The 56,245-nt window shown below is 48.9% G+C and overlaps 1 protein-coding gene across 3 annotated transcripts; it reads right to left on the reverse strand.

Moving 5' to 3' along the window:
- Positions 1–7,155: 7,155 nt before the first annotated feature.
- On the reverse strand, positions 7,156–34,630 carry Ccr6 (C-C motif chemokine receptor 6). Of its 3 annotated transcripts, none has more exons than XM_074070455.1 (3): positions 34,446–34,630; positions 11,603–11,709; positions 7,156–11,504 (listed from the first exon to the last, which is right to left on the reverse strand). In XM_074070455.1, exons 2-3 carry the CDS (start codon positions 11,612–11,614, stop codon positions 10,377–10,379), a joined length of 1,140 nt encoding a protein of 379 aa, XP_073926556.1. In that variant the 5' UTR covers positions 11,615–11,709; positions 34,446–34,630; the 3' UTR covers positions 7,156–10,376. The 3 variants fall into 3 exon arrangements, with proteins under 3 accessions (XP_073926556.1, XP_073926551.1, XP_073926548.1); XM_074070450.1 differs by having other exon boundaries at positions 34,369–34,630; XM_074070447.1 differs by lacking the exon at positions 34,446–34,630 and adding an exon at positions 23,770–24,551.
- Between the last annotated feature and the right edge of the window lie 21,615 nt (positions 34,631–56,245).

A 56,245-nucleotide genomic window follows, 5' to 3' on the forward strand; every position in this document is an offset into this window, starting at 1 on the left:
GAAAATGATGTGGCCAAAACTTTGTGGAAACCACGGTGGCTTAGGAATCAGACTTCCTGGCATGTAAGGAGTAGACCTGATGAGTAACAGGTCCCTTAGCAGAGAGCTGAGGGGAAGGGAACAAGGACTCAGACTTCCAACAGGAGCCTGTGCAGGCTCAGTGCTCACCCCCTGTGAAAATCTATCTCCCGGGGCGCTGATGGAGGGAAGGTGGGCGTCACCCCCACCCCACCTCACTCCCTTCACTGAGCTCCCTTAGAGTGCTGGTCTTTGGTGGCCAGGGCTGCCCTGTGCCACCATGGTAACCGTTATCAGCCTAGAGGAGCCTGGGGTGTTGCAGGTGGGGAACTGTGGGCAACAATCCCAGCACTGCAGAAAGCTGAGTCTGTGATTTAAAAGGCAGGATCTGCCTCCCCCTGCAGCTAGGGTTTGGCTGGCTTCTCTGAGAAATGGCACTCTCAGCAGATGCCCACAGCAGGTGCACATGGCCCCTGCCCCATCTCCCTCAGTTTAGGATTATTAATTGTGGCTAGGACCTTCCTGCCAACAGACTTGGAACCGCAGAGCTAGTATTCACGTAGGACTGAGGGCTCACGGACAGAAAAAACTGAGTGAGTGACGCTCCTCTGCTGGGTGGACATGAAAGCAGAGGTTTGGATGCCAGGCCACATATCAGGACTCCTGGACTTCCACATATCAGGTCCGGCCCCTCACCCCTATATGCCAAATAAATGCCTTCACCATTGGTGAAGGGCGACAGAAGGAGATTTATTATATGGCTGGGCACATGCCATGGAAAGAGACAAAGTGAGCACTCAGCCCATCTCCAGTCATTTTCAGGGTCAGACACGACCTTTAGCTTTAAACAGAGGAAGAATTAGGGGCAGCGGGTGAGAGGTAGGCATGAAACAGTCCCAGCCACAGGGGTGACCTGGTTGGCTATTATATCAGTACTAGGGTTCCAGCGAGGTTGTCATCGCTGTCCTCACTTGAGGGGAGCAATCTGGTTCCCATGAGATGATCACTCCTGCTCCAGGGGGCAGTCTTATCATTATAGGTCACTGTCCTCATTTGGGGTTGGTCTGTCCTGCAGGTTCCGCTGTTCCTTAGGGGTTGTTTCAGTTCCTTGTCATAAAGATGTTATCCTTCATTCCTGTCCTTCCTTGATGCCAAGGTAGCTGCAGGAGAAAATGGCTCAGAACAAAATACAACAGGTACAAAATGGAGACAGGGATGCCAAGCTTCTCCTGTTTTTAACTAATTTGTGGCCCAAGTAAGAAGGCAGCACTTTTCAACAAAAGCAGCTTAAGCACCAGCATTTCTAGGTCCTGGGGACTCAGGGTTGAGAAGGGACGTGTGTAGGACCTATGACTGGTGAGCCTATGATCGCCACACATGGCACATATGGTACGCCATGGGACCAGAGCACAGTCAAGCCAGAAGTCAAGATGGCAACAGAAAAGGCCTCACCATGGTCTGAAGAGCCAATGACCTGTCTGTGGAGGAAAAGAGGCAGAGCCAGCAGTGGTGACAGAAAACCTGCCTGAAGGTTCCTCAGCTTTGAGGGAGGCACAGACTACAAGAGGCAAAAAACAAATGGATGAGCAACCAGATGGACGAATACAGAGAAGCCAGGAGACCCATACCAGGGGCACAGAGGACCACAGAGCACACCCTCTGTGAGAGTGGCCCTGAGGAAAGCTTGCAGAAGGGGCAGGCGTGATCCATGCCACAGGGAACAAAAGAGTCCAGCCAGAGGAATGGCCATCCCAAAGCAGGGAGGACACACCTTTGGGAAGAAGGAAGGCAGTGCATGGGGTGGGGACTGTGATAAAGGATGGAGGGACATGTCACAGGTGTTTGAAGTGCTCTTGCTGAAGAACACTGACTCCTTACTGGGGCCCATGAATTAACTAACAGCCGGAGAAAAGCTTGGCAGACCTGCCTCCATTTTGTACCTGAGCCATTCTCACCTGCAGTCACCTTGGGTTTCAGTAAAGACAGGACTGATGGATAACATCTTTATGACAAGAGACTGAAACTATTCCCAAGCAACAGGGAGCCCTCAAGATTACATACACCCACACCCCAAAAAATGAGGGCAATTAGCTGGAGCTGTAGTAATCATCTCGTGGGAGCCAGATTGATGCCCTCAGGTGATGGCCGTGATAACAGTTTCTCCAGAAACCAAAACTAAGATAATGACCAACCAGACGACACCTGTAACTGGGACTGTTTATTTATGCACACCTTCCCCAACCCAGTTCTTCCTCTATTTAAACCTAAATCTCATTCTGTACCCCAAAGATGGCTGACGATGAACCATCGTCATCGTCTGCCATCTGACAATGGCAGCTGTTTTCCACGGCTGCACAAACCACGTAACAAACCTCCTTTCTCTGCCTTCACCACAGGGTGGGTGGCTGGACCTGACATGTGGAAGAGCAGGAGTTGGGTCCTAAAATTCCAGTTTCAGAAGGATTGCGGGGCCATGTGGTGCCAGGCTTGGAGGGTCTTGAGAAAGCCCAGACTTGCCTCATGAGTGCTGATGTCATTGTCCTGTGGGCAATGGGTCAAGGGTCTAGGGACCAGCTGGGGACAGTATGTGTGGAGTTGGAGCTTTGTGTGAGGGCGGACGGAGGCGGTGCCAACAGGAAGGCAGAGAGGAGTTGGAGAGAGGACAGAAGAGCCCAGCCTGGCTGCAGGAGGGGCACTCGCAGTGGGAGCACAGTCACCCCTGGTGGAGCTGCTGAGCAGTGCCCCTTGGGTCCAGCCCCATGGAGGTCTTGGTGACATTCATGGGTACATTTGAGTGGGATGGCAGCAGGGCCACACTTCAGGGATCAGAGTGGCCTGGAGCATTGGGCCCCTTGTTGGAGGAGCCTGGAAAGAAAGAGGACTAAAATGGACAAGACAAGGGATGGAGGACAGGAAGAAAGAAGCGTGAGGGTGTGGGGGGTTCATTTTGCTTTCTTTTGTTACTAGATTGACACAGTAACCGAGTGCTTTCCTGCATGACAAGTAGAGGGCCATGGACGGAGTGGGACTTGTTATATCAGCACTGAGAAGCAAAGAATTGGGTTAGAAGACTGCCAGAGGACAGAGGGGTCAGTGGCTTCCCAGGGACAGGGTCTGATGAGCTCAGACACCAGGGTTCTACTGTGGTGGTAGAAGATGGCAGAGCTGAGGTGTGATGGCCCCACATCTCGGTGAAGTGTCAGCCACAGGTGTCTTCAACAAGAATGGGGAGGACAGAGAAGATGGAGGGACGGGTGGGAAGAAGGAAAGGGGCCCTGCGGGATGGGCCTTGACACACAAGATGGCCAGGCACCAAGCGATGGTGCCATGTGGATGGGCTGAGTCGGGCAACAGTGAGGACACGAGGCGTATAGATGTCTGCTGATTTCTTGTTCCTGCTGGAGTTCAGCTGAGTGGAGCAAAGCTGCTTCTGCTGCTTTCAGTAACTGGCATCACCTTGCTGGGCCCTGCTCCCTTCCAGCCAATAGGAAAAGGCAAGGAAGAGCACTGGATATCCATCCGTGGGGCAGACCAGTGGCGATGTGCTTCCCGTACCCTGGACTGGGCCTCCACACCAGGCACTCCAGGAGGTGGAAAGGTCTGCTGTGCCCAGGACAGGGTGGTGGGGCCAGACTCTGTAGCTGGCTGAGAGTGATCAATGAGTGGGACAAACAACGGGAATGGTTGCCCTCATGGTTGTGGCTCTGCAGCCTCTGTGTCCCCAGCTACTCCCACCTCTGCTATAGGGCCTGTAGTAGACAAAAAGAGGCAGAAGAGATAGGGCCAGTGGAGGCCAGCAGTGGCAGCTCTCAATCAGTTGCCCTCTGTCCAGCCTCTGATGCATAGGACGGTGTCACCCCAAGTGAGAGTTGGAAGCAGTGGAGACAGTCTAAGGAGAGACCTTTCCTAAAAGGAAGGCTGACCCTCTGGCCTCAGCACTCAGTGATGCTGGCAACTTGGACTCAGCCTCCAGTCCATAATGCCCAGAAGCCCCATGGGGCCAGAGCAGGAAAGCTCCTCACACCTAGCCCTCCTGACGCCACACCTGCCTCTCTGTTGTCCCAATAACCAGAGGGAAATGGTTCAGACACGCCCAAATCTAGAAGGTGGAGTATTGGGTTTGTTTGGATAACACGTCTTCATTTGGATAACACTCCTTCACTTTTCCTTACCTACAGAATTCATAGTTACTGGTGAATAGAGACTGCAGACTTTTTTGTCTTTATTAGTCATGATACCTCTACCAGCTATCCTATAATGTGTACATAAAATATGGATAACCTAGTTTCATATATGTATATATTGACTCCCATATGTATACATTCAAATCCATATGTCCATATGCTATGACCAAAACAAATAAAAAAGAAAACACCTAAAAAGCAAAATACAGCCATAAATAACATAGCAAAAGAAAAAAATTAAAGAGGCAAAGCTCCTAGCATATAAATATTGTTAGAGTTTTTAAATTCATAATTATTCTAAAGACTTTATCGCAATGTTTAGATACTATAGTATAAAAATTTATTAATTTTATGTATTTTCTTATCAAAATAAATGTTTAACTTTTCCCACAGAGAAGAGACATACAAGCAAATTGTCCTTTGAATGTGGAATTTGTGAAAGCAGCGGCAAAGGCAGCTCCCGCCACCAGGAGGCTGCAGTGCCCTGAGGCTGCCAGGGCCACCTGACTCTGGAAAGGTAGCAGGACTTGGGAACGGCTTTCTGACGCCTTCTGAGATGTGTTCAGAGCTGTGCTCGCTCACCTGTTGACATTTATAGGGTGAGAAGAAGAACCCTAAAATGTCATCTTAAGTCCAAGGTTCATCTTCCAAAATAAGGCAGAAAAGCAAAACTTACTAAAATGTCAGCACTAATTCTAAGCCTATTGATATTAGTCACTTTTTGTCACTGTGACAAAACACCTGACATAAACAAGTTACGGGGGGGAAGATTTCTTTTGGCTTGGGGTTTCAGAGATCTCAGCCTCTGTTGTTTCTGGGCCTGTGGTGACAGTGTCACACAGAGTGACACAGGGTGTAGCAGAGCAGAACTGCTCACCTCATGGCTGCTGGGAAGCAAAGAGAGACAGGAAGGGGCCAAGGCAAGATGCACTCTTCGAGGACACACCCAGGGACCTGCTTCCTCCAGCCGGGCCCCGCCTTCTCACACAAGCCTTTGGGGACAATTCATGTGCAAACCATGGTGACATCGCTCTGAACGTTGGACCCAATCTGGGTGTGGAGGCTTCTGGTGGAACATGGGAGGGGAAGCTGAGGGAGCGGGAGGACATCTGGGCTCAGGGAATGACCGGCCCGTCTCATGGCACAGGTGCCTCTGCTGAGCCTGTGTCTTGTTCTCCTGCGTGTAGCCGATCTCTTTAAAACATTCACCTGACCTTGTGTTTGAAGTGAGTAGGGAACTGCTTGGGTCTGCCTCCCACCGTATTGTGTCTTCTCAGTGTCCTTCTCTCTCCTGACACAGACCCAGTTCCTGTGACTGATGATCATTGTGGGGACACGGACACAAGGCCACTAGCAGAATGTGGTTCCCAGACTTCCTCTCACTTTGTTCTAATCACAGGACTAAGTTAAGGTCGGTGGGTGGGGAGCAGAATTGCTTCTCACACCTTTCAGGTTTTGCCCTTAAAAAGAAAAAAAGAGGCCTCATGCTTTCCCTTCTCCTCCTTTCTGTTAGCTAGAATAGAAACAGGACAGAGGGAGCTACTGCAGCCCTCTTGGATCATGAGGACAGCTTCAAGGTGAAGTACCAGTGCCCTGCTAATCATCTTGGGTATTATTCTGATTAAGAGAGAAATAAGCCAAAGGGTTGGAAGATGCCATGCCGCCTGCAGCACTCACATCAATTTGCCAGTAAAGAACAGGAGAATTACTGCATTTCAATGCAGAGGAGGGTTGCAGCCTGTTTACCGAATCCTGGGTGCAAACGCTCCCCAGCAAATCGCTCTGAGCGCTGCAACAGTGCCCAGCACATGACAGCCTCTCAGTTTATCAGAACCCTGACCACAAAGTCAGGAACGCGCGAAGTTCTCCACAGGTGCCCACTCTTCACTGTGAGGGACGAGGGGTGCTCCAGGGATTGGACTAAGAGAAGCCCCCAATATCCCCACTGTTTTATTCATATAGATGGGGGTGGGGGCCCCACCCTCCACCCAGCACCATCTAAACTGCTTTCTGCTGCCATTGCGGTGTTCACCATCCTGAGGTCCCTGAGAAGAGAGGGATGGCTGTGCGTTGAACATGGAAACAAGTCACACGGGGAAACTCCGGCTGCAGCAGAACTGGAGGAGGAAAAGAGAGGCCAGGGCAGGGCAGGGAGGGCAGAGAGGACCCTGGAGCAGGTGAAGGCCCTCCCCGGGGGGCCTTCGAGACAGCGCAGGCTCCCTCACTGCTGGGCTGGAGGAGGCGGATGTGGGCTCCCCCTGGTGTCCTTAGTCACCTTTCATAATCAGAAGGGAGGACACCATGCAGAAACAGCTCCTCAGGAGTCTGGAATTAACAGGACAAGTTGCTCTAACTGCAGGGAACCGGCCGTGTGGCTGACTTGCCCCCCACCCAGTTCTTATGTAGGGTTCCCAGCATCTCAGAAAGGGCCTATATTTGGAGATAGGACCTTCAGAAAGGTGTTAAATTAGGAAGGGCTTTAGGGCGGACACTGAGCTGACTGGCCTGCTTTAAGATGTCCAAGCTGTAAGAGGAAAAGCCATTTGAAGACTTAGCAAAGAGGTACTGTCTGCAAGCCAAGGAGAGGGCTCAGGGCTCAGAAGCCAGTCTGAGACACCTTGAACTTGCACCTGCACTTCCAACCCCAGAACTGTGGGAAGAAACTTCTGCTGTTTACATCGCCTGCCCTGTGGCACAGTGGCCCTGGAAAACCAGTGCTCTTGTGTGCTGAGTATGTGTGTCGTGCTGCTTAGACCAGGATCTCTGTGTGCACGTGTCCTAAGGACCTGCAGCTCCAGTGCTTCTCAGAAACCCTAAAACACAACGGTGTGGAAATATTTCTGGGTTTTTTTTTTCATTTTTTTATTCATATGTGCATACAATGCTTGGGTCATTTCTCCTCCCTTCTCCCACCCGCTCCCATACCCCCCCTGCCCCCTCCCTCTCCCTCGATACCCAGCAGAAACTATTTTGCCCTTATCTCTGATTTTGTTGAAGAGAGAGTATAAGCAATAATAGGAAGGAACAAGGGGTTTTGCTGGTTGAGATAAGGATAGCTATACAGGGCATTGACTCACATTGATTTCCTGTGCATGTGTGTTACCTTCTAGGTTAATTCTTTTTGATATAACCTTTTCTCTAGTTCCTGGTCCCCTTTTCCTATTGGCCTCAGTTGCTTTAAGGTATCTGCTTTAGTTTCTCTGTGTTAAGGGCAACAAATGCTAGCTAGTTTTTTAGGTGTCTTACCTATCCTCACCCCTCCCTTGTGTGCTCTCGCTTTTATCATGTGCTCAAAGTCCAATCCCCTTGTTGTGTTTGCCCTTGATCTAATGTCCACATATGAGGGAGAACATACGATTTTTGGTCTTTTGGGCCAGGCTAACCTCACTCAGAATGATGTTCTCCAATTCCATCCATTTACCAGCGAATGATAACATTTCGTTCTTCTTCATGGCTGCATAAAATTCCATTGTGTATAGATACCACATTTTCTTGATCCATTCGTCAGTGGTGGGGCATCTTGGCTGTTTCCATAACTTGGCTATTGTGAATAGTGCCGCAATAAACATGGGTGTGCAGGTGCCTCTGGAGTAACCTGTGTCACAGTCTTTTGGGTATATCCCCAAGAGTGGTATTGCTGGATCAAATGGTAGATCAATGTTTAGCTTTTTAAGTAGCCTCCAAATTTTTTTCCAGAGTGGTTGTACTAGTCTACATTCCCACCAACAGTGTAAGAGGGTTCCTTTTTCCCCACATCCTCGCCAACACCTGTTGTTAGTGGTGTTGCTGATGATGGCTATTCTAACAGGGGTGAGGTGGACTCTTAGTGTGGTTTTAATTTGCATTTCCTTTATTGCTAGAGATGGTGAGCATTTTTTCATGTGTTTTTTGGCCATTTGAATTTCTTCTTTCGAAAAAGTTCTGTTTAGTTCACTTGCCCATTTCTTTATTGGCTCATTAGTTTTGGGAGAATTTAGTTTTTTAAGTTCCCTGTATATTCTGATTATCAGTCCTTTGATGTGTAGCTGGCAAATATTTTCTCCCACTCTGTGGGTGTTCTTTGCAGTTTAGAGACCATTTCTTTTGTTGAGCAGAAGCTTTTTAGTTTTATGAGGTCCCATTTATCTATGCTATCTCTTAGTTGCTGCACTGCTGGGGTTCCATTGAGAAAGTTAAATATTTCTGTTTTTCTGGCCTCACTTAAAAATGATTCCATCTGTCTTCAGAAGCAAATCAGTGTGCAATAGGCAAGGCATTGCCTAAATGCTTTCACCTTGGCAGGATTTGTACATATGGAGTAGAATCTTACTTAGTACAAATACGTGATGGAGACCATGTCAATGCTTTGTAGCAGGACCAAGAAAAATGTCTTCTGGTCACAAGCAGATGTGCGTGCACACACGTACATCCCACGTGTGTAATAAATACAAGCGTGCAGTATTTGTGCAATCCCCTCGTGGACTCCCGGGGGGCAGGTGACATCACCACACCCCACAGGATCCGTGTGCCTGGCCTGGAGCTCAGGGCTACCATGCAGCCAGCCCGGCTTGAGAAGCATGTGGTGTGGCACACTTGAGAAACACTGGCACATACCGACCGTAGCCAAAACACTCCAAGGGCCATTGCTGAAAGAAGCCTCTTCAGCTGCCTGACATTTTCAATCATGCAGAAGAGCTCACTTCCCAGCCAGGGCAAAAGAGCGAGACCTGCCTGTGCCCGTTTCAAACATCAGCCTGACCTTTGGGGTCACCTCAGTGACCACTCAGACAGATGTCTCTTCCGCTTTGATTTCCGGAGTCCGCCCCTGACAGGTCAGAGTTGTCAAACACCACTCTGTCTTGCAGCGGGCTCCTGGGGCCGAGCAATGAGGCTGAACATAGCTCCTACTTCACACACAGCATGCAGTTTTATTTTGCAAAGCCGAACAATGCTTACGAATACAGACTTTGAATCTTCAGACATTATTCTGCTGCATTTTATAGAGACATAACTGGAGCTTATAAGAGCCACACGAAGTTTCAAATAACACATTTGTCAGGATTATACATGTCAGTATTCGTGATACCAGGACAGCCCTTCCTAAAACATTTGTATTTTTGTAATTTCCCTGTGTTTGTACATTGAAACAGCACTCGAAAAACTAGAATTCGCTCAGCTTTCCATGAAATTGAAGAGTTGCTGAAATCTGATTCCATAAGTCATGTCAGACTTTGTTTGAAACCACTTTACAATCGCTCTAAGAGGCCAGCACCCTTCTCACTCCACACTGGGTAACTTGAAGCCCTTTACAACCTTCCAGTATGGAAGAAAATTTCTTTCTATGTTATCTCAGCCAAGTTTCCTTCTGCTTAAAAAAAGCATTCTATTTATGAGAATAAGTAAAAATATCTAGCACTTTAAACTGCACAATGTCCTCTAATTTCATTATGGTGCATTGAACAAATATCTATTAAACTCCTTTGCTATGCTAAAAACTGCTGATCTCTGGAGCCCAGTTACCAACAAGACCTCATGGAGCCTGGCTTTGGTCCTCAAGGGGAAGTGCCCATTGCAGAGAACGGTGCTGTACAGCCTGCTCCAACTTTGTCCAGCAAGACAGGCGACACCAATTGCTATTCAGCCTCTCTCCTGTTTTCTACATCACCAACACATGGGCTTGACTTTCTCCTGCCTTGGACAGCCTGGCACTTGCCGGTGTATCAAAATGATACAAGATCCAAGGTTTTGCTACTTACAGTTAGGAACAGTAGACATTGTTGAAACTTTTCCCTTAGATGAATTACAGGAGCCATCCTTTGTCTTTCCATCATTTGTGATCTATGCCCCTTCATGAATATTTCTGAAAGATTTTACCTTCATAAGCAACTCATGTTAATTCAGCATTTCCCAAAGCCTGTTTTGTGGAATGGGCTGTGAGACTTCAGAGCCACATCATTTTTGTGACACACATTGGGGACACACTTCTGTCGGAGCCCCCCTGCCTCCCATGCAGAGGTCCACACGGCCGGGAGCACAGGGAGCACTGAGCCCGCAAGAAACACACTGCTGGTTTGTTCAATTTCCACAATTATCGTGCATATTTGCCCGCGAATCTTTCCTTTCTTTTTTTTTTTTCACAACATCTTTTAGCAAGTTCCACAGAGGCCTTAGGGGTGCGTGCCTCATACCTGCATGTCACATGGTAAAGGATGACGCATTATCACTCTCCACAGTCTCACTGGCCTGCCTGGGAAGGTAGCTCTCGGAGTGTATCTTGGCACAGGAGAAGCCCGGCATCTTGTGCTTTCTTCTCATGCACCACAGGTCCTTCATGATCTTCAGGAAGTAGTTTCGAAACTTCTGGCCGATGAAAGCGTACAGTACCGGGTTGAGGCAGCAGTGGAGGAAAGCCAGGACTTCAGCGACGTTTCGGGTGTAGCCGATGAGTATTTCACTGCTACAGGATCTGTCCATCCTGCCCATGTTCGCAGCGGTCACGAGGAGGACGACGTTGTGGGGAATCTGACAAGCCAGGAACACAAGGACCACCGCGATGACCACGCGGATGGCTCTGTGCCTCTTCGAATTCTGAGCCTGCACTAAGGTCTTGACGATGAACGTGTAGCAGAACACCATGAACACCAAGGGGATGAAGAAGCCAAAGAGGAGCTCCAGCCCCAGCCCCAGCAGCTTCCACACGATGGGCTTGGACACAGAGCCATACTTGGCCTCACAGACGTCCTGGCCTTGCAGGCGGTATTTCTGATTGAAGGCGAACGTTGAGCTGGAGATGACGAGTGACAGAGCCCACACCACAACGCAGATTAGTTTGCCATGTGCCAGTGTCCTGGATCGGAGCCGGAAAGATCTGGCTGCCTGGACAATGGCAATGTACCGGTCCACGCTCACACAAGCCAGCAGCAGCATCCCGCAGTTGAAGTTGACGGCATAGATGCCTTTCGTCAGTTTGCAGAGAGCATCACTGAAGATCCAAGCGCCTGTAGCATGAGTCACTGCCCAGAATGGAAGAGTGAGGACAAAAAGTATGTCTGCGACAGCCATGTTCAAGAGATAGACATCTGTCATGGACTTGGCCTTCTTATAAAAAGCAAAGGTGATCACCACCAGAGTATTTCCCAGGAGGCCAAAGACACAGATCAAAGAGTAGGCAATGGGCACAAACACCCTGGAGAATTTTCTGACCTCCTGAAAGGAACATGGCAAGACAGGTGTGTAATTAGTTGGATAATCTAGAAGACTTGTATTATAAGGGTATGAGTAGTCATCATTTACATCGTAAGCATCCTGGGAACTCCATGGTTCCTGAAAAGCAAACAAAGAAAGAGTTAGCCAAAGCACAATGGCAGTAGCCACAGTTAACTGAAATCATACATCCTGCCAAAAACAAACCAGATGCTTACCTCACCCATCATGCTCTGTGATGTGGGCAGGGGAGGTGGGCCTGGTGTAGGAAGGGCGGTAGATGGCTCAGCTGCACGGCTTACCAGCAAAGATGTCAGAAGGGAAGCTGAAGAAGACAGAAAAACAAGGCCCTGCAGTCACAGACACATCTGGCACAGCCTAGACTTGGGGTACAGCATTGGGTCCCATTGGAACACAGTGCACAGCACACTATTTGATATCAAAATACCCATTTAGAACAGGCTCCAATCTCCTTCTGCAAAGAGCCAGAGAGCAAGCACTATAGACTATGCAACCTCTGTGGTCTCTGTCACAATGACTCAAGTCCTCCCTTGTGCCTGGCAAGCAGTCATAGAAAATGTAGCAGTAAGTGGATCTGACCAGACATGGTTGGCCAAGCACTGTGATTTGCCAACCTCTGGTCTTTCACTTAAAGAAAGGTGACATTAGAAAAACCACAGGTTTTCCCCTACACAAAAATCTTCAGGCAAAATTCAATTTAATTATGTATAAGAGGCTCTGCTGAACAAAATCTATACTCATATAAATGTGTATAGAAACTCATGATTTACAGTCTTAGACTCCAGGGTAGTCAGTGATTTCCACCCATGTGGGTATGTGAGAGCCTGGGGCAGAATTTCTTAAGGTTTGGATGGCAGTGTCATTCTTGAGGTTCACCCTCTGAGCCTGGGAAGGCAGTGGGCAGGTGCGGAGAAGTTTCTCACCAGCCTTCCCATGGATGCCCCAGTTAACAGGTACTAACCTGCAGGGGAGGGCACCTCCCAGCTGTCCACCTGCAGGGAGGAAGGTTAAGGCTGGCATCACAGGACACCTGGGTGGGGCAGGAAGCTCTGCTCTGGGTCTTTGGAGAATGGGCAGCCTGTGGGTCACTGCACAGCAGAAGACCCTCTCCCAATGGTGACTAACATAGCCCAGGTGGAGGAGCTCAAGTCCTGGCATGGTCAGTTTGTGGAAAGCAGCCTGAACCAGCTGGATTGTTAGCAAATATTTACAGAGCATATAGTGTGTGAGAATGCAAGTAGGAGCGCAGCCACGGAAGGGGAGAGCTGTGTCTCACGAGGAGCCCAATTAAGGAGGACTCAAAGATTTACCATTTGCAACCAAGTCCGACAAGAAGAAGGAAGAGCTAGCTGGGAGCCAGATTACAGATTACTCACATCTGTAATCCTAGCTATGTAGGAGGCAGAGATCAGGAGGATCATGGTTCAAAGCCAGCTAGGGCAAATAGTTTGGAGACCCTGTCTCAAAAAATCCCATCACAAAAAGGGCTGGTGGAGTGGCTCAAGTTTTAGGCCCAATGTTCAAACCCCAGTACTGCAAAAAAAAAAAAAAAAAGATGCAAGAGCTTTTGGCTTTCCTGGCTCACTCTGTGTTTGGCATTATGTGTCATCCTGCTCTCTGAACCATTCCTCACCACCCAGCAAATCCTTCACCTAAAACTCTCAGCTTCTTGTGGTGAATTGACTCGTCACTCACCACACTCGCTCATTCTCTTCCTCTCTGTCCTGCCGCCTGGCCACATGGGCCTGGCAAGGTTAAGAGGGAGGGAGAACGGAGTGTGGTCTCAGGCGGCAGCTTGGGAAGTCAGAGCTTCCTCGTAGCCCACGACACTGCATTCCATCGGTCCTCTCGTGCAGTCACTGTGGGTACCCAGCATCTGGAGGAGGAAGTGATCTAACACGAGGCTTACCCTGAATGATGTTCTGAACACATTTTCGTAGAACTGGGCTCTCATGTTGTGTTTACTGACCACATATCTTCCCTGGTACCTGAGGTCACACCTTGGAGACCAGTCTTTGTCAACCCTTACCAACTGCTTTTGGCAGAGTAGAGGGTGGAGGAGAGGTGGAGTCACCCCTGCCCTTTGCAGGTGCCAGCAGGTTAAAGTTGTCAGTACTTTGGGGCATGGGAGACGCCTAGCACAGAACTGCTTTGCTGCAAATGCATTGTGAGGAGCTGGTCACATCGGTTAATGCACAATGGATTAACAGGAACCCTAGGAGCCCCGCTGAATTAACCAATTAGAAAAGGCTACAAACACAGTGCCAGTTTCCTGACATCAGGCCATGCATCTCAGGACAGCAGCTCTTGGGTGCCATGGGCTCCGCCAGTCCCCAGCTCACTGTAGAGCAGGCTGGGAGGCGATCCCACAGAGCGTGCAGCCTCGCCGAGCTGAGGAGACAGAGACGTGCAGAGAAATTAGAACAGCAGAGGTGTTTCCACAAGAAGCAGCTACTTGAGGCTAGACAAAGAACTTCCAGAAAGGGAGACTTCTCAGACACACACCCGGCCCATGTTGGCCACAGTTCTCACCCCCTAACAGGCAGGGAAACCACATGCAACTCACAGAATCCTGAGAAGGCACCACCCCACGTGGGTGATGCTAACACAGTTCTACCCTGAATGTGCTCTGGACAGAAGTCTCAAAGGATCCATCCAGCTCCAGAGTCTACCTGCTTTCCAGAGCAAGCCCACAATTATTTAAACGAGTACAACTAAGCCAAGCCCTCCATAATGTAAGAGTCATAGCGTCAGGCGACCAAAGGAGAAAGTTCTGAACTTTTAAAGAACCAGAAAAATAAGGTCCACAGTCTACACAAGAAAATCGAAAAATGATAGAAGTGGTAGAATCAGCAGAAAAAGATGACACGTATATAACTATATTCTCCATATGTATTAGAAAGTGGAGGGAATCATGAATGCAATGAGGGTGGTGATGAGAGAAGTTTTTAAAATCCCCAAATGACAGGACAGTACAGACAAGACGTCCTACGGGGAAAATGAGAAAAGCACTGAATGGGGCGAACCTCAGACTAGACGCGGTGCATGTGGGCTCGGCATTGTCACTGCACACCTGTGGGCTCGGCATTGTCACTGCACACCCTCCCCCACGAGGTTTGGGAATCAAAGCTCACAGAGAGCAGTAGACACAGTCGCATCTACCCAACACGATGCGAGCATTTCAGGTTTTTACGCCGAGCTCTGTAAAAGAAAGCAAATGAGACGTAAAGCTGGGGAGCCATGCTCAGACGGCTGAGTGTTCTTCCTTTCCAGACTGACTGGAGACATAACGAAGACTAACATCAGCAGGAGGGCAGAGATTTTTTTTTTTTTGTAGAATTGACAAACTAATTCTGAAGTTTATAAAGAAATTCAAAGGCTTGGAATAGCTAAAGTAATTTTGAAAAGACGGCAAAATTGGAGGAGTCACACGATCTGATTTCAAGATATAGAAGGAGACGTCAATGCCCTGTGGCGTGGAGCTGTTGAAGGAAAGAATTTGCTCCACGAACCAGTGGAGCAGAGCTGTCTACAGCTAACAGTGCTGGAATGACAGGACAGTCGTGTGTAAAACCCTGGTCCTCGCCTGATACCTCACACCATGTGTAAAAGTAAACTCAAATGGATTATAGCTCTAACTGCCAGAGCAAAATATAAAACACCATGAAGGAAACTGAGGAGAAAATCTTCGTGATCTTTTCTTATATGAATTTCAAGAAGTACGAATGATGCAAAAATTGCTTGATGGTCTTGATCAGAATGAAAAACTTCTGCTCTGGAGGGGGATGAATGCAAAGATGATATATTGTAAGAAGTTTTGTAAATGTCACAATATACCCCCAGCACAACAATAATATTCTAATAAAAAAGAAAAGATTCTGCTTTTGAAAGACACTTAAGAAAATGAAAAACAATTAAATGGGGAAACAGTACTTGTAAGCTCATACTTGATAATAGATTGCATTTGGAATGTACAAAGAATTCTTGCAACGCAATACTTAAAAGACAATGCAAGCTGGATGCTGGTGGCTCACACCTGTAATCTTAACTACTCAGGGGGAACATGGTTCAAAACCCGCCCATGCAAATAGTTCACGAAATACCCAACATGGAAAAGGGCTGACAGTGTGGCTCAAGTGGTAAGAATGCCTGTCTAGCAAGTGTGAAGCCCCGAGTTCAAACCATAGTGCCAAGATAGGAGAGGGAGTTACCGGCTTCCAGGCTCCGCTACACTTCTCTAGCTGTAGCCTTTCCTTTCTCTCTAATAAATCCCACTTTTTATATATTAAAAAAAAGAAAGAGGGGAAGAAAGGAAGGAAGAGAAGAAGGGAAGGAAGGAAGGAAGGAGGAAAGAGGGGAGGGGAGGAGAAGGAAGGGGTGGGGAGGGGGGGGAGGGACTAATGTACTCATTAGTCCATACCCATGAAATTCTAGAAAAGACAAAATAACAGTGCTAGAAATCATGTTAATAATTGTCTTGGGATGGTGACAAGAAGGAGACTGAGTGGAAAGAGCCACAAGGGACATGTTGTGGTGACAGAATCCCCCTGTGGTGACTGTAACTGGATTGTACACTTCAATTTGGTGCCATGTATTATGTATAAATTATGGGTCAATAAAGCTAACTTAAAAAATTGCATGCCCTCCCATGCAAATATTTCATGCAAGCCATTGGTGTAGAAAAGGTCAAAGAATGGAGCCACAGAACGTTCGTGGGCCAGCAAGACGTGAAATGACCCTGAAGGATGGAAAAGCCACTCCTAGGGTGGAGTGGGGAGCACAAGTGGAGGAAGAGCACAAGTGGAGGAAGAGCGTTAGGGGGCACACAGGAGAGGAAGTTGTGACAATTGGGGTGCAGAGGCAGTGCAGAGGCCAAAGAGAGAAGGTGTTAATGGGGAGTTGCGTGGTTACCGAGAAGACTGAGAAGACAGGGAGGGAAGCACTCATTATGGGCCCCTTAGCTGGTTGAACTGGAGTGCAATGGCTCTGGGTAAAATTCCTGCCCTGCAGAGATTGGATGGCAGGAGTGGAATCACTGCTGAAGGTGGAAACCTTTGAGGGACCCAGTGCAAGGTGCATCAATGCCCAGCTGGATGCCTACTTAAAGGAAAATATTTTTCTCTGCACTCTGCTAAGTAATATTTTCTGAATTCAAATCAGATCAGTGCAGCAGAGGCTTATCAATGTCTACAGAGGACGGGTGCTGACTTAGGCAGAATAAACGTAAGCACTCACTTCAACACTCCAAGCCCGTCATTGTCAAAGTGTGTGACACTGGAGAAACAGGGCATGGACAGAAACCAGGGGAGCACTCAGCGAGAGAAGATCAGATCGCGGAGGGCTCTGTGGCGGGTCCACGTGGGCAGGAGGACTTGGAATGCCCCCACCCAGGGCACTGGGTCCTTTAGTCATGCCAGAGGACATTACTAGCAGACAGGGAAATTTGGCCAAAATCAAGTCCTCTGGATGAGACAGTGTCTCACCTTAAAATTAATTTACTCTTACTCCTGATTGGAATGGCAGAAGGAGTCACAATGTTCCAAATTCATAAAGTCCCTATCTCTTAGGATAATGTGAAGAGCCCGCTGGGCGTAACAATGTGTCATCCGGATTGTGACAAACTCAATACTGTGGTTACAAATCAGTGTTCTCGATAAAAAAAAAAAAAAAAAAAAAAAAAGGCTGTCATTTGCCAGGCATCACAGTAGCTGGAAATGCTTAGCCAGCCCAAAACCACTATTTTCACCACAAAAATGATGTGTATTGTTGTGAGGAAACTTATCTGTGGCAGATTGGCACCTAGGCCATCACAGCATGCAGAGCCCCAGACGCGACGTGCTTCATTGCCTCAACTTTGAACAGCAGGTCTCAGCTGTTGGTGAGAAAGCTGTGGATTTTCTGTCCTGGGAATTTTGGTTTTGATGATAAAGACCTTCAGAAGATTTAAAAGAAATGCTTCTGTTCCTGCTTTAGTGAACTGAGAGCAAAATGTTATCCACCAGCGGTTTGGAGTGTTAGGTCTTCTTTGCATTTCTTGGTGAACCAACTAATCACCCATAGGCAAGTTCTCCAAAACCCCAAAACTAGAGGTTCCCAGCCTTGTTTTGAGACTTGCAGCTTTCTTTCTCACACATTCTCCCTGCCACCTGGTCTTATTTTGATGTCATTATGTCACATATGAAAGTACATGGAGCTCAACTGATTCTTAAGGGATGATTTGTTTATCTTTGGGATTTAGACATTCCTAAGTCAGTCTCTCTCAAACACAGGGGTGTAGAAATATTTCCCCAGAACTAAGTGTTATTCAGAGAACCTAGAGGACAAACTGTCCCAAGTTGTCCTTTAGAGGAAGATTTAAGGGGTGTCCATGGGAGGTCACACGATAATGTCTTCAGAAGTACTGGTTTATTCCTTTGGGTTTTGCGATTGTCTTCTCGACTATTGTCTGCTGCCCAAAGGGTCGTTGTTGCTAACTCCCCAAGTCATTGTTGCCCCCGCCTGACTTCTGCCTCTCACTGGGCTTTTAGGGTCTCGTGCAGGGCACAATATGGCATTGCACCAAATAAGCCTTATCATCTAAAGTAAGTAATAATAAAATATCTCCGTTAGCCATTTCTAAGTCTGTCACATTCTCACAAGGGAAAACAATTGCTTGAGTCCTGTTCTGCTTCTATCCACTCTTTGTAAAATATTTTCTCCAAAACATTCAGAGAACATTGAAGTTAGGCTGTTTGACTCCACTGATGCCCATGGAGTCTGGGAGGAGAGAGCTGCAATATAAAATTTCAAGCCTCGTCTGCAGAGACAGGGAAGGCAAAGGCCTCTGGCTGAGGGGCAGGGACTGGTAATGATGCTCACAGGTGTCTCAGTGAGCTGTGAAGGAATCACAGGAGCCTGGCCGTGGAGGTGATGCATCTCCGAGGCAGGGTGGGTTGCTAATGGTCAGTTGTCAGACCCATCCCAAGCCTTGGCAGCCATGATCATCAAACCGCAGATTAGAGAAGTGTGGCAGACGTTGCAAATCTGTGACTAAATCTGAAATTCGAAAGTTGTCAGGATGAGGAACAACAGTCTAGGTGCCGGTACAATGCCACGTTCCAGCTGTACAGTAGGAGTCTGCTGGCTGTTTGGACTGGCACCTTGGGGGCAGGAGGCTGGCTCACAGGGGAGCTGCTCACAGGCAGGCTTCTCCACCTTCATCTGAAAGCTGCTCATTGTTTCTATCAATGATGGTAACAAAAACAGAAGAGGCGCATTCATTGGGTCTGAATTAAATTTGATGACAGAATCAATGAGCAAACTCTCTTTATAGACTCGAGCCACGAGTCAAATCCAAAAAGATCACATTCAGGTGGGCGCCGGTGGCTCACGCCTGTAATCCTAGCTACTCAGGAGGCAGAGATCAGGAGGATCACAGTTCAAAGCCAGCCCAGATAAATGGTTAGTGAGACCCTATCTCTAAAAACCCTTCACAAAAAATGGGGCTGGTGGAGTGGCTCAAGGTAAAGGCCCTAAGTTCAAGCCCCAGTACCACAAAATGGTAAAATTCAGCAGAGAAAATAGAAGACCTTGCACTTGGACTTAAATAGCCAACTGCACAGATGCAAAATCGAAGTTCAGAAACAGCAGAGCTTTTAAGCACTTTATTGGGTACCAATTTCACCAAGACTGGCAAGGCAGTCCCACCTGGGCACAGTCATCTGTCCACTGGAAAACCATCTAACTTTGCCTTCATTCTAGCATTTCTCTACCTGATCACTAATGATTTCCAGACTTAAGAGCAGATACTCAGTGATGATGCATCTGACACAACAAAGATGTCCATGTCCTGATTGCTGGAACCTATGACTGTGTCACCATGGCTAAAGGGACTTTGCAGATAAGATCAAGTCAATTCTCATAGATAGAGGGGTTATCCTGGAGTACCCAGGGGGACTTGCTATAATCACAGAACTTCTGAAAATGGAGACTCTTTTCCACCTGAGATGGAAGGAGAAGAGATAGAAGCCCGAGGGACTCCATCTACTGGAGCTAGGGCCCACAATAGCTGAGTGAAGCAGGTGCCTAGAGAGGCTGGGAAGGCCTTCAATTGACCGCCCTCATGGGAATGGGGGTCTCAGTCCTACAACCATAGGAACTGAGTTCTGCCCACAATAGATCCTGCTCCAGAAAGCTCCGAAAGGCGTGCAGCACTGCCACCACCTTGACTTTCAGCCTGCTAGCCCTGTGTTGGAACCCTGACCTGCAGAACTGAAAGGAAATTTATGCTGTGTGAGCTGCTAACGTTGGAGCAACTCACACAGAGTCCAGTAAATGTAGCCTGTTCAAATTAACATATGTTTAACTTTCAGGCTACATCATCATGACCACCACACTCAGGATGGGGTTAGTGCTGGCCCTGTGCATTTACACAGTGATTTTGAGTTGCTGTATGGAGGAGACCACTGGTGCAGTTGGGGCAAGGCAGACCTAGCAATGAACAAGCACCATGCATCAAAGCTGGAGTTGTTGAACCTGAAAAGTGAAGCGTCAGCCAGAAAGGATGACTTCAAAGGCTTGAGAGAATGTCTTCTGAAAAAAAGGCTTCTCTGCTCTCCCCACCCCCAAAAAAGTAGGAATTTAGCCAGTGAGTGGAGAGTAGATGATGGATTTTGACCTATCCTCAGGAGGGATGTTTGGACAATTTAACCATGATACAGGTGACCTCCAGACGTGGTTGACTCTGCCAAATGTGGGTGGGTGAGTCCTTGTTGAAGATGGGGTGAGCCAGACTCCCCAGATCAGGAGCACAGGAGAGAGGGCTCTGAAGCGGAGAGGGTTAGCAGTAGTTGGCGATTTCTCATAAAGCTGTGCCCAGCAGTTTTGGCTTCTTCAGGAAACAGGTGTTTTCTGTTGCCTGTGTCTTTTGGGTTATTGGTATAGTCTGGTGTTGGGTAGGACCATAGACTCTCTGGATGTCTCCCTGGATGGGTCAGCATATCACACGGACACTATGTCCACGTTAATACAATACATACTTAGCTTTGGACACCGAAGCTTCATAGGACGTCCACTGTCAAATTACCAGACGGTTAGAAGATACCAGTGTTTAAAAGTGAGTTCCCAGAGCAGCAAGAACAGGTGAGGGGAGAGAGGGCAGAGAGAAAGAGAGGACTCCTGTTTGGGAATGCTAGTAACTACATCCTCCTCTCAGGGGTCATGGCAGTGCACGTTTACAGGTGACTCTTCAAAGCCCTGCTGGGCTGACTCACTATTCCCAGAACTGCTCTCCCTGGAACCTACCGAATCAGTGTCGTTTGGAGAACACTGAGAAATGCTGCCTTAGGGGACACTGCCGTTCATCCATTCACCCCAAGTCAGCACAAGTAGCTCCTGGGAGCCCACACCTGTGCCAGGAACAGTGTGTGGCTGCTGAACCAATGCCACTCACAGTCTCTCCAGCCCTGGTACCATCTGACGCAGGGAGAAGGGGAGAAGTGTCACAAGGCAGACAGGGGTTGACTTGTAGACAGCACACAAGTCCCAAGCCGGCTAATTCAGGGTACAGCCAGTCGTTCAGAAACTCCAGGAACCAACACAGGCCTCCCTCCCTCACCCATGGACACTTGCGAACGTGGGCTAGACTTAGAGATCAACTTTGTTAAAAGGTAGATCTTGGAATAGTTTGCTGACTTTTAGAAGCACCCAATGATCAGCTAAACTTTTACATGACTTTTTCATTTGAGATTGAAACCACAAAAATGCACTTAATTATTTTCACTTACTCATTTTCTTTTTGGTGGAACTGGGGTTTGGATTCAGGGCTTTGCACTTGCAAAAGCAGGTGCTCTCACCTCCAGTCCAATACATCCACCTTTCAAATGAAGTGCAAAGTGCTATGATCCCACCAAGATGGAATGTGTGCCCATGGTGACAACTCAGCCCTACCTTTCAATGCCAGCATTGCAAAGATTTTGTTGCAAAAGGAAAAGAAAGTGTTACTTTTGGGAAAACTTGATTCTAGAGTAACATTCTAACATAGAATAAAAAGTTAACTTAAATATTTATTGCACAGTGATTTAAATCTTCCCAGAGCCATTTTTATTAGGTACAATATGCAAAAGAAAGTATCCTGGAAGTAACAGCCAATGGATGGCTTCATCCAGAAAGGAACGCAGTCCACTGAAAAGTAGACTCCAGCATCTTCGCTGGTACCACATGCCTGAGGTTAAACCCTTAGGACACCAGTTACTGGTCAGCTCTGGGTTGGGATGGGGAGTTGTTGGGACAGAGAGGCAGCCAGGGAAGGAAGCCTCGAAGAGAGAGGAGAGGTTAGGAAAAGGTAGGAGGAGCCAGTAGCAGGCCAGCTTCTACTGCCTGCCTGTGACAAGACAGACCCACCCAAAAAATGATCCATGGGGGAAATTTCAGGAATATTTGCCAGAATGTTATCAATATGAAAAATTCAATGTAAAAACATTTAATAACAAGTTTAACAGTTTGTAAAATTAGAAGATTTAAGTTCATGCTTATTTTCATAAATAGTTATGGCCCTGCAAGACAAGGAGCAAAAGCTAAATGAGTGTGTGTCCAGTGTGTGGGTTTATGTGTGCCTATGTTCATACATGTGGTTGTATGTGTGTATGTGTGTGCATGTGTATGTCTATGCACACAAGTTTATGTGTGTATGCATGTGTGTGGATATGCATGCATGGGTGTTTATGCAAGTGCATGTTTGTGTTTGCATGTGTGAATGTGTGTACATTATGAGTAGGTCATGTGCATGGGTGTTTACATATGCAAATGTGTGTGTGTGCCTACGGACATGTGGATTGTGTAAATTAAGCCCAGTCATAGGCTGGGCATCAAGATCACTGCTTGACATCTAGTTCCTCTTTTGCCTCACAAAAGCCCTTTCTGGCAGTCGCTTCACCCATGTTACAGATGGGAAGACTGACTGGTCTGAGACTGAGTAAGTGCTGATGCCTCCACCATCTGATCACTTTGCCTCCACCAGGTCTTATTAGTAAGGTGCCATAAAATGCCCACGAGAGGGGCTGAGCGAGTGGCTCAGGTGGTAGAGCACCTGCCAAGCAAATGTGAGACCCTGAGTTCAAACCCTAGTACCGCCAAAAAAATAAATAAATAAATTCATAAAATTCCCTCAAGACCTTAAATAATATTTACTTTAAAACTTGTTGATAAAAGAATTTTTCTTATTATAATGTCAGATATTCAATAAACATGTGTCCTGACTTCATTTGCATCGTGGGCACACCGGCTTTTATAGCTTTTATAAACATCAGTGGAGCTGAAACGCTAGCCAGTTTCCTTCTGCTTTTCAGCAGGATGGATAAGAAGGTTTTTTCCAGTGACTTGTTCACAGATACATATCTACATTTTGGGGTTTTTTGTTGTTCCCTTTGCTAGCTTAGTAGCTTACTTTTATATATTCTTTTTTTTATTTGTTTGTTTTGTTTTGCTTTTTGAAACAGGATCTTGCTATGTAGCCCAGGCTGGCCTTGAACTAGCTATCCTCCTGCCTCAGCCTCCTGACTGCTGGGATTACAAGTGTGAATCACTGTATCTGACTGAATAGTTTATTATTTGCAAAAATTCAATCTGTAAGCACTTCGAGATCACCTTTTGCTTATGCCTTGCTTCTGCTCTTTTTCCATGGGACCGGTCTCTACAATGTCTATTCTGGCTACTCCTGGGCTTTAGAAGGGACCAGGAGACTTCAGTGTCACTACGTGCTCTTCTGTGGTCACACAGCAGGTGCAGTCACTGCCACAGCTTTGCCTGCATTGCACTGACTCTCATAAAGATTGCCAGCCCCTCGTTCCCTGGAATAACTCCCTATGAGCTCCTGCCACCCACCTCAGGTTGCGAGGCAACCCCACTGCCTTGGCCTGCACAAATCCTTTATATCCCCAAGACATTTTTTTAGCTTAATGTCTAGCTTTTCAAAAATCTCTGCATGTACTTGGTTGAATAAATAATTGATTTCTAGAACTGGGTTGTAACTCAGTGGTACAATGTCAGAGTACCACAAAGAAAACAAAAAACAGAATTGCATTTCTGACCAGAAAGATGCTCTGCAGTGCCCAAACCATCAGCCAGGCTCTCCTGTGAGGTGGTGAGAACAAACCCTCTCACCGTGACCCTTTAAAGGAAGATCAGCCTTCTGGAAAACACACTCCTCCCCTAAAGCCACAAAGACAGGGTGTTCAGGAGAGAAAAATGTCTTGTCCAGCATAAGTACAGCCAATGTGGTCACATCCTGGTGAAAACTGTTCCCTGTCCAATATCCCTAGGGTAGGCAGAAGGCCAAGAAGCTAAGAAGTTTCTGGAAAAAAAAAAGTGGGGGACCTGGCATGCTCACCTCAGGCAATGCTGTGATCCAAGGTAGATGGTCAGCTGCTCTGCCCTCTGTGAAAGGCCAGGCTGTCATAGCACCAGTGCCAGGACCACTCTGCCAGCTTGGGGCAATGATCACTAAGAAGAGCAGTGAGGGGCTAGAATGGCCAGAAGAAAGTTACTAAATTACCACTTCCTACTTAAAAGCACCGCCTGCCTACCCAAATTTAGAAGGTTAACCATGTATATCCCGTGGGTTGTAAAATAGTCACACAAAAAAATAATAACCAGAGGCCTTCTTGGGATCGAAGGCCAACCAATGGCCAAGTGGACAAAAGAGGGAGAGCATGGCTTTGTCACTTCTCAAAGAAGTCTTTGGGTTGTTTCCCATGTGTGGCATGAGTCTGTACTCAAAATCCTCAGGGAGGGGAACGCCTTTCGAGTGGCCTGAGAGCATTTGGAGTGACCTGTGAGCTCGAAGGTAGGCTCTGAAGCCTGGACTCTGTCCTGCTCCACCTGGACAGCTGTGCAGCTGTAGGAAGGACATTGACCCCTCCCCAGATCCCCATCTCGTCCACTTGGAAACAAAGCCCACAGTGGCTGCGGCTGGAGCGCTGTGGAGAGAAGGATGAGCAGGCAAGACAGCTGGGGCTGAGTGGCATGAGACGAGGCCTCTCCAGGAGCACGGCTGTGTCACTGCACAGCTGGGATCAAGGCTGAGTCCCTAAAGCCCAGGCTTCCTGATCGTCTCACGATAGCAGATGAGGACATGACACCACCCTGCCATTAGTCATATCGAGGGACACAAAGAAGGAGGACTCATTTTTAGGTGCACGTGGTTTACAAAATAAAATAAGAACTGCAGAATCATGAAGTTATTCAGACCCGGGTTGCCGTGCACCAGTTCTCAGGGAACACGGAAGGCGTCACAGCAGAGACCCAGCAGCAATACAGAACAGGGCTGGTGCCCACACTTTCACTTCCTAGGGGGTCTTGGTCTCCTTTCCTGCTGCCGCCCAGGTGTCCTAACCACCCACGCACAGCTCACTTGACAGCACTTCCCCAGCACCTCTCTGTCTTGCAGATCCCCAAGCCTGAGTGTGACAAAAAAAGTGCTCTTTTCAGCTTCTCCTGGGACCACAGGAGCCACAGTGGGACCTTTGTCCAGCCAGACCCCTGTCATTTCCCAGAGCTTGTTCCAGCTTCTCTGCCAAAACTGAGTGTCCCTGTATGTCTGCTCTTCACCCTACACAGGAAGAGCCTTTCTCTGTCTAAGGTGAGCTGTTTTCAGACTTGTGGCCACAAGCAGTCCCTGTCCCTACCTTTGATAAAAGTCCTGCACCAATGTTCTCTGACAAAGCCTACAATTCTCCTCTGCTCTGTGTGGCCTAGCCCTCCGCCCTGTGAAAGGAGCTCTTCTCTGGGATGCCTTCATTCCCTTCCCTGGAACGTCCATCACCCAACAGGGAGGAAGGCAGAGATCACCTTCCCTCTGCCCTTCACCCTTCTCCTCCCTCCTCCAGCGCCTGGGGCTTCTGCTTCCAGACAAAGCAGAAGCTGCTAAAAGACTGCACGCCAGGAAGCCTGCTGGCCACACAGAGAAGCACTGGGATATCTGTCTCCTCGGCCCCATCTTTTCTACCCAGCGTTCCCTTGAACCTTCTTGAAGCCCTTACATGCAGTGAGAAAGCAAACCTCTTATAGAGCATTAGCCCTGGAAGTGACTTGTCTGGAAAATTAAACTAAATAAAAACAGACCTGATTTACTAAGGATCAAAAGACAGCATTAAACAGGAATCTGGCGGGTCGGGCAGAGCAGCAGGGGGCAGCTGCACACAAGGCCCTGGACGGAGAAGGCTCCATCTCACTTGCTTCCCTGGAAACAAGGAGCCAAAGCTAGACACCCAAGGCAGAGAGGGGGCTGAGGCCCTAGAGTGGCCACCTCCCTTCATCCCCTTCTCTACCCAGGGCAGCAAATGGACCACAGAGAATTCAGACCCTGACTCAGTGCTCCCAGGCCTGCGCCGGGTGCAGTCCAGACCAGTGCCATGGATTTGAACAGCTGCGACCACCGTTCCCTGGCTCTGCAGTTCTTCCTGAGGTTTTGCCCCAATAGTCTTTGCCTATCTCAAAGTAAAACCCAAATTGCACATCGTGCTGAGGAATCTCAGGCCCGTTTTGATTTTGTCTCCCTAGAAAACGCCCCATGGTGAAGATCCTCTCAGACCGCATTTTTATTTAATCTTCCTCAAATTGAAAATGATGCTGCCCATCTGCACAGGCACTGGGAGGCACGTGGAGAGTGAGAAACGCAGGGTGCAGCCATGCATTCCATGTGATGACTTTGCAGTCTGAAAATGTCACAGTAAATGAGAAAGTTTTGTTCAGATCAAAGGCTGGGGACAGTTGGGCAAATTCATGTCACAGCCATAAAAGGTGTTAAAATTTGTGTTGGGGTATCCTGAGGAACCTCCTGCCCCAATGTGACAGGTGGCTGTGGGTGCAGAGCTCACCCGCCCTCCGTCTCTAGCAAGGTGAACAGACTGCTCCTTCTGTGAAGCCCTAGAGAGCACAGAATGAAAGGCAGTCCTCTGCTTCGTAGAGAGTACAAATGGACCTCCTTCAAGAAAGAGAACTTCCAGGGGAAAGTAGCCCATTGAAAAAGGTGGGCTGGCCCAGGAATAAATGTTTGAAATTCTCAAGCAGCAATTAAGGAGAGAAATAAGTCTTTTGTCAAATCAGCTTCCTCACTGTTACATTGTTTCTTTAAGGGATGACACAGAGTTCAATACTGTTTCAACTTTGTGATCATTTCAAAAGAAGACTGACACCTATCGGTCCCTATCTGCCTGTGAGCGTGAGGCTGGCAGAGGACCCCGTCTGTATCTAACATTTGCTGGCTGCTAGGCCTATCTGTAATGCAGCAATTTGTAATATTTCTGAGAGAAAAGCTCAGGTTTTGGTTTGGGTGGAGGTGTGCTGGAATCATGGAGACCTGGCGAGTGATCCTGGTTGATCACAGTTCACCTGCATCTTAATGAGATTTTGACTCATGACAGTTTTCAAAGAAGGTCATCCATCCATTGCCCTTTCTATTAACTGGTGAACTCTAAATTTCCCTCTTCTTGACTCTTCTTAGTGATTGTGTATTTCTGAGTTGGGACATAACAAGCCTTGTGACCTTCTCCAGGCTGTTGGAATGTGTGAAGGGATCCAAGTCCAGACTGGGAAGGGATCCAAGTCCAGACTGGGAAGGGACCCACACCATGTGGAGGACTCCAGATGACATGATGTCAGGGACAACCTTCCCACTCAAGCTTTGGGATGACTTAGCTCCCAGGTACCCTCAAATGCTGAAAGACCCCAGCAGAGAGGCCTCTGGAGAGCCTGTCAACTCCCAGCCATGACGGTTCATGGTAGATGCTGCCTGACGCCACCACAGCCTTGGTGGTGGTCTAAGTTCCCTACTGTTCATTAGGCACTCAAAACTTCTGAAATAACGAAGGAGTATTAAAAATGAAGCAAAATAAAAGCCTACTTTCTTTGTTTAAAAAAAGTGAGAATATAGCCAGGTACGGTGGTACATACCTGTGATCTCAGTGGCGGAGGCAGGAAGATCGTGAGTTCAAAGACAGCCTAGGGAACAAGACCCCTGTCTCACAGAAACAAATAAGCAAACAGAAAACCAAATAAGGCAAGAACAGACTTTCCCCCAAAAAGCCAGCAGCTAAAACAGGTGCTGAGAGCAAGGGAGGATCCAAAACAGTGCTGGACAGCCAGCAAAGGGGAAAGACCAAGTCCGGAACCCAGCACAGCTTAACTGTGCCTGTGGCTCGGGTCTATATCTTTTCCTCCATATAAAGAAGACCTGTTCATCAATTATGTCAGCAAACTCCTAGGAGAGATGAAGATGCATCTGTGGAAGGAATTACAAGCTGTGCAAACACTCACACTTCGGATTTCATAAGACCTCCAGCTGTATACCTTCATGTTCACTGCATAAGCTCTCAATTTGGGGAGTTTGGGCATTCTTACTCTAGGCCTGGCCTGTTGCAAATTGCTTTTGCATAATTACCACGTGCAGCACACAAAATCTGAAATACAAGTATGCAGCCTAATTCCTGCCTTCAAGGAATTTAGACAGCAGGAAGACCGAGACGTGAATACAGGACCATGCAAACGTGGGCTGCATGGGGCTGTGAGATGAGCCACTGAGGACCCGAGACAGCTTTGTGACGAGGGAAGGGTTGGAGCTGAGCCTGGAAGGGTGACTTGCACCAGGTCTGGAAAGCACATCAGGATCAAAGAACATTAGAAGGGTGGATGACAGCCCCAAAGTGGACCACACTTGAGGCCAGGTAGGGGAGCTTTGGAAGGTGTGCCAAAGAGCTGGAACTTGGTGACAGTGTGAAGAGACTGTCACAGGGAACAAGTTCCTGAAACAGACAAGGAGAACAACTCGGAAGACAGGGTGCCCGTGTGAGGCAGACGGTGTGACGGGAGGGTGTCCAGGCAACAGCAGCACCCACGACTCACAGCAGGTACTTGGGGTTGGCCTGGGTGCCTCATGTGTGCTGTTGCATTGACCCTCATGAAAGAGCTGCCTAACACTGGTGCTGTCAGCTGTGCCCAATCCTCAGGTGAGAAAACTGAAATATGGGAAAGTAAGGTGAGTCCCCCAAATCCATCCACCCAGTAACCTAAGGAGCCAAGGCTCACAGTCCTGCGTTTCTGGGGTAAGCTTGGAAAGGAAGCGCCATTTGGGAGATATTTTGAAAACTTTGAAACAAGAGAAGGAGAATCAAAATAATGCCAAATTTCCTCTCTGGATAGAAATAGTGATTTCAAATCTGGAAACTTCTAAGTTTCTTTCTTATTTTTATATGGAAAGGAAGTTTTAAAAACAGAGAGCTGAGGCACAAATACACAACAATGAAACAACACACCATGGCAACATGGATCCATGCCTCAACTTTCTGGTCTAAGGGTGAAATAAGTTTCAGGTTCTTGGAAGGTGTGTGTGATGGCAGATGCTTGGGCACTCCCAGCATCACTTTAGGTCAAGGCAGCCCTATTTTGGTCATTGTTGAGTTAATCTCTGCGTGTCCGTCTCTGCATGGATAAAATAAGGGTCGGCGACCCTTTCCCGATCGGAATCCAGGGAGTGTCTGTCTCACACTGAGCCCTCGGTGGGGCCTCTGGGAGGGATGCAGAAATGGCCATACACAGGGAGGCTCCAAACTGAGCTTGGACAGCCAGCAGGACACCAGGGAGCTCCGGCTCACACTGGTGGGACAGATGGGCAAATCGAAGATAGAAGGTTGCCAGGACATCACTCAGAAACCACTGCAGGGTTGCTAGGGGAGGAAAAAGAAAAGTGCGTGAAGGAACACCTGCTGAGGGAGACTGACAATGGAAAACCTCTCCTGCTCACTGCACCGTTGAAAATGAACTCTCAGTATGAGTGTCCCAGTGAAATCTCTAGCTCAGGGGGGCAAGAAGAGAGAGTGTGGAGGAGGCAGAGACCACAGCTGGAGAAAGCTCTCAAAATTCCCCAGAGGCTCCTCCCAAAAAAGAATGGAGCTATGGAAGACAGCAGGCCCGAGAAAAGTTTGGTTTCATTGACCCCAAGGGGTCAGCCAGCAATGCCTCTCACCCACCACACAGCACCCTGGACCCACCCCTGACTTCAGCTGTAGTTGTGGAGAACAGAGACACAGAGACTGTGGGGGAGGAAGGCTGCACCCTTGAACAACTTCCATCTTCAGCACCCAGTGCTCTGGTTTCTCACTCCAGGCTTTTTATGATCCGCCTTTACCCACAGAGGGGCCAATGGGAGTCGACCCTCGACCAGCAGGCTGGAGTTCAACATTTCCCCGGGGCCTTGTCCCCCTGTCTCTTCTCCCCATCTGGATGCCAAAATCAGGGTGGTCAAGTCTCCTGGTTTGTGAGGGATTTTCTGGAATGTGGAAAGTTCACTGTTAAAACGAGGACGGTCCTGGGCAGACTGGGAAAGGTGGTCACTCTGGCACAACAGAGGTAATGGCGCCTAGGATTGGGATGCAAGAACCCTGCCCCTCTGCAAGTGAGGGCTCACCTGGGGGAGAAGGGAGAAACCGTGACACCAGAAATCAGATTCCAGGGTAGGGCAGGAGACCAAGGGGGGACAAACAGGCCCGGCAAGCAAAAGCCTTATTCTCAGTTGTACTGAAAGGAAAGCTTGTGCCAAGAGATGTGGCTGTGGCTTCAGCTGGCAGGAAGGAGGATGACCTGACTGTCCGGAATGGAGTAGGCACTTCCTTCTGTGATCGGCCAGAGGAGCGCGGTGCCCACTGAGGAATGCGAGAGGCAGGAGTCAGTCACCTCACACTCTGGAGGAAAGAGTCCCCTAGAAAGACTTACTGCGGAAGATAGATGGCTGGAGGAGCTGGGAAGTGAGAAAAGGAGGTTGGCTAGGTGAGGGGGAGGTGGGTTCTGTGAAAGGCTGTGGGCAGAGCGCAGCTGGGGAGCATCTCCCAGGGTTGCAGACTAGTCCTCTGGATGTCCCCCAAGGGAGCATTTGGAACTCTCTGTTCTCAATTTCTTTTGGCAGTCGCTTTCCAGGGAGCATTCTGAGAATGAAGAGGGGACCCCACCCTCACTCAGCTGGTGTCCTGTGCTGGGTCACATCCAGTCACAGCTACTGTATTAAAGATGAATTCCACTTTGTCAATAGTCACTCTCTTTATAATTTTAACAGGAGAAACGGGGAGCTTTTCAAAATTTGGAGTTGGCAACAAGAAGTTGGCAGCCCCTTTGAGAAATGTTCTTTGAGGCCTCAAATTTAAACTTTGAACTCTGAACACAGCATCATAAACACAGCCTTATTCTTATCAAAATGTACAAATGAAAGTAGAAACTAGGGCAAACCATGCCAGAACACGCCTGGGACCAGCACACTCGACGATACACTCAGTGGAACACTAAATAGCTTGCAGTTTCTCGTCTACATCTCTGCTTTCCGTGTGCTACTGACAAGGCAGTTGTTTGCATAATGAGCAGAATGTCTAAGAACAGCAATGAGAATATCTGGGTGGATTCTGCAGATGTCACCGATGTGCACTGAGGGAAACAGCACCTGGTGACAACCAGGTCGTCCTCAAGGACACTGAGTGATCCCAGATCAGAGCTTCATTCCATTCCCAAAACAGAGAACCTGCTCTCCTGCTACAAGGCAGAGACAGGAAGTGGCAGAAAGGACAAATTGGTGAATGAGAGCCCTGCCTGGACCCAGGAAAGAGGATCAGCTGGTGACACTGACCTCACGAGAAGATTCAGGTTCCTGAATTCGCTCTTCCTAGCTCTGAAACCAGCTTCCAGTGGAACTGGTTTTCCTCAGATTTACTTAAAAGGTTCATAAAGCTATTCCACCAGGGCATGAGTGATTGTGCCAGAATAATGGGCTAGCTCACAGAGCGAGGGTGGCAGGCCTCTCACCTGTTCCATTAATCAAAACAGCCAAGGACACTGTGGATTGATCTGCCAGCTTCCCTCTGATCAGAGGGAAGACACTGAGCACCCATTTTCAGACAGTGTTCAGCAGTGGATGTGGGTAGAACCATGCAAATAATTTTAACGTATATTACAGAATCTGAAAAGACTCAAACTAACAAAAAGACCAAAGGAAATGACTTATTATCACATATTCACTTGATTATACACAAACAACAATGAATGACTTACTAAAATGTCTGCTTATCTACCAGAAAGAAAACTGAAAGCCGCACATTCTTTTTATGTTGGGGCCTCCACTTGAATGAGTTTCCACTGGATAAGCCCAGATATAAATCATGTCTAAAGCTTCCTCCCTTAAACTTATGAGGACATCACCGTCTCAGTTCTAATTTGAGAGGCAGCCAAGCAAATGTCCTGGGGCCTCCATTAGTTCATCACACGGGTCAGTGGCCCACATTCAGGGTCTTCAGCTCCATTCTGTTGGACGGGGAAGGGCACACTGACTTATAATGCTACCATGGACATGAAAAGAATGACATGGGGACAGCGGTGACCACACAGCGACAAGCTGGTGTGACTGGCAGTCACAGAAGGCAGCTGCTTGTCGAGGACAGAGAAGGGCCTTGCCCACCTCTGTGCCAGGGAGAAAAATTTAAACAACACAGCTGCAACAACAGCCACCACCACCTCACATTAACGGATCTCTCTGGATCCTACAGGAAGGATGTCCAGGCCACTGTGCCTCTGAATCACCTCTTGATGGTTTCCACACACAGGTGCCGAGGGAGCAGGCCTGAGAAGGGGCCGAGACCCAGAATACCTGTCTCTTGCAGGTGCTATGGGCTGTGGTCAACCGCACCTGAGCAGGAGGGTCCAGAAGGCCTGCAAAGGGCACGAGTAACTCCCAAAGCTGGATCTCTGCAAGCCTTTCGAGATTCGGGGTGGGTCTGGGTGGGGGGAGGGGGAGGTCCTAGTGCCACTGAGCCCCACAGAGAAGATGGGGCTGGGAGGAAATGAGGAAGCTGCTCAAAAGCCACCCACACCAAATTCTGTGTTCCCCTGTACCGAGGGCTGTGGGCGATTCTTACTTAGCAGTGCAGCTGTTTACTGCCTGCAGGGCTTCTGACCTGGCCTGCTGCCCGGCCCTGGCTGGCCATCATGCTCCCACCTGTACAGCTCTGCACACTGACCCAAACTTCTCTCTCCACCGTTATTCTGTACACGTCTTCTCCCACCTGCTCTTTCTTCTTCCTTTGCCCCACTTTTTCCTTCTTCATACACACAATTTGTCACTCCATCACCCAAATAGAACATTTGAAAAGGAAAAAGGGAGCGTATGTCCTGATAGGCACACCATCCTCTCTGCTGTGCAACAATCTTTAGCTTTTGAAATCTGCCTCTTGCCAATGTCCCCTCTGAGCTCTGTATAATGCACTGAGCACTCGTGTGGTTTGCCAAGGAACACAGCGATGACTAAACGTTGGCACTTGGGGAAGTCATTCCTAGTTAGCTTCCAACTGAGGCTAGTCATCTTAAACAATTTCAACTCCACCACGTGAGGCTCGATGGGTGGATATTGTGTTCAGGCGCCTGACACGATCCCAGGTCATCTTCTAGTAAAATGACCCCACTCAGCCCTGCCTTGCCTTCTTTCTTGGCCACCACTGGGGACAGGTTCCTTCTCATCAGCAAAGCACAGAGCTCCAAGCCAAAAACCGTCACAGATGCGGGACTGTCGCCTCTGCCCTGGGCAGCTCGTGTTCCGTGAATCATGCTGTAATGACTCAGAATGGGGTTTCCACCCCACCTTGACGGCAGCCCAAGTGCCTGTCACCTTTACTGTGCCTGACTGCCGGGCCCGGCATTCCCACCTCTAACTTTCTGCCTCTGAAAGCACTGGGTTGGGAAACCAAACCATCCTGCTTACCAGAACTGTACCTAAAATAAGAGTCATGTATTTAAAGGTGCACCTGGGGGTCTCCCCTGGGAGAGGAGCACCGGGGTTGAGGGCAGGGGCTGTGGTATCTATTTTGGCTACAGTCTTTTTCTGCTCATTTCCTCTTTCTCGGCTTGTCTTAGGGCAAGATGTTATTCGGTGGGAGATTTCCAGGTAAGTAGGGCCAGGAGGGTTTAAGATGCTAACAGAAGGCATCAGGGTTAAATTTGCCATCAATGTTGTCACTTGAACAGAATCACAGCAAGCATGTTAAATGACATGAACACATTAACCCATACCACAGCACAACTGCTGCTCGTTTGTCACTCTCACTTGGAAGATGATGTTATCAGGAGAACTTCTGATAAATTACTCCACATGAATTCTCCCGAGCAGACCCACGGTGGGTCCACAGGTCCAGGTTCTAAGGAGGACTTTTGCACCCTACAGAGCTGGCTTACAAATTTCTTCCTCCTTTTTCCTCAGCACATAGTGGCTTTTCCCTTCTTCCCTCCCTCCTGGCCCTCTACCTCCACGGCTGCTGTGTTCTCCTGGTCCCATCTCACCTCCCTCACAGTCAGCCCACTCCTGTGCCTCATCCACGTTGGGTCCACCCAGCTCCTGGTTCTGTGGCACAGCTGCAGTACCGGGTGACAAGGACACTGGCATTGGTTGAGTTTGAGGAGCCTGCATTTCTTCTTTCTGGTGAAGCTCAGATAGATGACTTCTCCTTCAATCATGGCTACAGTTTACTAGACTCCTTGCCGATGTTCCAGTACTTCTTGGCCAAGTGCTGACTGCCCTGTGTTGGGCACAGCAAGTTAAAGATCGTATCTCCTTTGGGTGACACAAAGAGCACACACTCTGGAGTCCAAAGAGTCTGGACACAGATTCCCCGGCCACCACATCTGGGGTGACACTGGTGTCCCGCACTCTCTAAATTAACATTGTGGGTAGAATAACATCAAATGACTCCTGTGACGTCTCTTTAATAGTGTATGGGACACAAGAGACTGGACCAAAGTTAGCATTTCTTCTCTCTACCATGATGAAAGGAATCTGAATAAGTAAGTATTCACTCAACGTAAGGCCCCATGAAGTGAACCACCAAGCTCCTTAACCTTCAAAGCATTCAACTTATAAAGGCGATAGAAATAAGATGCTTCAAAAATTTCAAGACAAAACAAAACTCACCAGTAAAGAAGTGGCTTTCTGTCCCACCCACTGACAGTCACAGAGCTTTTCTCTTCAATTTCCAAGTCACTTCTCACCTGTAGAGCCCCCAGCCCTCTTCCCACAGGTTAGGAAGCGCAGACTCTGAGCCACCGAAGCGGGTCGGTCCCTGACGTTCCAGTGCCCGGGTCTCAGCTCCCCCTCAGTCAGTGCTCGCTCATTCTTCACCCCCACGGGGGTGGTGTGGTGAACAGCCTCGCCACAAGCCTTATTCCTCCAACACACGCCAGATCATATAAAGGTGACTAAGGTAGAGGAAGGAAGGCAAGCTTAGTAACTAGGTCACTTGATAATTTCAATTTTAGATGCAAATTTTTTTGTTTCAGAATTATCAGTCTGTGGAATATTTCCTGATTCTTCCTGGAAATTACAAACTTATTAGAAGGATTGTGAAGTTCTCTGAAAAGTTCCACATTACCTAATGAACTTTATAGTCAACTACCCACATTCCTAGTCTTAAAAGAAAAAACCTGAAAACACCCATCAGCACTAGTAAAGCAGCAAATCTCCCCAAGGAAAGTCCTAAACGGGTCAGAGGACCTAGGATGCACACCTCGGGCTGGCCCAGCCCTACCTTGCTTTTTCTCACGTTCTGAGTGGGACTGTTAAGTTAGTTCATGATCGTGTCATACAATGTAAAAAGTGTTGTTTTATTTAGTTCTGACAAGCAATGTTGGCCAAATGGATATTGTTGCCTCATTTTACACATAACTAGCACAGACAGATGCTGAGTGATTTGCTCAGCAGTGCATAAACGAGGAGAATTGGATTCAGTGAACAAGACCTAGCTCTTCTAAGTTCTCCTTACCCCCAGTCCCCTTCATTTACTCCTTCACACAGCACTTCCTGAGCACCTGTCACACGCCGAGCAATGTTCGGGCAGAGCAGATGCAGCAATGAATAAAACAGGGAAAATCCTTGGCCTCGTGGGATGTGCAGGCTGGTCATGTGAGTCAGATAATAAACACCATAAATAAAAGACACACAACATGTCACATGCTGAAAAGTGCCACAGAGAAACATCAAGCAGGCAGGGGTTGTTTGGGCAACTGCAATTTTAATTATGGTGAGCAGGAAAAGTTTCTCTGACAATGTCACATGTAAATGGAGCCAGATGAGGGGAGGGTGTAAACCATGAGTTTGTCTGAGGGATAAGCACTTCAGAGAAGCTACTGGAAGGCTGTGATTTACATCTGGGATTGCTCTGGTGAGTGTTGAACAGGGGCAGAAAGGAACAAGGTGGAATTAGGAACACTGTCCAGGAAGGCATGATGGGTGTGTTTGGGGAGAAAGTCAACAGGGTTTATTGACAGACTGGACATGGAGTTTGAGAGAAGCACAAGGCTGGCTCCAGGTGTTGGGCCTTAGTGCTGGACGGATGGAGCTTGTTGAACACAGCCGGAAATGCTGCAGAGGGGAGGGCATCAGGAGGTGAGTTACCAATTGAGAAACGAGCTTCGTGGAATGTCCTGGGAGAGGTGTCCAGCGTGCAGCTTCCCATCTGAATATGGAGTTCAGGGCAGAGAGCTGGGCTGAAGAGGCAAGCACGGGAGACATTGTTAGCTTGCAGATAGATGGGATTACCCAGGAGGGAGCACAGACCCATAGGGGAGGAGGCGTTCCAAGGAGAAGAGAACCATGCACCACATCAGTGTGCCAAGAGAACAAACCACACAAAGCAAGAGCCGACCTGGAGTTAGCAGCGTGGGGATCATCGTGGACTCAGCACAAGTCCATGGTGTGCTGTGGCATGGCGTGGCCTGGCGTGGGGTAGTGTAGAACAAACCTGACTGCCAAGGGGGTAGGGACAAGAGAGGGTGCAGACATGCATTCCAGAGAGTCTGCGGGAGGGTGAACAAAGAGATAGATGGCAGCTGGAGATGATACTGGAACAAAAAAGTAACTTTATAAAAGGAGAAATGAGGTGTTTGCACAGGGGTGAGAATGAGGTGGTGGAAAGGAAAATGTTGGGAAAACAACTTCTCTACATAACTGACCACCAGTGAGGCAAGTGAGAGCTGCCTCCCACTGGGGACAGGGCTCTGTTAGGAACAGGGACAGTCCCTCCACTTACAGGCGAGAAGACCAAGTTCACAGGTGTGGGAGCACAGTGGTACCCAACTGGTTATTGCTACATTCTCAGTGAAAGGGAAGCCACCAGCTGTGAAGATGAAAAAGAGGTGTCAGCTTTGAGAACAGAAGAAAATTAGCAAAAGCTGCCTCAGGTAGAGGGACACGAATTGGCGGGAGGATGGCCCAACTGCCAGGCAGACTCCTGGAGAGCCACAGGGCTTTAAAGAGAGACAGTCGTGGGCTGGTGGAATGGCTCAAGCTATAGAGTGACTGCCTAGCAAGCTCGAGGCCCTGACTTCAAACCCCAGTACCACCAAAAAAAAAAAAAACAAAGAGAGGGAGAGAGAGTCGCCGTGCTCATTTGCTGTCCTTTTCTAGACCGTTTGTGGGAGCAATAACTGAATAGGAAGGGAGGTGAATTCAGCCAGAGCCGTGGGCCAGCCAACCGGTAAGAGACACGCTTGAGGGTGCGTGCAGCAGGGCATTGCATTGCCTTCTCCATCCAAGGACGCTCCACCCCCAAAACATTCTATGACACCCACAGGCAGACTGGTTAGGAGAACAGGGCACTTTCCACCTGAATTCAGACCCAGGGCTCTCACCAGCCCTTGGTTTTGTCTCTGACGTGGGTGACAAAGGAGTATGCCACCGCAGGGCATAGCTGTCCTTCCCTGAGATCAAATTCAAGGGCCTATTAATCAGAGCCCTTGCTGTCTCTAAAACTTGATGGTGGATTTTTAAACCCATACTTCGTTTACGTCTTATTGACTATTTTTATTAATTCACCCCACCACTTCTCAGGAAAATTGACGATTAGATTTTACTCTGCTCTGTAAACACAGCACTGCTCTTTTTATCCTAACTTTACTTTCCTTGTGCGTCAGGTACGTAGGAAGGCTCTGATGTCTTGTAAGCAAGTCCATGCTTGGTGTGGTGGTAGCGTGACAAGAGTCACTGTTGCAAGTCTCAGCCTCTGTATGCAATATGTATATTTTCCGAAAAGTGAAAATGTTTACTCTGCCTAATAAGATAATATGAATCTGGGAGCAGAAATTTCTACTATTTCACTTTAGGTTGTCCCAGCCTTTGTTGCATGTAGCCAGCCCACCAGTATTCCCAAATCTTAGTGGAAGTCTCTCGTGCACATGACCTGTGTGTTAGAGGGGCTTTGAAGGAGTGAGGAAAACAGGTGGTCTTCAGAATGAGGCATACAATGTGGACCAAGAAGCGTGGACCAGGGTCCAACAGGGATAGCAGCAAGCAAGCAGCATGAATGACCACCAAGACACCTCCAGCTCTGTTCTCTGCTATACCCAAGGCCTTGCTTCCCTAGAAATGAATCTGCAGGGTTCATATTGCTCTGAGAGATTTTCCAAATACATGTGAAGCTGGAGGTGGTTTTCAGTTCTCCTTGGGTTGGCCTACTTGACTTTCTACCTTCTGGAATATTCTGTCATCTGAATACAAGGAAATGAACCAAACTGGCCAAGTCTTAGCCTCGCCCATCACTGGTGGAACATCTCACAGGTCACCACTGATGTCTTCACTGCTGGGAAGACTTGCGTGGGTCAGAGTGGGGGAGAAATCATGCAACACCAAAATGGTCTGTGCGTTCAGATGCTGCCCTGAATCCAGGCATCCGGAGTTCATTTCTTACCCCTGAGATGGCTCTGGATTTTGAAGCAACTTACTTGACTATCTTATGCCCAATAGTTTACGATGGCCTGACAAGATGCCAGGCTTCAGTGGGCCTGAGGACGGGATAGAACGCCCTAGAGTCCACACCTCTGCTCTGAGGCTCCATGACCAGTTACCATGAGCTCCAGTGCCTTCTACGCATCAGGATCCTTGTGGAGCCTGTCGAAGTATTCCAGTCTGGAATCCATAGAGCAGATCCATAGTTTTGGGAGTCAAGCTCTCACTGGAATTTACTGTCTGTCCACTGAAGACCAAGTCCGTGAACCTGAGCGTTGATCTAACCACATTCTACTCCAGGACCTAGGTAGTTTTGAAGTTGGCACGCCCAATACCACATCATCATCACGTAAAAGTAGTTCATTCAGACCTGGGCCTAAGCACATCTCCAAGCACCAATATGTCACCCACAGGGTGGCTCATATTTTCCGCATTCGCCTCCTCAGCCCACGTCCATGCTTTCATGGAAGTGCCTCATGACCAATGCATAGGGTGAAAAGACTCAGACTCATATTCACAGTGCACCATGCTGGCAGGATCTGGAAGTGGCCACAGGGCCAAATCATTGCATTCTCAGGCACAATAGAGGAGCAAAATCATCTCAGGGGGACGGCTGTACACACTCGTTACGGCTGACCCATCAGGGAGGGGACAGTGCCCCGAGATCACGATCTCTTCAGGACTGTTCAGGAGTCAATGGTTCAGTCAGATAGATGCTGGGGATGCTGAAGGATGGAGTGTAAAGTGACCTGAGGCTGGAGAAGGTGTAAGAGGATGACCTGCTCCTTCCCACGCAGGGTCAGAGCATGGAAACACTAACATTCTCCAGGGAGCCCCACAGCTGAACAGAGTGCCTGCTTTAGTGGCAGCCAACCCCTCCCACCAGCCACATGGAAGTCACACTCAGGTGAAGGTCACATCCACACCGGGGTCAGACTTAACACAGTCACGCTCGGTGTGCTCATGGCAAGGCAGAGGATGGAGGCAGGACTGGGTTTGACAATGGCACTGAGACTGACCAGCACCTGTGCACAATTTGCCCCAAGGCACTTCTCGCTAGGATACACTCTGTTTTGCTGTCTGACTTCTGCTGCCATCATCCAGAGGCCCTGCATCCCTGGTCATCTTGGTCACATTCCATTTAACCAAGTATCCAAGAAACCCAGCAGCTCACCATGTGAAGAGCAGAGCCCAGCACAACAGGACCTATCAGTCTTACCACACACTCATCGCGCCAAAGCAGTCAGTCTCAGAGGGTTGGAGTGAGCAGGAGAGGTTCGCTGTAGGACTAATGGGGCTTAACTCCGTGGAAGATCCCACAGGGTCTGCAGGGAATACTCATGTCTTCATCCCTGGCTAGAATTCATGGCTTCAGGGGCCCAGAGAGGGCAAGTCTTCATGCAATTGCTTCTAGAAAATGTCCTCAAGTTGCCAAGCTCCACCCTTGAGCCTCCGGGGTCTCCCAAGTCTCGGTACAAGGGTGGAGCCCCGCTTGGGGAAGCGACAGCAGTGAAGCTGCAGCTGCCACTTGAGGTGCCTGGGGCTCAGGCTAAGGAACCACTCCTAGTTATCAGGAAAAGATTGAGCCTCTCCACAAAATAGAGCCAGGAGGAGTGTGGGCAGAAGTTTGGGGAGTCCCTTGAGGTTCTGCCACGTGCAATGGGAAAACTGGATGGCAGTTTTTTCCAACCTTGGTATGGACTGCACTGTGTCCCCAAAGGTGTCGAAGTCTTAACCCCAGTACCTGTGACGATGAACTTACTTGGAAATAGGGTCTTTGCAGATGATCAAGGTAAGATAAGGTCATTCGTGCAGGCCCTGACCCAATACAACTGGTGTCCATCCAAGAAGAGGAAATTTGGATGCAGAAGCACACACCGAGCGAAGGCCATGTGCAGGCACCAGGGGAAGTTGGCCAAGAGGAAAGGCCTGGAACAAGTCCTTCCCTTGGGGTCCCCAGGTGGAACCAACCCTGCCTGATCCCAGGGGACTGGCTTCCAGACCATGGGCTATTTCTATTGCTTAAGCTGCCCAGTCTGTGGGATGTTTTTATGGCAGCCCCGGGAGACTCGCACACGTATTGTCTCAGTCTACCCAGGCCTCTACGGTGAAACCTCACAGACCAGGTTGTTAAAAAACAACAGAAACTTACTCCTCACAATTCTGGAGGCTGGAAGTCTGAGATCAAAGCTCTGGTGTTCTCTCGTCTCCTGAGGGCTGCTCTCTGTTTCAAAGTGGAGCCTCATTGCTGTGTGCTTATGTGGTGTCCTCTCCCTCTCCTAATGGTCCCTTTCATAAGGACATGGATAGATCCTATTCATGAGGCTCCATGCCCCTGATACAATCACCTCCTAAAGACCCCCTCCTACCATTGCCTTGGGGTGAGGACTTCAGCACATAAATTTGGGGAAACTCAAACATTCAGTCAACAACACATGTGCTAACTCTTGGGTCTGAAAATTAAGATTTGGCTCCCCAAGAAGTGAAGAACCCAGATCTCCCTGAGAGGATGACCAAGGCCAGAGGCACAGAAACTCATCTGCAGCCACGGAACCTCGGAGCACTCTATGCTTCCTGACTCAGAGTCGGCAGCCAAAGTGCGAAGACCCCGGAAGTTCAGGCCTAGTCCCCATTTGCAGAAGGAGAGGACTTCAGTGAGTCACTCTAGGGATGGGCCAAGGAGGAGGAAAGGTGGTTTTAGCAATTTATTAATACACATATGCTCAATCAACCCTCAGGTTCTTACATCACCTGCAACACCTGCCACTCACCCACTCCCAGGGCCAATCGACTGCCGCCCAGGCCAGGAAGCTTGGTAGTGCCACCACCTACCCAGACTGCTGCAGCTCCCACCATCACCTTCTACCCATCACCTTCTGTCTCCCCCAGAGAAGCATTAGGCATCTGTGATTCTTGGTGTCTCTCAAAGCTTTGACACTGGTGTTGACTGAAGTCATGGCAAAGCCACTGAAGTAGACACTAATGAGGACAATGACAGCACATTGCTTTTTACTGCTATTTGAGGGTGTCCCCCAGAAGTTCATGTTTTGGAAGCTTATCCCCAAAACTGTATGTAAATGTACTTGGAGGTGGGGCCTTTGGGAATAGCGAGGGTTTGATGAGGTCATGGGGATGAGGCCATGACCCATGGTGGCATTAGTGGCTTGCCCCGTGCTATGTGACGCTTTCCGCCATGTTTTGATTGAGGCAAGAAGGCGCTGAACAGACGGTGACCAGATGCCAGGCTTCCCAGCCTCCAAATCTGCAAGCCACATCGTGGTGGGCAATCGTGATGGCCAACTGGACTGGATCGAGAGCTTCCCGGGAGATTGTGAGGGCCTCTCCGGACAGGTCAGGCCATGGGGACTCTGACCTAATCAACAGTGCAATCCACTGATGGATTCAAAATGTGAATGAACCACTGAGAGGTGGCAGAACTGAGGAAGGTGGGGGCTAACTGGAGGAAAGTGCTATGGGGGCACGTCTTTGAGTGTGCCTTAGCCCTGGCCCCCTTCCTGCCTTCTCTGCTTCCTGGTCACCATGAGGTGAGCAGCTCTGCACCACATGCCTTTCCACCACGATGCTCAGCCTCACTTGGCCCAGAAACCATGGAGTCAGTGACCATGGACTGCAACTGTGTTCCAAAATAAATCCTTCTTCCTCTAAACTTTCTCTCAGGTATTTGTCACAATGACAAAAAGTCTGACTACCACACACATAAGCCTCTAGTTGTGGTTAAGACTCTCTCTCTCTCTCTCTCTCTCTCTCTCTCTCTCTCACACACACACACACACACTCACTTTGGCTGAGAGAGTTTGCCAATGTTGAGGAAAACATCCGAAGGAGCCAAGAAGGAGAGAGCAGCAGCAGCTGTGGTCTGGGGACCACATGTCTGTCCCCAGTGAGATGTCATGAATTGACAGTGATGGAGAGGCAATGCAGCAAGTGACGAACCTGTCCTCTTCCTTCCTCTCGATGTTTTGCTTCACACATACTGTTCCTACCTAAGGGAAAGACTTCAAGTAAATGTGGCACCCCTCACCCACCTTCAGGCCCCAGGCTTCTGTCCAGGTGGCCAGTCTTGTGGGCTCGGGCATGTGTGTGCCAGGGTCCCAGGACACTGTTGCCAGAGCCTGCAGCACAGTGCTATGGAAGTACTGGTGCCCCCACATCCCTGGGACGTGGACAGTGCTAGTGTGTGACTCTTCCTCTCCCTCGCCCTTGTACAAGGCTTGGCTGGAGTTCCCAGGGGAACAGGGACAAGTACACAGTGGGGCCTTGCTGGTCAGCACCCCTCTAGTGCACTCCACCTCTCCAGATGCCCTGGCCACTTCCCAGTTAGCCCTCAGGCTCCAGCGCAGGCACTGATCGAGCCTACCCCAGACAGAGACAAAATTTAGGATCCTAGTCAACCCCAGAAGGAGACAGAACTTAGGAACCTTGCAGAAATGCAGATCATACTGGGATAAGCAGATGGCCTTACCGTGCTGACACATGCATTTTTTCCAAAACGTACTTAAAATGTTTTATAATGAAACAGGGCTTGTTGAAATACACAATGATAAGGTCATCGATGATGGAGACAGCCATTTGAAAGTAAAATTCCTTCGTGGTTGCTGGAGAAACCAGGGCTGGTCAAGAAACCCTTCTGTTCTGAAGGAATAAAATGGGTTCGGTTTTCACCTCCTAGAGTCAAACAGAAAGAGTGTTTCGGGACTGAATTTTTAAAGAATCGTCCATTACTGGTGTCCTTGGCGTTGGGGGACTGGGAAGTGCTCTTCCCAGCAAGGCCTTTAAAGATTCCATGTGAACCAGACGATCAAGGTTTACTGTAATCCTCCTGGCAATTTCTTCCTTTAATGCGTTTTGACGTGGATCATTGGCGATGTTCCTGCTGGTTTCAGTAACCTGAGAAGGCCCACGTTCACCTCCTCCTTTTCACCTCTCCTAAGAAAAGGTCCTGATGGACCCTGGCATTCCCAAGTACAGTCCTGTCATTTCTCAGGATGAAATTTCTAAACTTCTGTCACCTAGGGCATTCAGAGAGGAGCTGCCACAAACTAGTTTTTTCAGTGGTTTTGCCTGTTTCTGTTATTTCTCTGAAAACAAACAAACAAACAACATGAGGTCAAGTAAAATAAAATAATAGGCTGGATGCCAGTGGCTCATGCCTGTAATCCTAGCTATTTGGGAGGCTGAGATCAGGAGGATTGAGGTTTGAGGCCAGCCTGGGCAAATAGCTCATAAGACCCCATCTCCAAAATAACAGGAGCAAAATGGGCTGGAGGCATGGCTCAAGTGGTAGAGCACCTGTTTGCAACCGTGAGCCCTGAGTTCAAATCCCAGTCTCACCAAAAAATAAAATAAAAATAACTTCAAAATATAATAAATAAAAGCAAGTAAAAAGTTGATCTAGGTCCCAGATAAAAGTGGTCTGTCTTTTATGACTGTCACTGATGCTAAAGTGACAGTCATAAAATAACGACTGCCCTGCCTAAACCACTGCTCATGTATCTCTTGTTCTTACTGGCTGCAAAACATTTTCCTGCTGATGTATGTTTAGCTTCTCGTCTCTGCCGACATCTTTTCCCGTTATCCTCACTACCACCACCATGTTTTACAACTCTACGCAGGCAGGAAACAGAAAACGAACCATCTGTGGTCAAGGGGACTTGACAGTGTAAGGAGACCATGGTGAGGACTGGGCAGGAACCAAAGTCACACGATGCTCCTCCCTCCTCCTCCCCTGAGCCCAGCAGCTGTGAGCCCAGCGCCAGTCCCACTTACATCACAGTCCTTCAGTCTCCTTCAACAGCAGCGGCTCTCCATCTCCCCTGTCTTGTAACCCTGACACTTTTGACAGCTGTGGAGCGTGGATGGACCTTACTTTGCTTTGTCCTGTGTTTCCTGATGACTCAATGCAGAATCTGAATTTCTGGCAGAAATGTCATGGAGGTGGTGCTGTGTTCTTGTCATTGGTCCTAGCAGGTGGACACCATTCCTTGTGTTGGCTGTGACCGTGAAGAAGATGGTGGTGCTTGCCAGATCTCACCACCGGGAAGTCGTTCTCCTTCTCTTCATAATTAATAAGTGTTTTTGGAACTCTTTAAATGTCCCTGTCATCAAGCCTCCATCTACCATTTGGGACTCACGTGGATAGTCCTCAGATTCCTGACGTCCACCAGCCCACGGTGATCCTCCACTCTCCACCCTCTACCTTCTCTATCCAACAAGCCTCCACTTATTAATACCATTGTTCGCTTTGATGGAACAGGTGCTCCAGACTGACCACTGGTCCTTGCCCCCCAGCCCCTCAAGCTGCTCCTGGCATCCTGATCTACACTGATCCGCAAATACTGAAAGCCATGTCCTGCCCCGCTCTCTCCAATCCAAGCTCAGCAACAGGCTTCATTCCAGTCCTTTCCATGTCTTCTTGGACCACGAGAAGCATGGTTTCCACTAGCGCTCAGGCATCTCCTTACTTAATCCATCCTCCCTCTAGAAGAGCCTCCCATCACCTCTGCTGCTGTCCTGAGCAGTTACTCACTCTCTCACTTTGCTTGGATCTAACACCCACTGTGGATGGGTGTCCATCCACCCCTACCCTGTCCCCCACACAGACACACAGACACATGCACGCGTGCACACCCACCCACCCACCCCCCCACACACACAGAGACACCGTCCCAAACTTGGGTCCTGATGTCCTGCATCAGGTGTCCACAGCCACAGCTCACCGGCCCCTGAGCGTTGATTTTAACACTGGAATCTATTAGCAGAGCTGCTGTCCACAGTTGCAGGGGGCATACGCTGCCCAACTCCAGGAGCACCATTGAAATCGCTGCTCCGTTATCTTCCAGCTTGCCCAGAGTCTCCTATCCAGGCCGGACAACTCTCTTTGGATATTTACTAAGATAGTGCTTAAGAAAAGCAGCCTTTTGTACCAAACTCATGGACCATACTTCTCATCAAACACTGATGAAACTTATGAAATTGTCCTCAAATATTTTTATTTTGCTTATTTGGTCAGTGCTCAGATACTTGTACCTGCCTTGTGCTCATTGTGAACTTTTTTTATAGGCTTTATTAGGATTTTCCTACGTCACATGGCCCTTCTGCATTTGCTCCCTGGCATCAATACATCCCCCAGGGCCCAGTCTTTGAATGCGGACACATGCCAGGACCTGCAAAACCAACAGGAGTGACTTTCACCTGTGACCATGTCCAGTTATTACCAGTGAAGGCCACAGTTAGATACTTTGTCTAAGTGGCCTGGAAACACCTGTTTTTCCTGTGCGTGACGCTTCTGTGTCTGTTTCCCCCTTCCCAGTCTCTCCTGGGGGGGTCATGGTTTTAACTAACAATCCTGAGCAGATGGGTGACCTCCATGATTGCTGGGAGAGCCACTGCTCCCCACGCAGTTCTGCCTCATTCCCCCCACTAGCCCCACTCGGCTTCTTCATCTCTGACTGACCCCCGAGAGCAGCAACCAGTCTTCCACCCAGTTTTTCTTGGTCTGAACTATGTCTCTCTCACTTGTTGGGAAAATCTCAGAAGATGACACATTTTGTCCCTGTAATGTCTTTCAACACCAACCACCAAAACTTCACTCTCTGACCTTGAACCAGCTTAAGGTTTGCACCTGTCCAAGAAGATGGAGATGACCTGCTCATGTGGCCCAGGAAGAGCAGGACCAAGGCTGTGCACACGAACCAACGAAAACCTGTGGTGCCAACACCCGTTTTGCGAGTGCCTTTTGTCTTTGGCCCACGGGTGACCTCACAGGGGCTGAAAAGAAAAAGACAGGTCCTCTCTCTCTGAAGCGTGGGTCTGTGAAGACTGAGTGAGTGCACTGTTGCAGACACCAGCTGTCCCCAGCTTCTCCCCTTCTTTGGCACAGGGGCCACTGAGGAAAGAGAGCCTGCACCCTCCTCCCATTAATCTAGGCCTTGTGACAAGGCTGTGACTAAAGAAACTTCAGCAAAAGACTCAAGCCAGGTGTCAGAGTTATCCTATGTGCCACTTGCCCCATGTTGTCCGGCTGTGTGTCCTGCTGTCTGGAACAAGGCCACCTTCTTGCCCACAAGAAGGTGTGTGGCCATACTCTAGGGACAGAGGCCACCAAAGAAGGAATATCTGAGTTTCTGACACAGATCAATACTTCCCATGGGACTAAAGCCAAACTCAGCCTGACTAAATCCATCACTTTAACTTTTCTGACATTTGTAGAACAACTCAGCTTAGCAGATTCAAGGCCCGAAGGTTAAAGACCTCTTGAGCCCACCACGAGGGCGGTCCTGAGGCAAGACTGATGATGGGTTGAGAAGAGGACCGCCAGGCACTGGGTAAGCTGTGCAGTTTGGACCCGTTTGTGGGGAACAGGTGGTATCAGCGGAGGATCGGGGAGGAGAACAGGGAGGATGGGGCAGCGCGGAGATAACAGGCGAGGCTCCCGCCTTGGAGATAAGGCAGAAACAAAGATGCTTGAGGTGGGTTTTTTAAAGAAGGCACTTCCTTCACCCTGGTGGACAACCTGCGCCTCCACTTTGAGAAACTCTGCTCTGGTTGTTAAAACACAGTGAAACTCGGGCGCCTCCCCGTCCTATATCCTTCACCTGAACCCAGCCCAGGAATGGCAGGTAGAGACCCGAGCCCCCACGGAGAGAGGGCTGAAGGGCGCTTCTGCTCTGCAGGTTACTGACTGACTTCTACAAGGTGGAATTTCAATGGGCTTTTGCCATGTCACAATGACCAGATGGAAATAACTCCTCAAACATCTTTCAGAAATTTCGCAAGCTACCACATCCCAACCAACTCGACCCCTTCCTTGGGGCACCCAGTGCACCTGGCCAATGGCAGGGCTCCATCTCCACAAACATATCTTGATTTTGGCAAAGCCTTTCACAAAGATTCTTCTCCAATCTTCTTGGATAAAATGGTGAAGTGTGGGCCGAGCAACACTACCCAGTGGGGAGATTCTTTGTGGACTGAATCACTCGGTACAACCAGGAACAGAAAAGAGTTTTTTCAGTGTGACAGGAAGACAGTGGAATGTGGTGAGGTCGGGCTGTAGCTCCTGTGCTGGTCAGAATTATTTCAACTCAGTGATTTGGATGAAAAAGAGGAAGACGCCCATCAAACTTCCTGAAGTATGAGATCTGAGATGGATGATACTGCAGGCAGTGCACACAATTCTGTATTAGCTGGACATGGCTGACATTCTGAGCTGAAGCATTAAGAGTTAAACCTGGTGGGACCCTGCCTGGAATGATGCTACCCAGTAGAGACAGAATGTGAGGCACATATGTCACTTAAGCTCCCTGGAAGGCCCATCTTAAAAGTAAAAAGAAACTGGGGTAATTAATGCCCAAATATTTTTTATTTTAACCCAATGTATCCCAAAGATATTAGTGTCATTATAGAATCAATGCAGAAATGACCACTGAGATATCTTATCCATTTTTGTACAAAGTCTTCAAATTTGGGTGTGAATTTCACATGTATTGCACATCTCAATTTAGAGTAACCACACCTCACCTGGTGCAGGGTCACATATGGCTGGTAACCATATTGCACAGCCCAGGTCAGAAATTATCATATGTAAAAACCATCATGTGAAAATCGACCACAAGTTTGATATAAGTCATTGTAATAGACAAGCCAGTCTTGGGACGTGCTGGAAGGATGGTGTCCCATTTTCCATGACCAAAACAACACTGCATAAGTAACAACCCTAACACCTCAATGGTTAGCAACCACAGCCCTTTATTATGGCTCAGGCATCTGACCTGGGTGGGCCAGCGTGACCGCTTGCTTACGCACCAGGGCTCAGTCGGCAGGTGAGCAGGTGCTGGATGGTGAACACCCTCAGCAGACACTTTGTCCTCTCTGTGTGTTCTTTGTTGTCAACCAGCCAGGCCCACACCTGCATCCATGATGGAGACAGAAATCACCTAGGGTGGACTTGGAACCCACACACCAGCACTCTGGCCAAGTTCATTGGCCAGAACAAATGTCAGGCCAAGGTGGATTGATGAGACAGAAAGCAGACGCCCCCTTCTGATGGGAAGAGCTGTGAAATCACATCCCAGTGGACAAGGACACCGGACTCTACTCTCCAGCCATCAGTACATCCAGCTGGCACTCCAGATGTCGGGAGCAATAGTCCCATGGTTTCTTCACTGATCGGACAGTAAGTGGAATGTTTCTTCCAGGCCTGGGCCCCACGTCTAAGAAGTGAGTTGGTTTCAGGAATGCAGTGTGAATGGTCCAGCATTTGGGACCATGACCCTTATTAAGAATTACAGGAATGAGTGCGCTCAGTCCCCAAATAAGAAAATCAGAGGGCAACATGGAAAGCTGGTTTGAAATTGAAGTCCTCGTGTGCTCACACACCAGGAACTGCGTGGCTGCTGAGGCGAAGGCAGAGTAGGGGTGTTTTCAGATGTCAGTTCATCCAAGGCAGAGCTTTCAACTGGAACACATCACTACTACCAGTAATGCACCTGCCAAGGAGCCCCTGGAGCTAAAACCTCCTCGGCAGAGGCAAGAGGAAGGAGCTCCTCCCTGTGTCGGAGCCACAGTCACCTGCTAAGAGAGCTTGCCACTTCAATGCTGCAAGCTGGGCTTCCCGTTGTAATTGTTCTGTTTGTGGGGATGCTTCATGTGACAACAGACATATAGAGTTTTACAAAATTCTCAGTCAGAGGTTTGAGACCAGGGGCTGTAAATCAGAGGTTCGGTTCTTGCCTAGCATGAGCAAGGCCTTGGCTTCCATCCCCTGCACCACAAAAAGAATCTAACCAGAGGTGTGCCATGACAACCTATCTCAGAAGCAACCCTGACTTTCTAGATGGTTAATAGTTGATCTGTTACACTAATGGGTGAAAAAAGTACAGCATGGTTGGGTGGCCTGAGATCACATGAGACAGTGGGAGAGACTGGAAGTGAAACAGAGCCTGTGGCTGCTGCTCTGTGCAGCTCACAAAGTCCCCGTGCTGTCTAACCACAAGCTCCCAGACCACGCAGCATGCCCTCGATTCTCGTACGTGTATTGTTCACTTGCAGATGATCGAGTTTTGTCACTTTAGGCCACTACGAAGAAAATCCTTAGTAGCACCAGAACTAGAATTCAGAGTACTAGATGGAGGGTTACTGAATTGTGTCTGCGTCCTCACACATACTTGGGTCTAGAAGTCTATGGTGGGCGCTGCTGGGAGATGCAGGGTTGACACCAGCTAGGGAAACTGTCCTCGACTTCTGCAGGACGAACAGCAAGAAGCTTTGGGACAGGTCCTCGTGGTGGGAAGGTATGCAAACATAGGTCACGCAATGTCACCAGGTGTAAGTTACCACTGTTGGTGGCTCAGCCAGAGTTGTTCCTTGCTTGACTTGGAGTTTGTCAAACTCTGAGGCTCTGGGAGGAAGGCAGGTAAATCTGCTTCAGAGCTGGGAACCCAGGGAGAGAATTGACACCTTTTCTTTAGGGCCCTTTTTTAGGGTGATCTCTACTAAAGTTCACTGGGAACTAAACCATGAAGAAGGGGACAGTCGACAGGAGCCAGGACACGAGGGGCTAGGGGGAATTAGGCTGAGGGATCAGGAAACTCCTAACCCCTCTGGGAATGATACGCCTGTGAGTCGGCCCTTACAGTGCTGTGGTGGCTTCCTTTGGAAAGCCCCTCAGCTCTGCACACGGCCCTACACTAACCATAAGGGCACCGCTTCGTGGCCCCTCCCACAATACCTGCTGTCCTCACAGCAGCAGGGACAACGGAAAATAATTCCACCCCCTCCCCACTGCAGTCAACAGGGACAGAGGACAGGGGTCACAGCTACGCTTCCAGGACTCCTGGAGGATGTGGGAGACCAGATGGGGGCAGGGCGCCTCGGACACTGGAGTTCCTGCCAGTCTGGGCAGAAGAGCCATCTGGAGGGTACTCTGAATATTGAAAGACACACCGGGGCAGCTGTAAATGTTTATCCCCCGGCTGTTCAGAAGAGCTGGGAGCCACAGCACCTGCCAGTTCCTGTGGTGCACGCCACCTGCCACAGCACCCTCATGACGTCACTGAGGCAGGACAGAGCAGGATACTCAGCTGGGATCTGGCACCAGATACCAGGATGCAAGATTAGAGCATGGGGACTCTGAAGACAGTGTGCATGAAAGAAGCCTGACACCGGACAGCACATTCTGTGAGAGCCATGGATGTGAGAACTCTAGGGACAACAGCTCATAGTGACAGAAAACAGGTAGCTGCTGCTTGGTGTGGGAGGGGGTGGGGTGACAGGAAAGGAGCTCAGGGATCCTCGGAGGTGTTTTCTTGTGGTGTGGTTCCACTGCTATAAATTTGTCAAAACTCAAAAGTTGTCAAAAATAACCCTGACAGACTGGGTGCCAGTGACTCATGCTTGTAACCCCAGCTACTTGAGAGGCTGGGATTGGGAGATTGAGGCTCAAGGCCAGCCTGAGGAAACAGTTCTAGAGACTTCATCTCAACCAATAGCTGGGCACAGTGGAGCGTGACTGTCATCCCCAGCTCTGTGGGAGGCTGAGATTAGGCAGATCAAAGTTCCAGGCCAGCTTGGGGGTAAAAAAGAAAAGAAATTGTGACACCTCCATCTCAACAGCGAAAAAAGCTGGGCATGGTGGTACATGCCTGTCATCCCAGCTACAGCACGAAGCATAAAATAGGATTGCAGCCCATGCCAACCGAGGCAAAAAGTGAGACCCCCCATCCCTAAAACAATCAGAGCAAAAGAGCTGGAGTTGTGGCTCAAGTGGTAGAGTACTGCCCAGTTAGTGCAAAGGCCTGAGTTCAAATCCTAGTACCTCACGGACACACGGACACACGTGCACACACACGCACTCACACACAACCCTGAAAACATATGCATTTCATTGTATGCAAATTATCTCAATAAGTTAACAGATACAGGACTCCCTCCTGAGACAGTAAAGACAGTCTTAGGTTGGTTTTTGTACTGAGGATAGGTGACAATCACAGCTCATTGTCATTTGCCAACCTGCCACAAAGCTTCCACCAAGAAAGCTACGAGGGTGTTAAAACAGTGACTTCGGAGAATGTAGGAGGAACTTCAGAAGACTGCCTCTGTTTCCCCTTGCTGTCACTGGTTCCTGTTTTAAAACTTGAGGGACTGATGGAAGAAAAGAGACTATGAGCTGCGAGGCGGAGCCGTCCCACCTCCCCACCCCTAAACCTCAGCAGGCCCAGAGCCCAACACCACCATGACTTCAGCACAACAGCATCTGTAACAGCTGCGGAACGAGCAGCTCTGCCAGGTGGTTTAAAACAATGGAGGATTATTTTTTCGCAGTCCAGGAGGCCAAAAACCCAAAATGAGGGCTGGCTCCTTCCGCAGCCTCTACACAGACACGGGCCCTGCCTCTCCCAGTTCATGGTGGTCACTGTCCTTGGTGCCTGACCAGTGAAGGCATCATACCCATCTCTGCCTCCATCTGCATTTGACCTTCTTCTGTCTCCTGTGTGCTATCTCTCTCTGTGCTCACTTCCCAAAGGCCCCCTACATCCAAGATGGCTTCATTTTGACTCATAAGTAATCACACACTCAGAGTCATATTCTGACTGTCCAAGCAGACATGCATTCTGGAGCGACGTAATCCAGCCCACCATGCCCCAACTCTATCTACAACCCAGATCTTTCCTGGACCTCCCGATGTCAGGATCTCAGCTGACCTCCCTTTCTCCATGTTAGATGCAATCAAATCAGCAATCCTCTTAGCTCGCACCTCAAGATTTAAAATACTCCCTGTGCCCCAAATCCAGTACCTTTTTTCTGTTTCCCGCTAACCGTCTGGACCATGGCCCTCATCTGCCAAGTGACCTCCCTGCCCACCTCTGACCCCCACAGTCAGCAGGGAAGTGGGGCTGTTTGCATCATTCAGATGGTGTCTGTTCTGTTCTAGATCCTCCAGGGCCTCCACAAATGCCTCAGAATAAAACCCTGCATCCTCCCTAGGACAATCAGGCTCTTGAGGACTGGCCTTCCCCACCCCACCTGCCTGACCCCCTCTTCCCTCTCTATTCATGCAAGTCGTCCTGGTCACCATGCTATTCCTTGGATGTGCTTAGCCCACTCCTGCGCTGTTCCTCTCCCAAGAACACTGTTCCCCTTGATGGTCACACGATTGGCCCCTCCCTTCTTTTGGGTGTCTCTGAGCCCCTTACAAGAGCTCCTGCTCCCTTCTCATCTCCCCCTGCTGCATTACTCTCCACACCCCGCACTTGTCCCTGTCCCATCTATCTGTTTGCTGTCACTAGGATGCAAAGCCTAGCAGAACAGGAGCAGGGCCCAGCGAACCACAGGGTGCCTAAATGAAGTGGTTGACTGACATGAGAAGCGCAGGAGTGTGGGTTTTTGTTCAGACCTTATCTCATTTTAGCAATATCAACAACCCAATCTATGTCAGCCTGCAGCTGATAAGAGATAGAGGCAGCGGCAATCTGGGGCAAGTCAGTTTTATGATTTGTCATCTGCAAAGGGGAAGAGGTTTCAGCTTGAAAGAGAACAGGACATGGCCTTCATGTGGAACAGGCATGGCGCTTCCTTGGTGGCCAGGCGACTTCCTCTACAACTTCTCCTCACCCAGACCTGGCTTGTGTGCCACTGTGCTAAGGACCGCGGAGCCACTACCAACAGAGCTTTCTAGTTTGACAAGAGACACAAAGACGTTTGAGGGAAATTCATGGAATCTCATGGCGGATGATAGCACTTTCGAGTTTCCTTTTACAGTTGGAATGCCCTCTGTAGTTGCGTTAACAAAGGGCACAAGTCTAAAAGTGAAGGTGGATGTCAGAGGACGGGGCTGGGGGTCACTTGGATGGAGGACACCAAACAGGCTCCTCACTGAACAAGAAGATGAGGAAGCTTGAAGGTGAGGAGCACAGGCTCAGGAGCCACGTCGGCATTTGAAGCCTGGCTGTGCCACATATAGCTGGGCGACATGTACCTCTCTGAGCCTCAGTCACCTCACTGTGGTGCATGGGAATACAGCACCTGGACAGCACACCCTGGGCGCGTGGCAGATGGTAAAAGCTGGAGCGCTAAGAGGAGAAGGTCAGGCCTTGGTCATGTTAAGATTCAAACAACACAGATCTAATTTTATATCTACTTGTCAGCAGATTGCTAGAGACCCCACTAAACAACCAAACCACAGCTCCAGGCTCGTAACTGCTGACTCGAGGCTGGTCAGCAGCCTCGTCGGGGAGCCATCTCTTCGGAAAGTTGGCAGGAATTTAACGGGGCTGTAGACACAATCTCCTTGTGTCTTCACAGTGCTCGGCACACAGGAGCCCTGAAGTGGAAGACATGGGCTCTGGAGGAGAAACAGAGCAAGGAAAACAAAACAGCCCCAAGAGGTGAGGTGGCCGAAGGCCCAGAGGAACCACGGCTGCATTGGGGCCAACATTAGGTGCTAATGCTGTCATTATCACCTCCGACCAGGCTGAGGTCCACTCAGCAGCACTTGAGTACATGTCTGCTCAACATGGTGTCAGAGAGTATGCCACAATGTGACCCAAAGCCAACTCAGGTCCCTCAAACGACACTGCTAATCCATGGCTCTCTCTGTAGGAAAGGGGGCAGTGGGGTCTTCCAGTGACTCCCCTTAACCCACAGAGGACCCTTCAAGTTTTCACTCTAACCACAGAGGACCCTAAAGGTCCCATTGCACCCACAGAGGTTCCCAGAGGACCCCCTCTACCTACAGAGGACCCTAGCGCTCTAGCCATGGAGGACCACCCTAAAGACTGGTGTGGTTCATCTCCATTGGATGGCAGTATCCATGATCCCGATTTCCTGGAGGGGAAATGCCTTAGGTTTTTCAAGGATGCCAGTGTTCCTGTTTCTTAACAGAAAGGGGGTTTCTAGACTTTCACCAAGGCTGCAGTCTCTCCATGGCTCAACACTCAATATTTTCTTGATTCTGACCAGAGGCAACTCAGCTATTATCCGATGAAACTGAAGCTCCTGTTCTCAGAGGAAGCCCCCACACAGGTATAGATCACGTGCTAGGATCCCACCCTCTCTTTTACTTTCCAGGAACTTCCTCCTATTGAAGCAAAAACTGTTGACAAAGAGTCTGCCTCACTTAAAGATTGGAGCATGAGATTTTTCAGGGATGGGGCGCAGAACACTCAGGAAGATTAATTTTTAAGGTTTAATTTTTTTGGCAGTAGTGGGGATTGAACTCACGGCCTTGAGCAAGCACTCTATCGCTGGAGTCACCCCCAGTGCTTTTGCTCTTAAGTTTGTTTTTCGGATAGCGTCTCACACTAACTTTGCCTGGGCTGGCCTTGAACTAGAATCCTGCTACCTCTGCCTCCCCAGTACTTGGAACCACATGCCGGGCAGGAAGTTTAATTTTTTAATAAGCTCTCAGTTGATTCTGATATTAGCTAAGTTTGGGAGCTGCTGAGTTCAACGAGACTTTTTGCCCCCAAATTTAAGTCTCAGAGTGACCATTGGACAACTTACACTCCAAGTGTGATATTTCAAGCACTCGACGTTCCTAGAGACCACCACCACCACGTCTGAAATTCCTAGACTAAGCCTGAAACAAAGATCGAAAAGGTCGAGACGTGATCACACGCCATAGCAGTCTCCTTCCAGCTTCTCCCTCCGTCCTCTCCCTCCCATCCTTTTGCAGCTGTTTTCACGGTATTTTTATGAACCTTATTGAAATTATAATTCAATAAAAAATCCTTCAAAGAATCCTTTAAGAAATCCTTCAAAGAAAAAATAATTTCAGTTTGTTTTCATTTTTACAATTTTCAGTGCTCTTCATTTCTTTGTATAAAACGAAATGTTCACCTGGTATGATGGTAGGAGGGCGTCCTGCTGTCCTGAGTCTCCCAGGCCTCCCTGCTTCTCTGTGGTCAGGTTTGGGTGGGAGAGTTCCTGTCCCCTGCCTGCAGCAGAGTTTCAATCACGTCTTTTTCAGGAGACAAGGCTTTTTCTAGCTGGCAGAAAAGGGTAATGGTGAAAGGACAACATTTATATGTTTCCAGGGGTCACTGATCCCCACTTGTAATTGTGACACTGGGGGGGGACTCTGGCCCCAGGCTGTGGCCTGCACCGAACTCTCCTGTGACAAGGGAAAAGATGAGAACATCAGCCAGTTGATGTGGCTTCTGGGTGTCCAGGGCCAGCACTGGGAGCGCCATATTCAGACCCGGAGGGGTCCTTATACCTTGGCTGCTTTGTCCTCACTTACATAGGGCATCCACTTCAGTCTCCCAAGTTAGTCAAACCTGGGACAGTCCTGGCACCCTAAACTCCAACACCCCTATCGCCAGCTTTCCCCTTTCTGGGACTCAGCCAGCTTGGCTGTCTTGCACCTGCACTTTCTGAAGGGTCAGGAGAAGGTGTGGATTTGTAGACTGCCCGGCTTCTTCTTCTTGTTAGGGTGGTAGTGCTGCTGTCCTGTAGTGTCCTAGATTTCCTGATTCATGCTAAACGCTTGTGTGATTCTGGGGACTGTGACAAATTGTAACTCATCCTCTTCCATAAGAAGCTTCCATTTTGAGAATCTGCTAATTTCCCTCATTCTGCGGTCTAAGCACAATCCAGAAGGGCCCTAACCAGGCCAGCCCAGGAGGTGACTCAAAGAACCAAGGCTTAGCAGAGCTAGGAAGGGACATGGTAGCCAGGTGACAAGAAGCACAAGCTGCTGGGGTGCAGCCAGGAACATGAGAAAGAGCAGTGAAAGTTGCAAGTCAAGATGCCCAGAGCAGATGTCACAAGGAAAGGAAAGGCAGAGACAAAGGTCCCATAATACCTCCGGCAGCTGGAAACTGGACCTCAGGGTCCACAGGACTGGGCTGCTCTCCCTGCTGCCTTAGAATGTGGCAAGGGTTTCATGTTCCATGGAGGCTGGACGGCAGGACAGAGGGACCCTGGGGCCTGCCTGCAGCAGATAAGGCCAGTGGGCAGAGCAGACCGTGGCCAGCATCTGTTCCATGCCCTTCAGCTGGGGTCACTTTACAGCAGCAGTTTACAGCTCAGGGATGGCACACCTGTTTTCTGC

This window comes from Castor canadensis, chromosome 1, assembly GCF_047511655.1.
Source record: "Castor canadensis chromosome 1, mCasCan1.hap1v2, whole genome shotgun sequence".
NCBI lineage: Eukaryota > Metazoa > Chordata > Mammalia > Rodentia > Castoridae > Castor > Castor canadensis.